Source organism: Pistacia vera, unplaced genomic scaffold, assembly GCF_008641045.1.
Source record: "Pistacia vera cultivar Batoury unplaced genomic scaffold, PisVer_v2 Contig282, whole genome shotgun sequence".
In the NCBI taxonomy this organism is placed as follows: domain Eukaryota; kingdom Viridiplantae; phylum Streptophyta; class Magnoliopsida; order Sapindales; family Anacardiaceae; genus Pistacia; species Pistacia vera.
Genome location: NW_022196093.1, coordinates 222,737 through 294,825, shown reverse-complemented (window position 1 = coordinate 294,825; position 72,089 = coordinate 222,737). Strand labels below are relative to the sequence as shown.

The 72,089-nt window shown below is 35.2% G+C and overlaps 5 protein-coding genes across 5 annotated transcripts; 3 read left to right on the top strand and 2 right to left on the bottom strand.

Moving 5' to 3' along the window:
- The first annotated feature begins 23,164 nt into the window (after window positions 1-23,164).
- Window positions 23,165-26,479, top strand: LOC116134087. Its single transcript, XM_031419755.1, has 2 exons — window positions 23,165-23,368; window positions 24,389-26,479. Exons 1-2 carry the CDS (start codon window positions 23,310-23,312, stop codon window positions 26,256-26,258), a joined length of 1,929 nt encoding a protein of 642 aa, XP_031275615.1. The 5' UTR covers window positions 23,165-23,309; the 3' UTR covers window positions 26,259-26,479.
- Window positions 26,480-27,579: 1,100 nt separating this feature from the next.
- On the top strand, window positions 27,580-29,899 carry LOC116134077. Its single transcript, XM_031419744.1, has one exon. It carries the CDS (start codon window positions 27,677-27,679, stop codon window positions 29,873-29,875), a length of 2,199 nt encoding a protein of 732 aa, XP_031275604.1. The 5' UTR covers window positions 27,580-27,676; the 3' UTR covers window positions 29,876-29,899.
- A 5,046-nt stretch (window positions 29,900-34,945) lies between these two features.
- On the top strand, window positions 34,946-39,411 carry LOC116134078. The gene is made up of 11 exons (XM_031419745.1): window positions 34,946-35,465; window positions 35,602-35,683; window positions 36,046-36,150; window positions 36,234-36,350; window positions 36,566-37,099; window positions 37,184-37,515; window positions 37,596-37,695; window positions 37,890-37,949; window positions 38,372-38,455; window positions 38,582-38,698; window positions 39,014-39,411. Exons 2-11 carry the CDS (start codon window positions 35,624-35,626, stop codon window positions 39,314-39,316), a joined length of 1,812 nt encoding a protein of 603 aa, XP_031275605.1. The 5' UTR covers window positions 34,946-35,465; window positions 35,602-35,623; the 3' UTR covers window positions 39,317-39,411.
- A 2,248-nt stretch (window positions 39,412-41,659) lies between these two features.
- LOC116134079 lies at window positions 41,660-46,686 on the bottom strand. Its single transcript, XM_031419746.1, has 7 exons — window positions 46,529-46,686; window positions 46,201-46,396; window positions 45,968-46,079; window positions 45,737-45,891; window positions 43,780-45,223; window positions 42,846-43,040; window positions 41,660-42,422 (listed from the first exon to the last, which is right to left on the bottom strand). The coding sequence occupies exons 1-7, from the start codon at window positions 46,539-46,541 to the stop codon at window positions 41,952-41,954; spliced, it is 2,586 nt and encodes an 861-aa protein (XP_031275606.1). The 5' UTR covers window positions 46,542-46,686; the 3' UTR covers window positions 41,660-41,951.
- A 6,539-nt stretch (window positions 46,687-53,225) lies between these two features.
- On the bottom strand, window positions 53,226-67,642 carry LOC116134055. Its single transcript, XM_031419702.1, has 24 exons — window positions 67,507-67,642; window positions 67,314-67,423; window positions 67,001-67,166; window positions 66,794-66,894; window positions 65,458-65,530; window positions 65,221-65,356; window positions 63,224-63,384; window positions 62,760-62,884; window positions 62,571-62,670; window positions 61,733-61,829; window positions 61,516-61,567; window positions 60,318-60,419; window positions 60,081-60,227; window positions 59,844-60,006; window positions 59,519-59,731; window positions 59,279-59,433; window positions 57,695-57,823; window positions 57,369-57,486; window positions 57,041-57,236; window positions 56,808-56,919; window positions 56,577-56,731; window positions 54,620-56,063; window positions 53,686-53,880; window positions 53,226-53,297 (listed from the first exon to the last, which is right to left on the bottom strand). Exons 1-24 carry the CDS (start codon window positions 67,640-67,642, stop codon window positions 53,226-53,228), a joined length of 4,458 nt encoding a protein of 1,485 aa, XP_031275562.1.
- Window positions 67,643-72,089: the final 4,447 nt, after the last annotated feature.

The window sequence follows — 72,089 nt, the reverse complement described above, 5'->3', positions numbered from 1 at the left end:
CATGAGATAATCATTAATTAATGTTGTGAGTAATGTATCAAAATAATGCATTGCGCATGAATTACTGTTTGCAATTAACAAAGAGAATGTGTAGTCATTTTGTATGAAAACTTAGACCATATTATGTATTCATATCTATATACTTCTAGTGAAGAATGATTTACCTCAATATATATTATATGATTCTTTCCTAACTCTTTGCTTTTTCTCCTTTGCGGTTCTTCTGTTCCATTTTATAAAGATAATACGTATGTTGGAAAAAAGCAGAAATGTCATATACAAAGTAGATTGATTTTAAAAATATAGGCTATGTCGCTATGATGCACGCCTGTGCTAGTAGTCGATCTCAACTGACAATAAATTAATTATCATTCACACTAAAATATTGGCTTATTATGCCAAGTAGGTCCAGCGTATTTCCTTAAGTGAAAGTTTTTTAACATATCGTACTGTCTCTTTATTATTGTTAAATCTACCATTCGGAACTAATGGATAATGCATAAAAATAATGTAATATAAAAAGTTTAACTTACCAAAATAAGACAAAGCTTTCATAATAGAAAAATCTTCGCCCCAAATTTTCTAATTAAGAATAGGGAACCGTTCCATAGAAAAAATTCGAGGCCCTTAAGAAGTCTTAACAAAAATAAATAAATACAAGTTAGTAGACAGTGAGAAGCATCTTTAAAAAAAACAATATCTTTATAGAATTCAAATAGTAAAAGGTTATCACATTGACGCAGAAGCATAGCGGACTGGAGTGATAAATGGGGTCCAGTATTTCCTGTCCGGGAGAAACTTATTAATATATATACGCTATAATAAGTCAGAAAGAAACCTCCCCAAACCTAGAGGAGGCGCCTTGGTTCTATTTTCGGTCTTGCATAACTGCCAGGGAATCTTGCGCTTTTTCGGAAGCTAATGACCGATGTAGAGCCTAGTATAGCAAATTCTTTTTAGCTCTTTAATTGGGACCTCGGGCTGAAAAGTTAGTCTGCTAAGATTAAGAATAAAAATTAAGAAGCATAAACACCAAGGAAAGTCAAATAAACAGTGGGTGTTGTGTAGCTAGTAATTGCTCAGTGGATGGTTAGTGGGAAGATGCTGTGAATAGTGAGGGATCAGGAGACGACACTCCCTTACATTTTTAAAAACTCCAGTGCAAGTGTGCAACCCTTGGATTCTCTGACAGGAATATAAGACGGATTGTCCAGGTCGAGAATCATTTCATTAATCATCCAATTGCTTTTAACATCAGTCTTTAGTTAGATCTTTTGTCTAAGTACGTCTTCAACAAACTCTGTATGTAAATACATATATACATACATACATACAAAAATATATAAATATAAAATATAAAATTTTAGAGTATGACCAAAATAAACAAACGATACATATTAGATATTTCTCATGCATGTTTGTGCCTTTTGATCAAATATTTTATAGTATAATTCTTTTTGAAATATTTAATTCCTTTACCAAGTGAATTAATCCTAAACAGAAATGGTTGCTAATTTGTTATGTTGATTTTAAGAGTTCTTTGAACATAAACATAAAGCAATAAAAATAAACCAAAGAAAAACAACACCAGATTTTTACATGGTTCAGCAACATGCTTACATCCATGAGACCAAGTCCAGATGAAGTCAATCCACTATGATAAACATTTACAGTTCAATTACAAAGTCAATTAAGCATCAGTTGAAAGAACACTCCCTGTTTGCAACGTTTTAAATTTCACCCTTTGGTCGAACTTCGAACTACCACAATAAGCTTCACGTTCACAAGACCACCTGGTCAACCTTGAGCTCCTCTCAAGGATCAACACCAAAGAGACACTTTAGCTCCAAAAGCTTGAAATCCCATCAAGCATCACCAATGGAAACCGAAACCCACGCTCCAGCCATGAACAAATAAACAAAGTTTATCAAAGGTATTTGTAAGCCTACCTAAGGCATATGAAACCTGATTCAAAACAAAAGAAACCTCAAGGAATTTTCAGAGTAATATCAGAGGAACAATCAAGCTAGAGAAGAATTGCATTGGAGGAGACGAATATATAGAAAATTTGGGCCCCAATGCAAGGGGATAAGTGACAAAGAATAACTTTATTGAATTCACCTTTATATATGTTTATTCCAAAATCAAGATGTCACCTATCAAAGAGAACAAAACTTTCCATCATATTGAATATAAAATTGACATATGTTATGGACCATACAAATATTTCATAAGAGAATAAAACAGTTCATGCATTCTAGAAGCATAACACGTGTTAGCCAAAAAAATCTGTCAGATACATTGTGATCACTTTGACTTAGAGGTACTCACTCAATATGACAGATAAACAACATTATAGAAGGTAGCCACTTTTAACACAAAGTCGTCACACTGGAGATTTAAACCAAAATGATTGTACAATATTCAAAGTGAAGTGTTCATAATATGAGTAATGTTACACCACTAAAATCACTTATTTTTAGAAAGACAATGTGAGGATCACATTGATATTACTTAAATATATACAATTACATGAATTAATGTAGAGGGCTGTATTTATGTATATGCGTAGATTAAACGAATTAACTAGTTGCAGGAGCTGTGGGGTAGGATTTCGAATATTGTTACAACTATCAAGAGCCAATATTTGTAGTTGGCGCATTTCAACTTCTGAATAGAGGTCGGTGTTCAACCTTAATGTAAGCCATCCAATGTCTCTTTAATTTGTATAATTTCTTGGGAGGAATCTTCCCGCTGATGAGGTACCTGCACATGCTCTTGCCCTAATTACTACCTTAAATACCCATCTCAACTCTTGCCCAACAATAGGCTTTAAACCACTTCTTAAACCCCTTCTACTACGCTAGAAGAAGATCCAAGTTCTCGGAGTGCACTTCTTCTAAGTCCTCAGACATCTAGCAGAAGAAGAGCAGGATATATATCTTAATAAAAGCTCTTCCCCTCCTGGCTTTTCTCTCTATTTACTTACTTAATAGTCCTATATAACTCATACTCCCTCTTAAATATGGCAAAGACTAGAATTACAGTTGCTTATTTTTTCTTTCTCGTCTTGATTTTATCCAATGAATTTATTTGCGTTGAAGGAAGGCATCTGAAGTCTAGATTGTGCAAGAAATGTTCCAAGCATGTCAAAAACACATTGAGTGTACAAAAAGGTGGAGTTCAAGCTACGGACTCCAGCCAAGAGCAGACAAGTAAGGCGGAATATGTTGATGATTTTCGACCCACGACACCAGGTCACAGTCCAGGTGTTGGGCACTCCATCAACAATTGAAATTGCTCGTTGTCTTTTATTCGATCAATTCAACTAGCAGAGCCTCTTATCTGGGATTCATTGGATTAGCTTTAATGCAAAGTTTACTTGAAACAGTACCCTTTCTGTCTTGATTATTGTAATTACTCATTTCTTGCACCATGTAAGTCGGAAATAATATGCAATATCAAAAACTGTTTATAATAAGCCTCTCTCTCTCTCTCTCTCTCTCTCTCTCTCTCTCTCTCTCTGCAATTCCTTTTCGTTTCCGTCCCTCGTGGGTAAAAGATAAATTGTAATCATGCAGTATCAATAAGTCAAAATCAAAAAATGTACGACCAAAAGAATTTCTCTTGCTGATTTCATAGTCAAGAGTAGATATAGCCATATAGGAAATACGGCTGAGATGTTTATGGATTCGAGGAGTGATGAGAGAATCTGACCCTATTTAAAATTATATTTTTTTTAGATTCAAACTTGAATGGTTTGCTAATTGTGTTTTCACAGAGAAGTCAGAACAGTCCTTTATTAAATCCCCTGAAAGTTATTAGGTATGGACTTAAATCTACGTAAAATTGTGTTTGTTTATAACAGATTCTTTTCTAGGCTATACAAAGTTGTTGTTGATCCTCTATAAAGATTTACATAATTGCTATTGATCCTTAATTTTAAAAAGGTTTGGACTCTTGGTAAACTTTAAGTATAGCTGTTGATGATGAGCCAGTTTTAATGTTTATATGTGTATGTTTTTTAGTGATAAGATTGGGGTATTGCCGCGTAGATTTTAATCTTTTGATATAGAGCAACGACAGATTCTCACCCAAGGTTTAGCGAAATTCCAAGTTGATACCATTAGTTGTATTTATTTTAGATTCTCATCTTTAAAGTAACATTGTTTCCTTAATTTTAACAGATTCTCAACTTTTTACTATAACACGGCGCACGTTAACACACTAAAGTGCATCAAAGCTTTTTTTGACAAAATACAGGCTCATGTTAGTAAAAAATGGTTCACGTTAGCAACATCCAAGCTGGCGGTCTTTTGCTTTTCTTGGTCGATTTCGAAGTCCAAAATCACTTCCGAGACCATCGTTGGACTCCCCACAATCTCCTCTACAAAACTTATACCTTCACTTGTCGACCTTACTCACCATTTTTTAGCACCTTCAATAATCACTAATAATATTAGTTTAAGGATGTTAATTAGAATAAATACAATTAAAAGTATCAATTTGAGATTTTGCTAAACCTCATAAGAGAATATATTGTTTACTCTTTGAAATATATATATAGTTGCCAATTTGTCGAGAGTAGAGCCGACACAAATAAAGATTACTTCATTCATTTCCACTGATTAAGCACAACACAGCAAACTGCACAGGTACCCTTTCTCAACAACTTTTATCTTATATTGCAAAGCATATTCCAGATGTGAGGTTAGAAAGCTGAAAAAATTTAAGGGGAAAAAAGAAGTCATAAAATAGAGCCCCACTCATACTTTTTGGTCTTGATCTTTGTTGCGGTATTATCATGCTAGCTTAAATGATACCTTGTTTTAACAAAATATCCTCAAAACTAATCTGATTGTGATATTTGTGGGAATCATTTTTAAGAATATATACATACCCGATACTATGTTTATACTTTATACTATCAATTACACGTACCACTTAATACATTTTAACATAAATACCTCGTATTTAATTAATCAATAAAGTATATATTAAATATTTATGAGACGAAAATATCATAAGTTATTAACAAGTTTAAGAGGTAGGTTTCGAAATTTATCTTACTTTAAAGTTAGAGTACGCTACTTCATGTTTCTGAAATACAATGATGGAATACATAGTATACGTATTTTTACATTACCAAAACAAAAAATCTTGTAAAAATGAAAGCGCACATATACTCATCTTTCTCTGATCTAACAAAAATCAAAAAATTCTCTCTGCACATGCCCATCAATTGCAGTTCTATCTAAGCCGTATACATGGAATCTTAGAGCTGTAATATGTGCGGTTAGGAGGCAAGGACAACACTTAAATAATCCAAAAAAATATTAAAATTAAAAATTAAAAAAGAAATGCATGCTTTGAATATATGAAGTCTCTGGTATTTGGAATTGGTTCCCACTTAGACGAAGACAAACACATATAATGGTCGTTAAGTTAGTTTTAAAGTCAAGGCAGGAAGATCATTTGTTCCATTTAATATTTATGAATCCACAAAGATACTAACTAATAAATTAACGTACACTGATGCTAGCATGCTGGAGCTTTTTGGTATCGCAAATTAAATTAAAATATATTGCTTTTTTTTTTTTTTAAATGATTTTTGGTATCGCAAGTAGACAAAGCCTCATGGGTTCAACTGAAAAAACGCAAGTTGATGCTAGCATGCTGGAGCTTTGTGCGGTGTTTGATTCTGTTGAAGTTTTATATATTAATAATAATCATAATAGAATAGTGAGGCCTTTTCCTTTTGAACTGGAACTTTGGGATCGACTGGTGATATTATGAGATTCTGATTTAGGTATATATTTAATATAATAATACACTAGCCCTGGCTTTGACTATCAATTAATTGTACTCCACTAGCTTGCGTGCTCATGGTAGCTGCCTATTTATGAGCTCATTACGCATGGAAGAGTCAGTTCAATGAATTTGGCCCTGGTTATGAAAGAGTTTTGATAAGTAAAAAAATATATCAGTAATTTAATAAAATAGTTTTTAAAAGCATGTAATTACATTTAATATTTGATTAAATATCATAACAAATACAAACTTTGATTTGGGAGCGGGGACAATGTCTATTAAATTATTCATCTATGCGGTATGTAATATAAAACTTTGAAAATACTTTATTCTTTTGGTCAGTTTCCACGTATTTCAATTAATCCTCCGGAGTCCTAAAGTTAACGACTAGATAAGCCTCTAGTAGACATCCCTATTAAGAGATAAAGTAAATCGAATTTAAGACCTCTTAAGTAGTACACCTACGAATCTTAATTAACCGTTTAGCCACCTCGGGTGAACATTTTTCATTTTTATGAGGGAACACCTTTTACTTCAAATAGTAACTTTCAAGTTTGTTGGTGAAAACAAATAAATCAATGAATTAGTGTGTCCACATATAAAGAGAAAGAGTTGCCTGTCTTTATGATATTAATTATTGAACATGGATTTATTAGAAACCAATAGAATTTGGAAGAAAATAAAAAATAAGGCAATTATGTAGCTCCAAGGATTGTAATCTCACTTAACTTTGAATCCATATAAATCTCTAGTTATCCCTAGCTAAAATTTGTAGAATAATATTAACTACCAATTAATTAGACTCAATTAGTTGTTTGTAGAATAATATTTTTGATTAATTTGTAGAATAATAACCTTTCAAATTTTATTATGAGATAATATGTGAATGGTTAAAGAGTATGATTATCTCTTTTAGTTTTTATTAGGGATGGGCGCGGGCCGAGGACCCCATTCCCCGTCCCCGTTACCCACTCTCATGATTGTCTCCATGGGCAGGGATTTTTCTCATGACCATCCCCGGCCCGTGAAGATGGAATCACTCCCATACCCGTCTTGGCCCGACCTAATGAATGAGGCTTCGCGGGGATTTTTGCCCCGTGTAGATCAAAACTTTCCGCATATTCTCACGATAATGATATTAAATTATTTTAATTGTGAGAAACTAGCACGTTAGTAGATAATATATTTGACTGCTTAATTTCAGTAGTTAATTCATTAAAAAGGCTAAATTTAAGGTAAGAAAATATAAAATCAATAATTTCTTTAAAATTTAAATTAAGATTTAAAAAGCAATACATAACTACCACCATAAACTAATTTAATTATTACTAAGTTAGTGACATATTTTCTATATAGTACTAAATAGAGGAATTTAGATTCCACATTCTGATGTTTTATGTTGCTGAGGCATTATAATATTCAACTGAAATAGTTTCATCTACTAAAATTCATAAAATAAATACCTGAAAGAAAATTTTTCTGAGAATTGATATGAATATAGTGAATAACAACAATTTCTTGGCAAAAATTGAAACATGCTCATGGATTTCAAAGCAATAAAATGTAAACATCCTTCAGACTCCAACATAAACCTCATAATATACTCAAATCATCCATTGCAACATAAACCTCATAATATATTGGTTTTATAAATTATAACAATCTAATAAATAAAAAATTTGGGTCATGTATTATTAGTTTGTGAAATTCACAAAGTAATAATACATATATTTAATTATTAGACTCCCTCGTTTAAATTATTTTTCTATAAATTTAATACAAACATTAGAAAGTATTATAAAAGCAAATATCATAAATTTATATTCATTACTTAAAATCATGATTTAAACTCTAATTTTATATACAATCTCGCAGAGCGAACAAAAAAAAAACATAAAATGCTCAAAAAAGCAGGGCGGGGCAAGTGGGACTTCACGTGGACGAGGCGAGTCGGGCCAGACCGAGGATTGCACTATCCCCTCCCCCGGCCCGTCCCCGAGTACGGGGATTCTTCTAAGGACTATCCCTGGCCTTATCCCCGAAATTTCTTGGGATTCCCCGCCCCATTCAGGTTGGGTCGGGTTGGATCCCCGCGAGGCCTGGGCAAACGCCTATCTCTAGTTTTTATGGAAAGAAAGTGGAAAATAAGGCAATTTTTATTTAATTTTGATCTCCAAGGATTGCAATCTCTACCTATCCCTCCCTACTCTATAACACCTAAGTTCTCATAATACTTAACTGCATTATTACACCATACTAATCGCATAGCAATTTATAAGAGTTAGATCTAAAGCAACCAAGTTCATTAATCCCACTCTACCATCCTTGTCAATTACCACAAACTAGTGGACCAAAACAAAATCTGGCCCATATTTATCAATCAGCCTCATCAGACCAATCAAATTGGGTTCACATTTTGTTACTCCATTTCCCAGTCCAATTATAAGTTGGATACGAGATAATCCAACCCAACAACCCAAACTTAAAATTGTATTCTTCATTCAAATAAAATAAAAGATAAGAATTCAATCTCTTCTAGGATTGGATATTAACAAATTCAAGTAATCTCTTAATTATATTTTTTAATGTCTTAAAAAAGAATTTTTGTTTTATTTTGTTATATATTGTAGACAATAAAATCTACGGTTGAATTAAACAAGGTTGATCTTGTGAGAATGAAGTCACTGATAATCTCATAGACTTACAGGGACAAAAAAAGTGAACACGAAGGCGCGAGGGACACCGATGTAGTGTCAGTTGTAGATACTCTGACGCTTAAATCAATACAGTTGAAGGGAATATTTGTAAGACTAAGAGCAGAAAAGTGTTTACCGAGAGTGTTTGGCTAGGGTGCAACTATTGGCGTAAAGTGGTCAAGGCATGACTCTACGACAACTACGAGAAGTAGACTTAGTCAGAACTAAGCTCTACGACGGGGAAAAACGGTGGTTCTTGAGAGCAAGAACTTAGTGAACTAGTAGAAGGGGCTATGATTGAATGAATAATGAGAGGCTATACCTTTGTTTATATAGTGAGTCAAGGAAGCTTGAGTCCTTGTAGAACTAGACGTTCTCATAATAGGAGTTTGAGTAAACAAAAAACTTGTAGTTCTAATTCATGTAGAAGTAGAAGTACTAGTTCATGTAAGATTAGAAATCTTGGTTGAATTAAAAAGTAAATAGAACTCTAGGTTCCATAGCAGAACGAATAAGGGCTAATAGGTTGGGGCCGATTTAGCTTAATTAACTTGTAGAAAAATCCAACTTATGGAGTGGCCCAAAGTATAAGTTGGCCCAGTTCGTAGGGTGACGTTGATAGTAGAGTGATCCAACTCATAAAGTAGGTCAACTCATGGAAGGGATTGACTTGTGATATGGACCAGCTCGTAGAATGGACCGGCCCATAGAATGTATCTTTTTACAAAGTGGGTCATCTTGCTAAATGGTCTTTTTTGCAACGTGGATTTAAGCGTGAATCCAACTAAAATTGGGCCAAGGCATTAGGTCGTATATAGTGTTTATTTCATTATTGGGCCTGACAAGGTCTTGTACGATTTTTGGCCCATACATATATTAATATTGTTTGGGTATTTGTGTTAGATGAAATAAGCAAGGTTTGTTTATTACATTAATAGTTTTAATAATAAATTTATCTGAATTTTTGAATTATTTATGTAAATAGTACAGATATTAATTATTGGCCCCATTTTTTCCATTTTATTACTCGATTTCTAAATTCACCCTAATAAAGATTTTATCAACAACTAAATTTATAAACAAACCCTACTTATTTCCAAAATACTTCTTATATTTGATTTGCACTTCTTACTGTCATATTTAGTACCGTTATTATTAATTAGATATTGTTTTGACATGAAATAATTCTTCCATATATAACTCATATTCCATTATGAAACATAAAATTCAACCACAACTTTTATAATCCAAATATAAAATCAATTAGAACTACTAGTTCTAATATAATTCCATCGTTTGAAAATTTAATTATAATTTTTTGTTTTTAAGGGAAATAGGATTTTTTAAAATAATAACACAGGGGTTTATTTTGGTGGGGCGCTTATATAATTGGCTAAGCTTTTAGCTTACTTAGTAACTTTATAGAGGACAAAATTGTAATTAAGATAATGAACAATACATATGGTCGAATAAGAACATAATGGGGTATTACAATAATTATAATAAAAGTGGGCTGGGCCTGCGACGGGTAAATCCACAATCCAAACATCTTTTATCCTAGCGATGTCATTTAAGCCCCATTCAATCTTTTTCTAGGCTCTCAATAACAATTTTTCAAAAAAAATTATTTTTTAAACTTATATTTACCAAAAAGACATTTAAATCCCTTAAAGAATCCCAAATATTAAAAAAATCTTAATATTTTTATATGTTTGAAATTATGTTTTTAAGATTAAAAGTATTCTGAAGTGAGGAGAGATGATTTCAATAAATGGAAGACAATAATAATGAAAAAGTATGTTTTAATTTTTTTTCAAATATTTTTTTTGTTTAAAAATTTCCAATCTCTATGTGTTTTGTGAAAAATAAAATCATAAAAATGTCTATTATGAATAAAGCTCCCATCACCTTCTTCTAGCAAAGATTTTTTGTTTGATAACTTTGATACGTCATTCTTGCCTTCTATCCTTCTAACAGTAAAGGATGAAATTAATGTAGTAGAGTGGTATTTAGAGTACAAATTCAAAATATTTAATCCTACACTTACAAAATTTTATACAAAGTCTTTCATATAAAGTGATATGTCAAAATATTATTGGATAAATCAATATAAAAATTAACTTAATAAATGCATATTAAATGATAGTGAATGATATGTCAATGCAAGAGTACTGCCGCGCCACTTTGTATAACTGATTTAGTATGAAATGTTTGTAAGCAAGGTTTTGAAACTCGACCTGGGTTGTCACCCGGCAAAGGGGCTAGGTCCCAGGTTGATTGGTCCAACCGGTTAAAACAAGTCACAGGTGATCCAAAAAATTTGAAATCTTACAAACACACCCCTAAAAAATACGAATCCATCCTTGCAGGTTTGAAATCTATCAAACACACTCTTGCGACAGTTAAGATTTTTATTTTTCCGACCAAATTCTGGCTAATTTTGGTGGCCAAAATTCAATTCAACACTACCACTTGAACCACCGGCCTCCACTCTATAAAAGCCCTCTAACCCCGGCACTTGATAGCCCCTCATTTCCCGGCAGTGACTTGCATATTTTCTGGCCAAATTCTGGCATCCAAAATTCAATTTGACACCACCCCTTGGACCATCAGCCTTTACTTTACAAAACTCCTCTAACCTCAGCACTTGGTAGCCCCTCGTTTGCTGAAAATCAAGTTAGAGATTTCGAGAATAGTTGAAAGCAGTAATTGAGCCCGAAGAAGGCCCCCAAGTCCCGATCTAACCGGTTAAACCAGGCGGGTTTCAAAACCATGTTTGTAAGTGTAGTACTTCTCTTTACATATGTAATCAACTTACTAACTTTAATTCCTAAAATGTTAAAAGTTTGATTAGAAGACAGATTTAGCTATAAAATCCCGTGATTTAATCTAATTGCCCTTAATGAAAAATAACAAGGATAAAGATAACTGTAATGCACTAGACTATCAAGTATAACATAGTCTAGCATGTTTTAATTAGATTGTCAAATTATATTGCTTCATGCTAAACTAATGAGTTTAGCATAGTCTAGCATTTTATATTAGTAAATTAGTGTTAGATATTGCCTCTTATTTGTTAAGAGAGTTAGGTAGTTATTAAGCTGGATTCTTGATGTTAGTTAGTTAGTTATTTGTTAACTAACTTGGCTAATGTCACACAGCTGTGATAACCACCTACATCACCTATATATCTCATCTTAGACTCTTATATAGGTGGTCTTTACTTTCTGTTTGGAAGTGTGAGAGTTAGTTTCATTTTTGTAATTCTCTGTTAAGGGTTGTGTGAAGATCATAGTTCTTGCTTATACTTTGATCTTGTTTGATCCTTTGTTCATCTCTCAGATTAGTGTTTGTATTAGTTTTCTACATAGTGGACTATCTAGGGCCTTAAACCCTGCCTTGGAGTAGGATTCATCTGTTGAATTCGAACCAAGTAAATCACTTGTGTTTCTTTTTCTTCTTCCTGTTCTCTTCTATCTTTGTTTTTCCTATTCTTCTTGGTGTTTCTTGATCATGTTGAACTCTCTCTTGGAGGATTTCTGGTTTATTATCCTCAATAGATTGGTATCAGAGCTTCAGGTTGGTTATTTCCTAAAGGTTAAGAGTTTGTTCTGCAAAAGAAATTTCAGAAATGGGTGGTGCGAAGATTGATGTTGAGAGGTTTGATAGGAAGATGGATTTTGTTCTTTGGAGACAAAAGATGAAGGCAATTCTTGTGCAATAGAAATGCCATCGTGCTCTTGGTGGAGAGAAGGATATGGCTCCAAATTTGACTAAAATGGAAAAAGAAGATATGATGGAGCTTGCTTGCAGTACCATCATCTTGAATCTATCTGACAGCGTGATGAGGAAGGTCAAAAATGAAAACACAGCTACTAAGGTTTGGCTTAAACTTGAATCCTTATATATGTCTCAATCTGTTCTTGGAATTGCATATATCAAGGAACAACTTTTCAGTTTTAGAATGAACTCTACAAAATCTTTGGAAGACAATTTTGATGATTTCCAAAAATTGGTGATTGACCTTAATGATAGTGGTGAAGAACTAAGTAATAATACTCAGGCTATTCTTTTGTTAAACTCTTTACCCGATTCCTTTAGAGATGTCAAAAATGCTATCAAGCATGGCAGAGAAAATGTATCTCTAGATGATGTTATAGCTGCTCTTAGAATAAGAGATCTTGAGATCAAGGTTGAAAGAAGAAGGAATGGTGATGGCCTTTATGTCAACACAAGACCTGAAAAGAAGTATAACAAAAAGGGTAAGAATAGTCACAAGAACAAGCAAGAATCGTATTCTAACAAGAAGATGATCTGTTATTTTTGCAATAAAGAAGGTCATATCAGAAGATTTTGCAAATCAAGGCTCAAGAAACTGAAAGAAAATGGAGGCTCAGAGGCTAGTGCTGCTGTTGCAGAAAGTGAGGTTGCTACTGCTCTAATGGTGTCCACCATTGATGACCATAAAGACTGGATATTGGATTCAGCATGTACCTATCACATGACACCTAGGAGAGACTGGTTCTACACGTATCAGTCCATGAATGGAGGTAAAGTTCTTATGGGAAATGACATGACTTGTCAAGTTTCTGGTATTGGTTCAATTCAATTCAGGATGTGGGATGGCAGTTTAAAGACTCTTCAGGAAGTCAAATATGTTCCAGATTTGAAAAGAAATCTGGTTTCTTTAAGTTTGCTCGATGCAAAGGGGTTAACATATAATTCTAGTGGTGGTTCTCTCAAAGTTTTCAAGGATAAAGAGATGGTGATAAAGGGGACTATGAAACATGGTCTGTACATCTTACAAGGAACAGTCCTTACTGGGAAAGCTGCTGTGTCTACTATAGAGCAAGATGAGATGATTACCTGGCATAGGAGATTGGGACATATCAGCTCAAAAGGTCTTCAAGAACTGTGCAAGCAAAGTCTGATAAAAAACAGAGAAAGTCAAAGATCTCGGTTTCTGTGAAAGCTGCAAGTTTGGCAAAGCTCATAGACTCAAATTTCCTAATGCGTTTTATAAATCTTGTGATATGCTTGAATATGTTCACTCTGATTTGTGGGGTTCACCCCAAATTCCTTTGTCTTTATCTGGTTGTCAATATTTCATTAGTTTCATTGATGATTTTACTAGAAAAGTCTGGATATATTTTCTGAAACATAAAAGTGAAGCCCTTAGTAAATTCATTGAATGGAAGAACTTGGTTGAAACTGAAACTGGAAAGAAAATTAAGACACTAAGGACTGATAATGGACTGGAATATTGTAATAAGGAATTTGATGATTTGTGTGTGTCTAATGGGATCATTAGACATAAGACCTGCACCTATACTCCTCAGCAAAATGGTATTGCTGAGAGAATGAACATGACCATTTTAGATAAAGTTAGATGTATGTTAGTAGACTCTGGTTTGCCTAAAAGGTTTTGGGCTGAAGTAGCTAACATTGCTTGTTATCTAATTAATAGGTCTCCTAGTTCAGCTATAGGTTTCACAACTCCTGAAGGAAAATGGTCTAACAAATCCCCAAGTTATCAGCATCTTAAAATATTTGGTTGCATTGATGTTGTTCATTCTAAACAAGGAAAATTAGATCCAAGAGCTAAAAGATGTGTTTTCTTAGGATATAAATTGTGGATAATATCTGAAAATAAAACTATTATAAGTAGAGATGTTATTTTCAATGAACTGGTATCGTATAAGACTAACATACAGGAACCAAAAGAAAATACAACAGCCTCTACTCAATTTGAGGTGGAGCTTAGTGAATTCGAGACACATCCAAAAGAAGATGACCTTGAGGATGAAGAAAGTACATCAGCAGACTTGAATAACAATCAGCAACCAGAAGAAGGTGGAGCTGTAGCAGAAAATAGTGATCTTATGAACTATCAATTGGCTAGAGATCGAGTCAGAAGGGAAGTGATTAGACCTACCAGATATGCTCAATCCATAGCCCCTCCATCTACTTTTGCTCACACCGAACTGATAGCATATGCCTTGAATGTAGTAGATGCCCTTGATATAGAAGAGCCTAGAACCTATTTTGAAGCCTGTAAAAGTAAAAATTGGCTACACTGGAAAGCAGCCATGGATGAGGAAATAAAGTCTCTTGCCAAAAATGAGACTTGGGTTTTAGTTGAAAAGCCAAACAATCAGAAAGTTATTGGTTGCAAATGGATTTTCAAGAGAAAACCAGAAATTCCAGGGGGAGAGAAAGTAAGATTTAAAGCTAGAGTTATGGCAAAAGGTTTCTCTCAGGTTGAAGGAGTTGATTATCATGATTTTTTTTCACCAGTTGTCAAGCATACATCAATTAGAATCATCCTTGTCATCACTGTTATAAAGGACTTGGAACTGGAACAACTTGATGTAAAAACTGCCTTCTTACATGGGAATTTGGAGGAGAAAATTCTTATGGCCCAACCTGAAGGTTTCATCAAGAAAGGGGAAGAAAATAAAGTGTGTTTGCTGCAGAGGTCCCTTTATGGTTTGAAGCAGTCTCCCTGCCAATGGTACAAAAGGTTTGATGAATTTATGCTCAAACAAAGGTTCAAAAGAAGCTATCATGACAGCTGCGTTTATTTTCAAAAGCTAAATGACAACAATTATATCTATCTCTTGCTATATGTAAATGATATGCTCATTGCTTGTCATGAAAAATCTGAAATTCAAGCTTTGAAAGATAAACTCAAATCTGAGTTTGATATGAAGGATCTAGGGAGAGTTAAAAGAATCCTTGGGATTGACATCAATAGAGACAGAACAAAGAAGATTCTAACCCTATCTCAAAAAGGCTACATCAGCAAAGTTATACAAGCCTTTCATATGGCAGAAGCAACACCTGTTACAACTCCCATTGGTGCTCATTTTAAGATTGCTGCTAGTGATGAGTTTGCTACGTCTGAAGATGATTTTTATATGAAAGATATCCCTTATCAAAGTGTTGTGGGGAGCCTCATGTACGCAATGGTATGTACTAGAGCTGATATTGCATATGGAGTTAGCTTGGTGAGTCGGTTCATGAGCAAACTAGAGAAGGATCACTGGGAAGCTACTAAATGATTCTAAGGTATCTAAAGGGTTCTATTGATGTTGGTTTGAAGTACACTGGGTCAGATTGCTCCAAGATTGAAGTAGAAGGATATCGTGATTCAAACTATGCAGGTGACTTAACCAAAAGAAGATCCCTAACAGGTTATGTGTTCACGATTAGAGGAAATTTGGTGAGCTGGAAGTCTTCTTTTCAGCATGTGGTTGCTCTATCTACTATAGAGGCAGCCAAAGAAGCTCTTTGGTTGAAAGGAATAGTCAATGAACTGGGTCTGCAACAAGAATGTATCAATGTTCACTGCGATTCTCAAAGTGTTATTCACCTGACCAAAAACAGCATGTACCACGAAAGGACCAAACACATAGACGTTAAGCTGCATTTCATCAGGGATATAATTGACAAAGGATTTGTGACAATGAAAAAGATTTCTACTTTGATAAATCCTGCTGACATATTGATGAAAGGAGTTCCAATAAGCAAGCTTCATTTAGCCTTGGAATTCCTTGGAGTTCAGAAAACTTAGTAGCTTTGGAGGTATGCATGGTACCTATTTGGTTCACTATGTAAATAAGAGTCAAGGTGGAGATTGTTAGATATTGCCTCTTATTTGTTAAGAGAGTTAGGTAGTTATTAAGTTGGATTCTTGATGTTAGTTAGTTAGTTATTTGTTAACTAACATGGCTAATGTCACACAGCTGTGATAACCACATACATCACCTATATATCTCATCTTAGACTCTTATATATAGGTGGTCTTTACTTTCTGTTTGGAAGTGTGAGAGTTAGTTTCATTTTTGTAATTCTCTGTTAAGGGTTGTGTGACGATCATAGTTCTTGCTTATACTTTGATCTTGTTTGATCCCTTGTTCATCTCTCAGATTAGTGTTTGTATCAGTTTTCTACATAGTGGACTATCTAGGGCCTTAAACCCTGCCTTGGAGTAGGATTCATCTGTTGAATCCGAACCAAGTAAATCACTTGTGTTTCTTTTTCTTCTTCCTGTTCTCTTCTATCTTTGTTTTTCCTATTCTTCTTGGTGTTTCTTGATCGTGTTGAACTCTCTCTTGGAGGATTTCTGGTTTATTATCCTCAACAATTAGCATTTATTATTTTATTAAAGGTATAATTGGTAAGTGATTGAATTTGATTGTTAGATTTTTCACTTGCTAAAACCTGTACAGTTTGGAAAAATTGTCATTATTGAGTTGATTATATATGTGCAAACCCCTAAAAATATAGTGCATAGGTTTTTAAGTAGAAATATGTGACTGTTGAATTAATGCATCAAGAGTTAACTGAGATAAAAAAAAAAAAATGGCAACTGAAATTTAACCTGAGAGAGAAAATAGATTGTGGGGTGAACAAAAAAAGTTAGAAAAGGGCAATCACATATAAAATAAAATATATTTGTAATTAATATTTTAAAAAGAGTAAACGAGATGTTCCCACCCAAAAATTAGCCAATAATTTTTGAAAAATGATATCCTTACAAAGACTCATACAAAAAGGGCTACAAAGTGACATCATCCAGAAAAAAAAAACGAAAAAGAGAGAGAGAACGAGAAAAATCATGAAAATTAAATGTGAAAATTATCTTTGTATGCTCTCTTTATATGTGTCTTTGTAAAACTGGCATTGCTCATAGTTTTTACCCCTGATTTTATTTATTCCATAATGTCATTTCACGGTTAAACAATAGATAATAACTATTTATATTAGAGGTGTTATTTAGGGTCGTGCTTTTCAGATTCGTCCTGCTTAAGTTGTAATTCTTTATTTATTTATTTTTATATAATTATCAGTTAAAAAAAAAAAAAGTTAAAGGAGGAATTTGTGGAATTAATTTGGTTGATGTTGGAAGCAGCGGGTCACACCTACCCAGGACTTATATTTGGTAGTTTATCGGAACATGGAAAAAGTTTTGTCGCATTGTAGACATTATCACATGCAGTAGATACCCTCTATCACTAAAATTCCTTTTAACTTTGTTCTTTTAAATCATACCACTCCCCTAATACAAAACAACAAACTCTTATAACATCACCTTACATTAAAATTTTAAAGGGTGATATTACCTTAACTTCATTGGAGGATTAGCTGTCTTAAATCATAATTCAACACTTAATCATGATTAAATACCGGCCATTCTAAACCTCCAAATGGGTAAGGCAGAAATCCCTATTATGGGTCTCCACCATTTTGTTAAAGAAACCCTATTTGTAGGATAAAATGTAACTCATGTTCAACAATTAATAAATGGAGATTATTATTAAATATATTCAATTCTACTAGACAATGTTGTCCTATCCTATGCTCGTTGCATTTGCTGTAAGATGTATAACTCTTGACAAATGCACAACAATACGACATGAGCGAAGTTGTACAGTTTTTCCAAGAGACCTATTATGACAATGAACAACAAGGTTCATGACTATTGTGGTTCGTGCGATTCCTTCTTCTATCTTTAACCTAAAAATTGTACAAAACACCCACAACTTGGAAACTAAGACATTACAATTTCAAATTTTAAAGATTTCAATATTTTAATAGGTACCAATCTAAATACATGATCTCTAATGAACAACTACAATATATTTTATGCAAAATACAATATTTGACATCATGGCCCATACCTAGTGGGAAATATTGTTTTGCTTTGATGTTTGAGTGTGTGTAAAGTTTTATTACACTATATGTGCAAGGGCAATGTGATCCTGGAGAAAATTTAAGGGCTATATATGTAAAGAGATTAAGTTTCAAAACTTCAGTGGATTTAGGGTTATATAAATATAACTTGCGTATAAATTAATATTTAGTCAACTCTTAAGATAATAATATAGATTAATCAACTAACAGTAAGTAATTACACTTTGAGATTAAGATAATGTCTAATGGCTATAAACTGTATTAGTATAGGAATAATATTATCGTCAAAGCAAATTATGCGTGGATCTTATAACCTTTAATTATACATGATTATATTATATTAACTTAATCATTCATTTCCATAATCTCCTTTCTTGAATTGAAACCATTTGCCAGATCTGGTAATCCATCTTTAATCAAGTAAAAGGAATATTTATTCAATAATAGTCCATTTTGAATATATATATTCTTATATTCCCAGAGTCACTCAAAAATATAGGATTTCGATCCATGTATCCCTCTTACAATTTCATTATTAAAATAAATCATATTCACTGTTATTAGCAACTTTCCTAATTTCAACTATCTCTGATGGTCGAGTGGTTCGATAGAAATTCTTAATTATATTATTCAAGAGGTCTTGACTTCAAGTCCCTTTATCGATTATTAATAGGAGTAGTCATTATAGTTCTTACCCGATCGATAGTTCCAAGGTCCTGAGGATTTAGTTGGGGTGCACGTAAGTTGGCCTAGATACCCCCGGTTATAAAAAAAAGAAAAAATAATAATAATTCATGATTTCTCCATCTAATGAATGAGAATGTCATATATGTGAGGATACATATAAAATTGATTAATTTGGATTTGAAGCTTGTGGCTGCATTTGTTTTGTTATTTGTTCCCTATCCTACCCAAAATACATATTTGTTTCCCTACTTTCAAAATCCAATCTTATTCTATTCAACTATTTTTAAACCCCTTATGTTTGTTAATTTAACTAAACAGCCCCAACAAAGAATTTTATAAATTGACAAAAATACCCCCACCCACTCACATTTTCCAGATTCCGACCACCATCGTCAGAAGGTGACCGAAATCTACCACAAAGGCGCACTATCGGCTAGATCTGGATAGAAGTGTGCCGATCTAGCCTTTTTCAGCTAGATTCACAGTAGATCTGGCCAAATCTACGGCTAAAGATCTGACCATTGACGACCAGATCTTTGGCCACATCTAGTCGTAGATCTGGTCTATTCTGGTCATATCCTTGATGGATTTGGTAGGAAAGATGCTAGATTGACGCACTACTGGTCGGATCCAGCCGGTAGTGTGCTATTATGATAGATTTTGGCCACCTTCCCGCGATGGTGGTTGGAATTTGACAAATATGGTTGGGTGGGGGTGTTCTGTCAATTTATAAACTTTTTTGTTGGGGTTATTTAGTTAAATTAACAAACCTAAGAGGTTTTTTGTTAATTTTTAAATCATATCTCATAATAACAACCCAACTCAACTTTTTCAAAAGAACTACTCAAAATAATAAAACAAACATAGCTGTGTGTTTGTTTTATTATTTTGAGTAGTATTTTTGAAAAAGTTGAGTTGTGTTATTATTATGAGGATAAGATTTGAATTTAAAAATATGTTTGATAAGATTATTTTTTAATCCCCTATATTTGTTAATTTAGTTAAACATCTCTATAATAAAAGTTTTAAAATTAACAAAAACAACCCACCCGTAATATTTAAATTTAAATTTAAAAAAGAATCAGCTAAATTAATATGTAATTAATAAGCAGTTTTTTATTTTCATTTATTGATTAATTGTTTTGGAAGAATCTCTTCAATTATTTGAATCACAATCATTCAAATAAGTCAAATTAAATAAAAAATTGGATTTCAAATGTGATTTATTTATTTAGGAATCTTTGATGATTAATTAAAGCATGATGGGTAGCTTAAGACTTATTTGTTGATTAAAGAAGTAATCCATGATCTTAGGAACTAATTAACGAATGATGGTAAATTAAATTTGATAGTTGATTGCCATTTTCTCAACATATTAAAGGAAGGTTGCGTGCTATGAACTTACTTTTCAAGCATCCCATCCCATCCCATCCCCTCCCATCCCATCCCCTCCCATCCCATCCGGTCCACATCATACGTTATTAGATAAGTCAGTCTCAGTCCATGTTATTATTCCTTGATTCCTTCCTTCTCTGTCTCTTAATTTAATTTTAGTACATTAGTTGATGAAATAAATCTAAATTTTTAACTAAAATACATAGTCTCAATTGTATAAAACAATATAGAGCTTTATTTATGAAATTTTCAATTTGAACTCCTTAAATTTTGACGTGGTTATAAATGAAAGATAAAAATTTCTTAATATTGAATATTTAAAATCAATTTATTGTCTCTCATGAGATTTACTAAAACCTCCATTAAAGAGAGAATGCCATTGGCGACCTGCTTATAGCTAGGGTTTGCTTTACTTTTTAAACTTTAAGACTTTAGTATAAATGATAATTTTTTAAACAAATTTACATCTAAGTTTATAAAAAATTTATAATCTAAAGATGTATTTTGTAAATTTTAAGTATACTTTTAGTCAAAAGAGGATCTCACGAAAAAAATCGAATATGGTTAAAGAAAAAATAATTTATCAAGTATTCGTTTAAAAAAAATTCTATACATTTTTAAGAAATACGTAAAGTATTATTTAAAATACATTTCAAATGATTTATATAATATATCAATATCAAAATATGTTTTGTTAAAGCATTTTCAAATTTATGGAACCAAAACAAAACCACAAGGTGGTGAGTGGTGACATCGTTCAGAAAGGCTGCGTCTAAAGGGTCCCATTGGCCATAGGTCGTACAAATAATGGGGTCCACTTTCATTCTCAATCGTCGGATCAAATAAGTGCCCTTGTAATGTCATACACCTATGGTTCAATACAAACTGACAAAGTTGTACTGTCCTACATTTACAAAGCAATCATTTATTGCAAACGCTTTAAATCCAACGGTGATCATGGCCATTTTCTCGATCAACGGTGCTGACTCGGCGACCTATGAATAGAAATCTGAGGGGATTGTGACAGCGCCGCCAAGTTGTCCTCTGTTACTCGACGTTTGACGTTGTCTAGCCGCCCATACAGTGATACTCCGTGACTTTGCCGTCAGGGTTAATTTAGTACTTTTACGAAATAACCATTGAAAGACGTGTTTTAATAAAACCAATCAACTAGGTCACACGTGTAATACAGTCAAGCCAAGTTACAGTAATAGTCAATATGTTAGGAGAGGGTTAATTACGCACATTCATTAGCGCGTGAGTGATTGTGTTTAGGAGCTATAAAAGGAACGTACCTAATGGCCCTACCCCTCTGACCTTCAATGAGTCATGATAAATTTTTTCTAGCTACAGTAATAAACGGCCTCGGCCACGTCAGCAGGGCCCATTGTGTTTAGGTAAATTATAGTCAAGCGAAATAACGTTGAATAAAGATTTCCAAATAAACACCTTCGTCAAAAATGTGATTTAGGTTAGTACTTAGATGGCTTTTATCTACTTGAATGACGGTGTAAACAAATACAGTCCAGAAAAAAAAAAATTTGTTTTAAAAAAAAAATTGTCCACTAATTAATTCAACACTATCTTATTCATGATATACTAAATCCATTATTTCAAATAAATTTATATACAGTTTGATAAGAAGCAGTAGCATTGAATACTTAAATAGAAATGGATAAATAAAAAATTAGGCAAATCTTTTGTAACAAAAAATGTTCTCTTTTAATATGGAAATAATTTCCATACATATATAAATTTTAAATGCTACGGGTGGATGATGATGGAGCCCTTGCGGCATTGCCCTTTGTATCTAGGGTTCCTTGATTAACGTGCACTATTATTCTTGTGTGGGTCTGTCATTTAGAATCAATACGCTTATTCTAACTTCCAAACTACCCTCATCAGTTCGGTCACGGACCAAGACAAGCTTGACACGTTTTGAAAGGCTGAGTGGGCTATTGGTGCGGTGCGGTCAGGCTCGAACCACAAAGCGCCAATGTGTTTCCAAATTGGCGCCGTACCATAATCTCTCTCTAGCTGTCAACATATGTTTCCGCCACGAATACCGTACTGGCTTTTAGGGACAAAACAGACTTTTAACTGCTCCAATTAAAATTATGAATCATGCACCAATTACTAAATGCACACAAGGGATTTGTCCCCTTCACATTATAAACCTTTAATTTAAAATACTAATTTAAAGTCTTCCAACTCTTCTATACAACGCCCAAGTGTCCACTGTGCTATCCCTCTTCAAATTACCATCTTGTCCGCACGTCTTCTTATTTGATTTGATTCTCTTAAGACATCCCCCCCTCTTTCAAAAACAATATTTCGTATATTTATTATGTGTATAAATTGGTATATATAAATCGATGCTTGATGCAATGATAAAAAGAAATGTCTACATATAATTATTTTAAATATATTTTTCTAATAATGGGATATTTACTTTATATTAAAAATAATTTATTTAGATTGAGCACATACATATATAGAATGCAATGATGGAAAAAAAACCACCTTCTTCAAGCAAAAATTATACTAAATGGAATTTATTAATGACAAACTGGTGGTTAGATTCGATCAATTTAAGGACTAATTTTTTTCTAAAAATAACAAAAGAAAAAATATACACTCTCTTTCACCTCTAGTGTTACACTCAATACTAGTTTTAGTGAATAAAATTATATCATATACACAAATTTTTATATCCAATGTAATATTGACCATAATAAAAGTGTATGGTTAATTTTTGTTTTCCAAAGTGATCACCGTATTATTTACGGTATTCTTCTATATTATTCACAATTTGTGAGTACGGAAGGATAATTTGGTCAAAATTTAGCTGTGCTGCCATTTCTCCTTTTTCTTCTTTCACTAGGCTGGTTGGTTCTTGAAGGCCATTCGTTCGCTATTATCAGGTGTGCTTGAGTTCCAAGCATTTCTCTCTTCTGTCCGGAAATCAAAACCCTAAAAAATAGTCAATCAGATGGTCTGATCATTTTCATTTCCTCAGACATGGAGTTACAAACCCTAACGATCACTGCTCCACTGTTACTCTCCATGTTCTACAACCGGTAACTCTTATCTTCTCTACATTCTCTCGCCTTCTTCGCTTCATATTTCGCTTTCGATGCTTTCAAAAACTTGTTTTAAAATTATTTCCTTTTTCCTTATTTTGCCTTCTGTCATTTCAGGTATTCAGCTACTTGTTTTGCCCTTTTTAGAGCTTTGATTACCGTTTTTTCGCCTATTTTTCTGAGTTTTATGCTTTTTTCCCCCCTCTTTATATTACTTGTATTACTCAAGAAAATTATTTTTCTGGCACTTTCACAATTTTTTTTTTTCAAGGTTTGTTGGACTTTGGTTAATGTTATTTAAGTAGCTAATAACACGTCTGTATAAAAGAATCAATTTTGTTTCTGGGTAAAGCACTGTTTTGGAATGTTGAAGTTCAGTCTGAGTATTGATATGAAGGTTAAACTAATAATGATGATAATATCGTAAGAATAATTTCCAATTTTTTTTGGAAAGTTTAAAGTTAGCTGCTTCTTTGCTTAATACTTGTGTTAATGTTTTCTGGGTTTATTTTTAATATGGTAATGTAGAAGATTTAAGTGGTAAATAAGGTTGGTCATCTTACTATATCGGACTACAAACGACGGAAAATTATTTAGTCATCATATGATATTGCCGCTCTCTGGACCAACGCTTTTTATATTTCTTTCCTTTTGGCGTTATCTCCCTCCCATTCTTTTTGGGTCCTATAATGGTTTTATCATTTTGGTTATGTTTGGTTGCTGAGAAAATGGTAGACAAGAGGAAACTGAGGCCCTTATGTAGTTTTATGTTTTTTTCTTTCTTAGAAAATAAACGGTCAATTTAGTTTAATGTAAAGGCTCTCTGGTTATGGTTATGGTTTTTTTTTTTTTTTTTTTTTTTTTTTTTTTTTTTTTTTGTTGTTGTTAAATTTTCATCGTCTTTAATTTAAAAAAAATATTTCAAAGTTGTTTCCTTTTTACGTTGCCAATGGTCTATTTACCTGCCATCCATTAGTATCTTGTATGTGTAATCGTTGGCAGATGTTGTTTATGCAGGGGATTGATTCGGCTAGCTACTTCATTCCATTTTATTCTGGTTCTGTCATGTATCTTTTTTTGGCTTGCTACATGTGGACCCTGTTCTAGCGATGGGATGAAGAAATCAGCAGAGTATGATGCATGCAGATCTTACGGAGATCATCAGGGGGTGAATTTTCACGATATTATTGTTGGTGATACTAATTCGGGTTATCTTAAAGGAACTTCGGTGACCCAGCTAAATATTGAGACTGTCTGTACCAGTTCCAATTTGTTCTGCTTTCCTTCAACGTTGCCTGGTCTTTTTTCAGAAGACCATAAACCCAGGGAAGATACTTTAGAAGTTTCTAGGATTCAGTCTGATGGTCCATTACCTGTAGGATCAACTGAGACTCAGAGGATAGCAAGTAACAAAACCTGGTCATCAGACTATGGGATGTTTGGATTATTAAATGGCAAGACTGTTTCATGTTCCTTGAACTTCAAAGAGAGTATCCATGAACTATCCATTCAAACTGATGGTGGTGATCAAAATGATTTTTCTTCATGTAGAGGAACTTCTCTAAATCAGCATAGTACTAATGTTAGGTTAAGCAGGAACTCTGAGATGAGCAAGCCAGGTTCATTTGGTACATCTTCTTCACCTAAGGTAGAGATAAGCCCTCCTATACTGGATTGGGGACAAGAGTATTTATTTTTCCCTTCAGTAGCTTTCCTAACAGTAGCAAATTCCTGTAATGACAGCATCTTACATGTATATGAACCTTTTAGTACGAACACACAGTTCTATCCATGCAATTTTAGTGAAATTTTACTTGGACCTGGTGAAGAGGCTTCAATTTGTTTTGTGTTTTTACCTAGATGGTTGGGGTTGTCAGAATCTCGCTTGATCTTGCAGACAAGCTCTGGTGGTTTTCTGGTTTCTGCTAAAGGATTTGGTGTTGAGTCTCCTTACAAGATTCAGCCTTTAATGGACTTGGATGTTCCCTCTCGTGGACGGTTGAGTAAGAATTTCTCCTTATTTAATCCTTTTGATGAAACCCTCCACGTGAAGGAAGTAACTGCATGGGTATCAGTTTCTCTAGGGAATACTACCTATCAAACTGAAGCAAATTGTGGCGCAGGACATTTTCCGAACTCTGAAGAGATAAAGTTGCTGAGTGTTAAGGATTGGTTGGTTGTGGAGAGTGGTCAAGTTGGTTCTTCACTGATGGCTATGAGACCCCATAGAAACTGGGGGATTGGTTCTCGCAGTAGTGAGTCGATCATAGAGATAGATTTCTCATTAGGATTGGAAGGAAAAATTCTGGGTGCATTTTGTTTGCAGTTGATAAGGTCTTCACAGAACACATCTGATACAGTTATAGTTCCTCTTGAAGTTGATCTAGATAGGAAAGCAGCCTATGGAGATCTTACTGGTCCTATTTTAGTTTCGCTTCAATCCCTTGTGGCACAGGATACTGGTGGGACTGTTGTTACCATTTCTCTCAGAAATAGAGCTTCTTACATGTTGAATCTTGTCAGCATTAGTGAAGTTGCAGACACAAAGCTTTTACAGATCAAGTATATGGAAGGCTTGCTACTTTTTCCAGGAACTGTCACAAAAGTTGCTGTTGTTTATTGCACCCAACTGCCTGTTGAATTACATGATTCTTTTCCTGAAGTATCTAATAAGAACAGAAATTGTAAACTATTTGTACTGACAAATGACTCAAGCAGTCCTCAGATTGAAATTCCTTGCCAGGATGTAATCAATGTTTGTTCAAGACATCAAAAGGATTCATCCATTGGATACGAATATGAGGCTGGAAGTGTCAAATCTGGCAATGCTAGGACAGGGTCCTTGGTTGATGGTGTGAAATTGCCATCAAAGGTTGAGGTATGCTGATTTCAGTTTCAGTGTCCAATTTGTGTGTGTTGGTTGGTGTTTGATTCATGTGTTGGTTTTTCATTTTATCAAATTATTCTAACGATAGTCTTGTATTCTTAATGCTCCTTAGAAGTTGACCATGAACCTGTTACCTATTAGGAAGCTAATTGTTTAACATTTACCTGTTCTCTTGTGTAAGGTGAATTTTAATCCATTTAGCATGCTGGGTCCATTGTAGTTGTGATGATGTACCTTTTCAATCTGACATTTGTAGTAGTTTTACGTAGAGATACATCATTGAGAGATTAACAGTTTTTAAGTGCTTGGGCATGTAAAAATGACAATCAAACAAGCTGGCTGTTTCAAGCCTGAAGAGAAACAAACAAACAAATGAAATAAAAATTGTCCGTCTAGTTGATGCATATTTGCATATTGCCATGAAAATTTTGTTCGGTAACATGCATGGCTGAAGATCTTGCTGAGGTTTTCATACCTGCCAAGAATAGTTTCAGTTGGATAAGATATGCCTATTTAGTACTGCTGTTGCTTATGCAGTATAGGCTCTTAAGTTGTAAACATGTATGGCTAAAATCCTTGCCAAGAATATCTATGTAAAGTCCTTGGTGTATGCTCTGTGTAATAGATTGTCTCCTGGTCTGTGTAATATTCATTAATTTTATTCCTTGTCTGTTAAGATGAGTGAAATGCCAAGAGTAAAGCTGAGTTCTAAAATTTGCGTTTTCACTATGGGATTTTGTACTTTTATGGTTTCCAGTTTAAATGTTGAGATATTTTCTCTGATTTTGTGGGAAGTAATAGTGAGCAGTGGATTGCTGTCAACAACTGGAAGGAAGGAGAGAGAGAGAGAGAGAGAGAGAGAGAGAGAGAGAGAGAGAGAGAGAGAGAGAGAGAGGATTGGTCAGAACTAGGAATTTATTTTCATAGCTTTTTAGAGGGGAGTTTGATGTTGGTTCTGTGTTTTTTTTATTTTTATATCTTATCATATATCATAGATATCTGAATAGTTGAAGTCTCAAGGCTTCCATTACCTAATTGCTCCTTTTAGCAAATAAATGATAAGTTAAAGAAGTCTATATTCTTGCTCATGATTTACCGTTAATGACATCACACTCCCCACCCCCCGGCGCCTGGGGCCTGTCTTCCTTTTTCTCCCTTTCCGTAAAGGAAAAAGAAACAAAACTAATTATATTCATATGATGATATATTGTGTTTTGAAGGTGTAGGGGATTTTCTTTATTTATTTTTTTATCTTTTGTGCTGCTTCTTGAATGTTCTCGATAACTAGATGCTTCTATGTCTTGATCTGTGTTTAAAATACTTAAGCTTTTGTGAACTTATATTTGAAGGCACTGGCGACTGCAGAGGCTGATGAATTTGTGCTCACAAACTGGAAATCTCAAGGTTTAACAAGTGGTATGTCTGTGCTTGATGATCATGAAGTACTGTTCCCCATGGTTCAGGTTGGCAATCACCGCTCCAAATGGATCACTGTTAAGAATCCTAGCCAGCACCCAGTTGTGATGCAGCTTATTCTCAACTCTGGTGAAATCATTGATGAGTGCAGGGGCACAGATGGCTTGATACAGCCTCCATCATCGGGGAGTTTGGAATTTACTAGACCAACGAGGTATGGCTTCTCAATTGCAGAGAATGCAGTGACAGAGGCTTTTGTTCACCCTCATGGTAGAGCATCTTTTGGGCCAATATTATTTAACCCCTCAGATCGATGTACTTGGAGAAGTTCAGCCCTGATAAGGAACAACCTTTCTGGTGTAGAGTGGTTATCTTTGAGAGGATTGGGAGGTTCACTTTCACTAGTGTTGTTTGAGGGGTCTGAGTCCATTGAAAGTGTAGAATTCAGTGTCGATTTGCCAGTTACTCAAAATCTCACTCCGGACATGCTATTTCAAGTGGAAGATACTACATCTGCTTGTTCAAAGCCATTATCAAAAGAACTCTATGTCAAGAACACAGGAGATTTGCCTCTGGAGGTGAGAAGTATTGGAGTTTCTGGGACAGAATGTGGCTTGGATGGGTTTATGGTCCACACCTGTACAGGTTTTCTTCTTGAACCTGGGGAGTCAACCAAGCTCCTGATATCATACCAGACCGACTTTTCTGCAGCTATGGTACATAGGGATCTTGAATTGACCTTGGCCACTGGTATTCTTGTGATACCCATGAAGGCAAACCTTCCTGTTTTAATGCTTAATGTCTGTAAGAAATCAGTCTTCTGGCGATTGAGGAAATTCTCCATAGCAATTATTTTTGCTGCATGTATAATCACTTCCGTTTTGTATTTCCTTTATCTCCTAATGACGGCCCCAGGCTCCGAAGATTGCATCTATAAAGATGAGAAAAATTCTATTAATACTACAAGGAGTGCTGGGAAGTCTTCTCGTGTACATCGTAACCAGAGAAACATCAAAAGTTCTGTGCCTGATGAAATGGATTGTTTGTTGAGTTCAATTGGGAAAGGCAAAATGTCTAAGCAAGCATCCGTAGATGGGTATCGTGATAGTCAAAATGAGCCCCAAGAGCAGGACATGAATGCTCAGCCTTCAGAACCAACTTTGGAAAATCATAGACACACTAACGGTTTCTCTGATACTCTAAGTGAAAGAGGATTGCCATCTGTGCCTTCAAAACCTGCAGTAGTTGAGGATTCTGATACAGTGGAAGCATCTCAAACTGATAACCTAACAGTTAGGACTGGAAAAGAAAAGGGACGAAGGCGAAGGAAGAGGAAGGGTGCTTGCACAGTATTAACAGGACTACTTGAAGTTTCAAGTAGTCAAAGTGGAAATTCTACACCTTCATCTCCATTGTCTCCGATCACATCTTTCACCTCTACCCGCACCTGGGTACCATCTCCTGATTTGGACCAATCCACTGAGTCTAGAAATTCATTTACTCAAATGGCTGACCAACACTGTGAGAAGGTTCAAGTTCCTGAACTGGTGTCTCAGGCAAAAATTTTGAAGCCCCAGCTTTCTCAGGCGAAAGTATTGGAGCCCCAGCTTTCTCAGGCAAAAGTATTGGAGCCGCAGCCTTCACAGGCAAAAGAATTGGGGCTCCAGCTTTCTCAGGCTAAGGTATTGGAGCCCCAGTTTTCTCAGGCTAAAGTATTGGAGCCCCAGCTTTCTCAGGCTAAAGTATTGGAGCCTCAGCTTCCTGGGAGGTACCGTGGTAACAACTGTTATATTTCTAATTCAGAGCAGAGCCCAGGACAGAGAAGAATTGCTAGTAAACCTGTTTTATTGCCCTCTGCCACTTTTCCTTGTGCTGGTAAGGCTGTCCGAAGTGCATTGTGCTCTACATCTCCATTGGCTTCAACTTCCACAATTGCACCTCATGCACGAGCTCCTGGATCGAAAATTTGCAACCAGAAAACTTTTAAAGGAGAACCAGCTGGGTTTAGAGATGAATATACATATGATATATGGGGTGATCATTTTTCCAGACTTGGTTTGGTAGGCAGGTCAAAAGATGTAACTGCTGTGAACTCTAGTGCAATGGTAAACTACTCTGATAGCTTCTTTGTAAGTGGACCACAGGCCCTTAGGACAAATTCACAATCAAGATCTGTAAGTTGTTCTAATCAAGATGGTTAATGATATAACTAAATAATTATTGAACTTCCTCGTACGAACTCTTTTTTTTGGCTTGCACATTTCCAACTTATAAGACTTATTCTAAGCAATCCTTAACTGCTGGAAAGGTATTTGGTAGTGATATTATTTACATATAGCTGCAATGCACATACTCAACCTGGCACAAACAAATGAAAAGATCCATAATGAAAACATAGAGTTCATAAAGTAATATGAGAGTAGAAGCAGATGCAGACATTCGTATAACATGTGTGAATGACTCCTGATTTTGAAGTGTTCCACTTTTAATAAAATTTATGCAATTTCAGGCTAATTTTTAATCAGTATTTTCTTTTAAAAAAGAAAAAAAAAAAAAAAAGAAAAAGAAAAAAGGTTACCATATATTTAAATTAATATTCATTTATTAAATTCTTTACTCCTGAAACTTCTAGGCAGAGTGGGTGCTCCTCTTGTTTGGCTCCTATTCAGTACTGGTTCATTCATCCCCTTTGTTGATTACTTCAAAATATATGTACTAAGNAGTTCATAAAGTAATATGAGAGTAGAAGCAGATGCAGACATTCGTATAACATGTGTGAATGACTCCTGATTTTGAAGTGTTCCACTTTTAATAAAATTTATGCAATTTCAGGCTAATTTTTAATCAGTATTTTCTTTTAAAAAAGAAAAAAAAAAAAAAAAGAAAAAGAAAAAAGGTTACCATATATTTAAATTAATATTCATTTATTAAATTCTTTACTCCTGAAACTTCTAGGCAGAGTGGGTGCTCCTCTTGTTTGGCTTCTATTCAGTACTGGTTCATTCATCCCCTTTGTTGATTACTTCAAAATATATGTACTAAGAGACATTGATACATACCGAAAGGAACTGAAAAAACATGAAAAGTCAGTGTCATATCAGGTGCTATTGAGCATGGCCTCGAGCCCCAATGAGCTTCAAATCTTCTAATTCATGAGCTATAAATGAGCAAAATAGTTTATCTAACTTCTGATTTCTAGAATGATTACTATTGGAGCTAAATTCTTGTTACCTATTATGGCATTACAGACTTAACATTTGAATTAATGGTGAGAAAATTAAAATTTATTTTGAAAAAAAATAATGATTTTTTATTTTAGTTTAGGAACGATTCTTACAATGTTTCTCATATAGTATTGGGGATTCAAATAAGTGGTCTTTAAGTTTCAGGAATCTGAGATTTGTCTGGCTATACTTGAAAACCTTTTATAATCTTTACAGTTAATTTTTGCATTTTGCTTATCATTGTGGTTTGTAGCCTTAGCAAGTTAGTGCTTAATTGATGCAACTATTATTTTACATGAAGTTGGAGCATCAAAAGTCTTTAGTGTTAGTCCCAAATGGTAAGATTTTACTCTGTAGGTTCTTTTGGCAAGATGAAAGAAGCTTAGGTTTGCTGCATTAGTTTCTTTACATAGATCAGAATATGATGGTCAAAAGAAAGAATTTTTTTAATAAACTTGCTCATTAAATCCTATCTAATTGTATCATTACTTGCATCTTATGATTTGTCCTAAGTTCTTGGTGTGTTAAGGCAGCAGAATTGGTGAGGTTGATCATATGTTTTGTGCAAAGTGAGGCAGCATTTCAAAATCGTCATGTAAAACACATGTTTGTGCTATTACTGAGCTTGTCTTCGAAACTTGATGCTTAAATAAAAGGGTAAGCAATTGTCTTAATCTGTTTCCATGTGTTTTGGTCTATCAGTTCTGTGATGGTAGCCTTGGACTGACAGGCTACCATGACCATTATATTGAAATGCAGTTTGCCTGTGATTTGTTGTTCAATTCAGAGCATGTACAAGTACAACTATGAAGCCGTAAGGGTTGGCAATTCAATGGTAGATATATCTGGTAAAGTTGTAATAAAAATTGTTAGAATCTGGTTACTTTTACTTCAATGGAAGTGGACTTTCAATGACACTGGTAGTAAATTAAACCGAGAGGGCTGATAAAGACAAGACAAATTTAGTATTGATGGGAGAGTGATGTTATCGAGATAACTGGGTTTCTATGCATGTGTTGTTGTAGTCCTTGTAATTGAGTTACACTAGAAATAAGGATTGAAAAGACGAATGGTAATAAATTTATGGGTATTTCCGGGGACCCTTTCTGTATTGATTTACTCAGTGTGCGGTCAATTTGTGTTTGCAAAAAGAAATGACTTACCATACCTAACAACAATCAATCCTCAATTACATTTTGTGTTTATAACCTTCTTTTACATTATAGTCTTAATCTACAAAACAATTGCAGAAGGTGCTGTCTTGTACTGTTTCTGTACTATATGTTGAAGCCAAAATCTATTTCTCAAGTATAAACGCCTGTTTCAGTTGAGTCTTTTAGCTGATTGTGGAACGAATTTGGGAGGGATTAAGGTGGTCCAGTCACCAGTATATTGGACCACACCCTACAGCAAATACAGACATCGACTCATCAGTCCAATTGTTTATGGAGGTCCATAGCTTCTCTCCATATCAAATTGTACACTGAAACTAAAGATATCATAGTAAGAATAAATAATTAGTGTTATCGTTCTAGACTGACGATAACTCGAGAATTAAGATCAACCATTTTACGTAAACAATGTGTGTTTTTCCTGAGATTCTAATCAGACTTTCTGATTCCAATCCTCAACCTCTGCTCATGCTAATAGGCTTGGTGCATGTCATTTGGTCCTTGTAGACAAACCTAGCAAACACGATAGCAAGATTTTTGTTTTCTTAAAAAATGCATTTTGCAAAAATCTGGTAATAAAAAATTTCAAATTTGTAGGCATGTTAGGTTAAGTTTCCAATGTTGTGGTTATATTATTAATCTTGTCATGTGAGCTGCTGCCCCCTAAAAATCAGTTGGCCAGAGAAGAGAGGGAAAGTTGCTATTGGGCATAGCATGTATTTGGTGATTTGTTAATTGAAAAGCAATGGTATACATCTCATAAATGTGAGATATTTTAAGATTCTTACTAAATCTAGCCTCACAAGCCCATTGAATTTAAACACAGTGTTAACTAATGAGTGGATAGGAAGGCAAGAGAGGTTTTCTTTTGCATGTGGATCTGCTTTTGCCCTTTTCACAATTGCCTCAAATTCCAGTACTTTTGGCCTCACCCTCCCACATTGCCTTGTGCCCAAAATTCCACAGTGGGTCACCGTCTCATCAATCTTCATGCTTGGGACCAGTTAAAAAAAAAAAAAAGTGTTAACTTGGGGGACCATTTTATGAATTATTAACTGGAATTTCCTGTCTTCTTTATTTATGGATTGTAAAGCTATTGTTGTTGGTGAATAATGGAACATTACATTCTGTCCATATCTATATTTAGTGTTATTGTAACATGCCATTGTGCTTAATACTAGACATCTAGACATTCCTTCATACATCAGTCATTCAATTGTAGTAATGTTGGGATCTAGGACAGACGTATTTATTCAACCCACACTCCTTGATGCCTTGTCCCATTGAATGCTCCATAGCAGCACCACCACCAATGGAATTTTGATTATGAAGTTTGAAATTAGGAGTTAACCCAGTAATATAATTGAGCCATGTAAGCCAGTACATTGGTTGATAAAAGAAAAAGTATAATATCATTTTTGTTAATGCTATCAACTGTAAAATAGCATATGCTAAACTACATATATGATATATATATATATAGTTAGAGGTAGAATGATTAGAGTGGCATGACGCATGACTTACACTTCATCATCATGCCAGACCCAGAGCCACACCAACTTCCAAAATGAAAAATATATAGGAAGAAAATATCCAGCTGCTAGCTGTTCCCCACTAACACATGTATAGTGAACAGTGTTGTGTACAACTCTCAACTTAATTCAGGATTAAAATCACAATGATGAAACATCAGGTTTCAAATTAAATTAAGTTTAATGTTTTGATTAAGAAAATGATTTTGTAAATGGTGTCCGACAAAAAGGTCATAAATACAATGATTTTGTAGGACTCTGAGCATATGATTTAGCAAATGCTTCTGCTTCAACCACATGTCACTTATAACCCTTTCAACCTCACGTGCTTATGCAAACTGCCATCCACCTAATCTTGTTTTTTCGATTCATCTTTATAAATATTATCTCATTTCTTTTTATTAATTAATTCATCGGGAATGCTCCTCAAAGTTTACTTTTTCTCTCACTCTGATAATTGCTACTCACAGTCTCCTATCTTCAATTTAATTAGTGCCAAAACAGTAGGATTTTCTGATTCCAATAATATTAATCAAAGTATGATAGATGGATGTTTAGTAATTGGCCATTTGATTTTGTGGTCACTTTAAATGACCAAGTGAAGGATTTTTAATTGATTGTCACAATTCATCATCTTATAAATATAATCCAAATTACAGCATTTGACTTGCCGGTGGATCACGTAGTTAATATTTAAAGGTTGATTTTGCCAATTCATTAATTAATTGATTGTTGAATTATGAAGTAGCTTGATGTCTCCATGTCCAGGATGCGTCCAACAATCATTTACACCAATTTAATCACTATATTAAACTATCCTTTTTATTCTACTCCATTATTAATTGAATTGGCACGTTAACTTTGCTTATGCAGAAAGGCATTTAGCTTTTGGGGGACTGATTTATGAAGCAGAGACACAGAATACAAGGAATTGGGTTGGCTCTATTAATGATCTTCTTATCATTATCATCAATTCTTAATCTAACATACTGAGAGAGTACATACATACCGGTTGCTATCACATGTGCTGACAATTTCTCATCTTTGGCCTGTTTAATAATGTCCTCCTGAAAATGATTTTGATTTTGCCTTTCCTCTCTTTTACATGTGCAAATGCAAATTCATATCTAGTCCATATAAATACTTTGGCGTTTTTGGAGCAGAGTGAGTGGAAAGAAACAGAGGATGTAGAAACAAAAGTCTGGGCATATGTTAATTGATGATGAGAGGCGGTTGTGACGCTATCACCAAGCTAAAGTGCACTCAAAGACAATCACAGACCGCTTGCTTTGCCAGTTCACATATCAACTCTCAACTCTCAACACACTTGCATTGCATGCTTATTTAGATATGTATCAACAATTTCTATACTAGTACTACTCAACTTTATACAACTACTTCTGCTCTACCCATTTTTTTATATTTTTTAGTGAACTTTGTGTTGGTTTCTTTACTTGTCTCCACTGTTCTTCTCGTCCGCCTTTATTTTATTACTCAAACCTGTTAAAAAAAAATTAATTTTTTAACGTTTAACTTTTTTCTTTTACGATAATATAATGTAGTTTGTTCTTGTCCATCTGTTACTCTATTCTTGGATGACGCTTTTAAGCTCGAATTCTCGTCGTTTTCTGCTTTCTTCATCTCCTGTACAAGCTTTTGTTGCTTTTTTTTTCTTTTCACTCTGTTCGAGATACTCGTATTACTAATGTTTGTTTGATCAGATCAATTATATATCAAAACGCATGCATTTCCCTGCCATTTCTTTTCCCGCTCTTGAGCTTAAACAAAGAAGAAAAAGTTTTTCTTTCAACAAAACTCTTAGACAATAAATATACAAATCTCACTCGAGGACCAAAAACTTGGGTTAGTTCTCAATCTTAGTCTTGCTACTTGCCTTTTTGTTAGGTTAAGTTCTTCAATGTTTGTTTATTCTTGTGATTATTCAGCGTGGTTTCTGCCTTGTTTATCTTTTGAGGTGTAACGTTTTCTCGTTTTCCAGTGAAAAAAGCAAAGCAATAAAGATGAATACAAGAGTTCGCACTGCTGTTCAGTCTATGAAGCCTCCTTTAAAGCATGATAAAGTAACTTCTCTATCTCTCTAATTTTTCTTTTCTTTTGATTGCTTTTTTTTTTTTTTTTCCTATTTTATCTGCAAGAATATCTAAACGGGGTTTTTTTTTTCCTGAAAACTTACGAAAAATTCTATATTTTGATTTGAACCTATAGTTTGTTAATACATGATTTTTGAAAAGTTTGGAAATTGCTGTTCTTGTGAAATTTGCTTGGGTACTAAAGAAAGAAATATGCACTTTTGACACATATCTGAGTTGGGTTCTTTCACTTGTCTCAAGAAAGGAATGATTTCTCCTTTAAGTTCCTTTTCTTTGTTCATAGACTGCTTTCCATTTATTAACTTATGATTTTTGTTTTTGAATGTACAAAGAAGGAAGAAATGGAGACTCAGGGACGCAAAGGACTTGGTGCTGGCAAAGCTGTGTCCAATCGGCGTCGATCCAACAGGGAAAGGAAAATGGCCCTATTACAAGATGTATGCAAAATTCTCTATACAAATTTATCCAATTTGCTTCGTTTTATTACTTTGATTGTTATGGTTTCGCATTATATTTTCAGGTTGATAAGCTAAAGAGGAAGCTTAGACATGAAGAGAATGTTCATAGAGCTTTAGAGAGGGCATTTACTAGGCCTTTGGGGTCTCTTCCCCGTCTTCCTCCTTATCTCCCTCCATATGTTAGTATAATTCACTCTTCTCTTAATTAGATCTCTCTCTTATTGTCATCAAACATTAGCTTGCAATTCTGTGTGGAAAAACATTGTCAATTTCTTGGATGGATTTGTTTGAGGAAAGAAACTGCACAACGAACTCTTAGTTTTTGAGAATTTTATTTACGTTGTTTAAGATTTGACATAAAGAATAATGCTGATGATTGTATTAATTGTTGCAGACATTGGAGCTACTTGCTGAAGTAGCTGTTTTGGAAGAGGAGGTTGTTAGGCTTGAAGAGCAAGTTGTGAATTTTAGGCAAGGTCTGTATCAGGAAGCAGTTTACATTTCCTCTAAGAGGAATGCAGAGAATTCGAATGATTCTGATCAATTGTCTCTTCGAAGTTATAAACACCAGCGGTCTAAGTCTTTCTCCTGTAATGAGATCAATTTGGCATCAACACCGGCCAGGCCTCAACCTTCTCTTGGCAGAAGTACTTCAAGCAGAAAGCTACTGTCCACAGATACAATAAATGATCGAACATCACATAGTTTTATTAGGACAATGAATGGAAAACAATCTTCAGTTAAACCCAATCCATTTTCATCTCATTTGGAAGATGGGCGAGGAAAAGAGAACCGTTCATGTACTAACTCTGTGAAGGATAAGCAATCTCCGGAAAAGAAAATTGCCAAAGTTGTTACCCCAGTTAAGAGACTTCCAATCAAGAATGAAGCACATGATCCCAAGGGTGTGGATCATTTAAAGTTGCAGGTACATTTTAATTAGTGATTTTCAATGAGATCTAGATTCAAGTCTAGAGCTATTGTAATTTTAATAATGGTTTCAATTGTCCAGCTAGAATGTAGATTAGAGGACCAGGAAAAAGCACAAGAGAGCTGTTCTGGTTCATCCGGTGATAGATTATCAGAAGTTGAAAGCTCACCAAACAAATTGTCCGAGGATATTCTTAGATGCTTGTGTAGCATTTTTGTGAGGATTAGCACACTGAAGGACAAAGCAGTGGATTCTCGTGAAAGCAGTGAAGGAAGTAATTGGGATCCCTATGGTACCCACTCTGAAGTCAGCCACGGTGATATTGGTCCATATACGAATCTCTGTGCAATTGAAGCAAGCTCACTTGATCTCAATCGAACCTCAAATGCATTGTTTCTGATCCATAGGCTGAAGTATGTTCATTGATCATTTTCTCTGACTTTTACGTTCCACTCTTAAAAATTCTGTTCACCTGTCTTGATGATTTTTTCAGGTTCCTGTTTGGGAAGCTCGCCATTGTCAATTTAGAAGGTCTTACTCATCAACAAAAGCTTGCATTCTGGATTAACACTTATAATTCCTGTGTTCTGAATGTAAGATTTCTATGTGATATTTAAAATTGAAATTATAGTGGAAAAATCGATCTTGCTGGAGTTTACAATTTCGATTTGTTCATATTATATATATAGGGACATTATATGGCATAGTAAAAGTTTTTTTGGCTCTTAAGTCATTCTATCATGCAAAAGCAAGAGCAACTTATGCAGTTAAAATATCAATCTTTCAGGCATTTCTAGAACATGGGATCCCAGACACTCCTGAAGTGGTTGTAGCACTTACGCAGAAGGTGAGATATGTTAGCTATTGTTGTTATGTACTGCAATATTAATTTATGATTCCTGCAATATTCTTTCCCACCCAACAAACTACATTCACCCAAAGGGATGATTTGGTCGCAATTGGTAGTATTCCTCTAAAATTCGATGTACTTTCTTTCATGTTTAAAACAGTTCAATTTGCAATTCAAGTACATTGTCATGGACAGAATAAAACGTCAAACCGCTAAGAACATAAATATGGCTGTGTCTTTAAAGTTTGCTCCTCCCAGAAATTGTGTGAATTTGCTGAAGCTCATAAATTATCATTACCTTTGAAAATTTTAATCTTAAGCTTGTGGAGGACAATGGTCCAATTATACAAGGTGCTGTTAACATCAGCTGTAGCACTGTAATTATTCATCTGATTGAAATTCTGATGTGCTTGCTCCAGGCAACAATAGTTGTGGGGGGACACTTGCTCAATGCAATAACAATTGAGCACTTCATCTTGAGACTGCCGTATCACTTAAAGTTTGTAAGTGCATTCATCTCTACCACTTTATAATGCTTTTACACTGAATTAGATAAAATATTCTTGGAAGTTCTTTAATATCTTGAAAAAAGAAAAGTACTAAATCCTCTTCTTTTCTCTCTCCGAAAGACATGTCCTAAAGCGGCTAAAAATGATGAGATGAAAGCGTGCAGTATATTTGGATTGGAGTGGTCTGAACCCTTGGTTACATTTGCACTCTGCTGTGGGAGCTGGTCCTCCCCTGCTGTAAGTTTGTTTTAAACTTGGTTATGATTGTTAAGCTATTTAGGCAAAGTCACTGTCCTTCACAATTTGCCGGCAGATGACTTGATTGCTTTCTATTTCATGCCATAATAATGCTATTTTCATGTCTATCAGTATCTTAAGTCCCATGTTGTTTGAAGCTTCACTGATACTCATGGCAAAACATCATATTTAGATTTAAAATTTTCTGGAATGGTTGTTTGATTTTTATAATGTTTTAGCAGAGGAGGCTGCTAATTATTTACAACTATGACAGACATTTGACAATTATATGTACATTAATGTTGTGAATTGAAGGTGAGGGTGTACACTGCATCTCAAGTTGAAGAAGAGTTGGAAAGTGCAAAGAGGGACTATCTACATGCAGCTGTTGGCATTTCAAGGACAAACAAGCTGATAATCCCCAAGCTGTTGGATTGGTATCTTCTGGACTTTGCAAAGGACTTGGGCTCATTACTCGACTGGATTTGCCTGCAGCTACCAGATGAACTCAGGAGTGCTGCAGTTAAATGCCTCGAGAGAAGGAAAATAGAGCCTATTTCTCACTTAGTGCAAGTAATGCCATATGACTTCAGTTTCCGGTTGCTTTTACACCGGTGATACTTTTCGTCTCTATAATTCTATGCTCTACTTTGTTTATATACTGGTATAGTGGACATGGTGCAAATACATATATAGTTAGCATTTGTAATCAATTGCGGGGAAGAAATCATTTTTTTTTTTCACATCGGTTCTTTGGTGTGGTTCTGGAAGAGTATATGAAGAACAAGATTTCTTTAAGGTTGTTTTATCATATACTATTTCACCTTAAACTCTGATGTCATATTGTCTCATAAACTGCTCAACAGTTCATCTGGAAAACAAAGGCTTTTTATCTACTTTATAATTACTTCTAAAGACAGATGAATAAACGTATAATATGATTAAGGAACAATTTATTTTTACTTAGGGCAAGATCAAACTGCACAAAAGATCGGATACTCAGGTGAAAAACATGTATCATGTAGATTGCCCAAACAATTGCTCGATTTCAACCTTGGCCTATTTGTAGGAAGCTTAGCATCTGATTTCATGCTTTTGGTCCTGTGGGTTAATGGAGAATTTGGAATGAGAGTCCAAGTTTGATGCATTGATGTAACTAAAATTTTTATGGCACCAATGTTGACAGCTTCTCTAATGAACCTACAAAATTAATAATAAGACAATGAAGTTAGTCAAAATTAAAGATGGTATACAAATGAATATTGAGACGGGCATGCAAAGTCAATTGTGAAGAATACTAAAATTCACAAGCATATCTTGTACCAACCAAAGGGCCAGAAAATCAAACCATATTTGGTACGGTATCTACAATGCATTTGCGTGAGATTGCCTGTTCCTTGAAGCGGAAGCGCTAAAAACGACAAAAACAGAGTTGACAATGCTCTCTATTCTATAGGCTACATATGGCGTGGTGGGTTCATCAGCTTCAACTTTGCCTTATCAGATGGACTCACCAGTGCACTTTCTTGCTGACTCCCTAGTCTGTAAAAAATGCATTCTGCAAAGGTGAACCATTCTTGTTGGAATTTGAGTTTGACCCACCCAGAGATAGGCTGGACTTTTAGAATCCGTACAAGGGGTATTTTTATTTGTATTGTAAGAAACAAGATATGAATGATAACCAAGTTGGGTCTGGTTTGCTCTAAAGTCGTAGTCCTGTCATGTGCACATGGGCTTCGTATCCATATTTATACGCAAACTTAAACTTCATATTCACATTCACAGGCTTCTCCTGAATTTCCTGCCCTCTGCTGCACGCTGCTACTTCTGGCTGTTGATACGGGATTATTCAATACCCACTACTAACAACTTTAAGAGATTCTATTTAAAGTATATTTCTCTGAACTTACTAGTTACACCATTGACTAGTCATTCCAACATAAAATTCACTTAATTAATTAAAAAATGGAACTGCAATTCTAAATTCCAACTCTTTCCTCCACATTTTTAACCAAGCAAATACTATTTACACCTTCAAAATTCTTTACTTCAACTAACTTAATCAAAACTTAGAGCATTGCAATCCTAACACCATAAAACGCTTGTAATTCAAAATTGTTGAAGTTGAATATTATAAAGTTTAGTTTCTAAATACTACATGAAATTTAAAGGAGGAAGAAAAATTTCGAGCATGTTGATGCCATATCTGCCGTTAGTGTTCCAGCAACCATCCACATCTACCACCGCGGGGCATGGTGGTGCGACCACTCCATAGGCGCTGGCGCCCACTAACCTGCCATTCAGCAGCTGTTCTGACCTTAACAGCCCAGATTAAAATTTAATTTTTATTGAATTATTTATTATTCTTTTTGTGCTACATGAATTTGTATACAGAATTATGCATATATTTTTTTTTAATGTAAAGGTATCTGTAAAAGGAACACGAATTTCAGGCAACATATGCAACCATGCATATGAACTTTCCAATTTATGGATAAATAATTTTTAAAGGTTAAATATGTTTTCTTCCCCGGTACCTGGTTGAAAAAGACTCCTAATGCCACAAATTATTCATTTATATATATACATTCTTATAAAGTGTTAAATTAAGATATTATAGATTATTGAAATAATTTGGTGTTAATGACTTTAATCCCATGAAGTAGGATAAAATAATAAAAATCCTCATACTTTTAAGTAATATAATAAACAGTAAGAGAACAAAGTTTAACGGTTCATTAACAAGAGAGTAATTTTTGTTAATTTAGAAACCTTATGACGATTTTTAATACTATATGATAACTTAGGAGGTCTACGTCTTTAACCCTATAATCTAACATGTATAGTGCCTTTGATAATAGTCCCTAGGTTACACACCACGCTAAAACAGCAAAAATTAGTTCATTTTTGGCTTGCAATGGCCAACACCCAGAAATTAATGAATCAGAGAAATGTTCTATATAGCTTACAAAACTGTGAATGCATTTTTTATTAATGTCTTCCATTAGAATTTAGAAACCGAGCAAGCACATATTACAACAAACAAGTGAAGACGGTGGTAAAATATGTAAAAAGAGAAACAATCATTTACAAACAAATTTAAAATTACACTATATACCAATTGGCGATGCTATGTAGCTTCCTCTATAATAAATGGCTCATTCTTTCTGAATCAGTGGTATGATGAGGGAGGGTGACAGTAAGAAGCCCTAATGGGACAAAATAAAGCAAAAAATTTTGCAAATCTTCAATCTCAGCCAAATGGTGAAGGAACAGGCCCTGCAACTGCATCTGATCTTTGAATACTTCCCATACCGCAGATAATGCATCCAGGTGTTGAAAGCGCTGAAAATTTGGCCCCACAAAGATCACAGACATCGTATCCAATGGTAGACAGACGGCTAAGTGTGGCAGCACAGAATTGAGAGGGATCTTCTAATGGATCAATAGACTTGTTGGTCAAACCCCTCTGAACACACATGTCAATCAGACTCCTCAACTCATCCTGCTTACTCGGAGGAGCTTTGGACAGAAGCAGCTCAAGCATCTGTTTGGCATATCCAAAATTCTGAACATCCATGTTCCGTTTAATGGCAGTTCGAATGCAATTTATTCGGTGCTTTGTCTGAAGAGGTAGAGAACCCAAATGACGTGACAGTCTAGCCATTTCATCTTTTGCACTGATTGCACTAGGGCCTTGAACTTTCTGCAGTCGTAAAATTTCCTGCAATGTAACCCAAGTGATGGTCATGCCACTATATCATGTTTCCAACACATGAGAAAATCTATGTCGTACAAAACAATAAAAGGCACTATACGTAAATCATACAAGTAATAATTTTGCTCAAACATCTATTGTACAGGACTGTTAAGTCCATTTTAATTCTTTAAAAATTTATAGAATTTATTTAATTAGTTTCGTGAACTGAGGCCATTTATAAAATCAAAAAATGGACAAGCTAATTAAAACTTAAAAACCAATAACCAGGTCCAAAAATATCCTTCTCTGCAGATAGTTGGCTGTTCTTTTCTAAAGAGTTTAAAATTATGGGTCCAACAAAAGAAGTAAACACCAGCAAGGTGCTATTCTGCAGATACAAGGGCTTCAGAGATATAATGCATTTGAAAATACAATAAAAATGAGTACCTGCAGAAGAGTGACTGCTATCTTGTACTGTGCACAGATGGTTGCTTGAGCTTTAATATCAGCGCCTCGAGACTGATCCTTAGCTAGTGCAAGGAAAGCTTCATCAAAACAAGATAGTGCATCTGGAAGTTGATTCTGCTCAAGGTGAGCAAGACCAGTCTTGAAACATACTGGAGCAGCTGCCCCACGAGGAACCTGTATGAGGATAAGCCATGATGGACGGCACTAGGAAAATAGATATTAAATATGTTTACCAGACATAAGATATGGAAAGCAGCCAAAAGACTAAACAGACAGATTGGACAATGTCAACTGGGGGTAAAAGGCAAACCTCTCAAACCTTTCTCCCTTTAGTTACATACACAAAGAAAGAAATAAATACATTTAAAAAATGAAATAGAACTTGAAGATCAGGCTATTGTACCACCACTGCCCACTTATTTCTTTTGTCTTCTTCTAACCAATTTTCATCTCAAAATAACAGGTGATGAAGAGAATTTGAAGTTTACAATCACTATTCCATATGAAGCATACAGAGTATTAAAAAGGTAACTTCATAGTGAAAATTTTAGATATCCTTCCAACTTAAACCTACCTTCCTCGTCCTTTCTGAGCTACACAGCATAAACCAAGCTAAAGACCTTTACTACCAAATTTTATAACTGAGTGGTCTTCACCCACACATGTTAACTCTTCCATCAAACACCGGATTACAGCAATGAAAAAAATAAGCATATGATGAAGCTCAAAGTTGAAATAAGATATACATACATAAAATGGTGCTAGTTCACAAAAAAATATACTAGTAAAAAGAAAGCGATCTTTTTAAAACTAGACGCAGCATTAATATTACAACAATCAGCACAAGAACACCCAAAAAGAGGGATGAAGGAAAAGTAAAGCATGAAATTAGACAGACAACACATATACTCACCTGTCCAGGGCGGACTGATGCTGGCGGAGAAACGGGATGAGTAGTGGCTTTCCCAGAATCTGGAACTCCAAGGGCACTGAGATCAAGAGGTTGTGTGGAAGGTGGGACCTGAGCAGCTTGAACCTGAGGTTGAGACAGGAAAGGAGCCTGACCAGAAGATTGTGGTGGAACACCACCATCAGGAAGTCCAATGGACTCAACTGGAATTGCAGGTTGCTGAGGAGCTTGTGGGGGAATACCACCACCAGGGAGACCAATATCAGCGGCAGATACACTTGCCTGGTTAGGTATTACATTGCTACTTTCAATGCCTCTAGCAGCTTGTTCATATTTTGCAAGATAAGAAGTTCCAGGAGGAGGCAGGGTGGCAGCAACTTGGAGCGACGGAATTGTATTGTGGAAAAAGTCTTCTGGAATAGGTCGAGCTGTAGCTCCCATACCTGCAGCCGTAGGAGCTGGCTGTGATACTGATGGAGGTTGTGCCCAAGATTCAGTACCAAATGGGTCAACAGGAGCAGAACCTGTAAGGGCGGCTGCACTTCCACTGGTAGCAGGAGAAGGTTGGGATAAAATCTGACCAAGGTCCTGGGATCCAATAGTTGACTTAGACCTCATAGGTGGGCCCAACCCGTCACCAAGTTTAAACTGCTTCGTGGCTTCTTTAATCTTATTGACATCCACTGTAGCAGATGCAATAGGCTTATCTCGTATTCTAATTTGTAATTTTTTGGCTTTTGATGCTCCCTCCTCATCACTGCTGCTACCATCAGCAGTTGCACCATACATTGTTTTCTTAAATTCTTCTTCAGCTTTAGCCTGTTCATCAGCAGCAGTGGAACCAGCATATTGACTTGTAAGAGTTTCCAGACCCATCAGTGAACTGACCTTGGAATCACCATCAGGCGCTCCCTTTGATTTGTTAGACATAGATTTAGCTAAAGTAGTATGAAGACCATTAGGTTTATTGTCAGCTCCTGCAGGCATGAAAGGTTTAACCAAACTTTTTTCTGTTACTTCGACAATATTGCCTCTTCCCTTGATTGAGCCCAGGTAAACGCCAATATGATCAGAAATAATAGATGGTATGGGACCATCATCAGTCCTCATATAAGGCACCACTTCTGCAGCCAGTTCCCACTGAGGTATACTCTTCAAGTTAGTAGGAGTCTTGATTTCCCAGTTCCCACCACCCCATTCAGGTCCTTTCGGAACCATACTCTCAGCAGCAAAGTTGGCAAAAATGCCTTGTGTCCATCCAGTAGAACGGACTCTTAAAATCCTTTCACAATATCGCCTCAATTCCGAATTAGCCTCTTCTTCTTCCAATCTTTGAGCAAGACGACGCATTGCACTAGGATTAAGGTGGCAGATAAACATATCAAGCATGCTTTCATAGTCTGCTATGACTTCAAAAGTTTCTTTGGCACTGTCAAACTGTCCATACCTACAGTTTCAAAATTCAAGGTCATCAAGGAAAAAACAGGATGAAGACTATATTGCTATGAGTATGCTGGTCAACAAGATGCCTATCAAACACAGAGCAAAAAAAAATTATATGCCGCTAAAATATCAGAATATACTTTAGTACATATGTTGTGAAATCTGCACAGAGAATATACCGGTTCAGATTTAGGCACTTACAATAAAAATTTTCCAAAGCTATATGTCCAAATATGTATAAATGATAAATTATACATATAACTGAACATTCAACTGCGTCATTGAACTTAGTAACAAAAATATGTTTTTAAGCAGGACAGCAGGAACGAAAGAGAATGACAAAAGCCAATTATTTTCTCATAAAAATAAAAATTTGGGTCTAGAATGAGTTAAAAAATGAAAGATCAAAGGTTCTTAAATATTAACAAATATAATATTTAGTTCTTAAGCCTGAGCATGAATACCCGAGTTTCTCAGTGTGGTAAAACATCTGAAGCATCAACAACAATATGCTTACTTTATACAGGCATATCCCAATTGCCGGAAGCGATGGAATAAATGCGAGGTTGGAGGACATTTTGGATAATCTCTAGAGCGCAAAAATTCATCCTTCAGAACAGATAGAGCAGTAGAAAACCGGAGAGCTTTAATTGCATATATGCCCCGCAACACCTAAATTATTTCTCCATGTGTGAGCAACTACACTGGATTTGTAAAACATAAAACATAAGGCATCATCATTTCTCACCTGAGTGAAATGTGGTCCAGCTTGGGATAGCGATACAGCAAGGTCCCCACAGACAGGAGGACCTTTGGCAAGAATATCAAGAGACCGGGGAGTTATACGCAAGCTGTCAAATCTTTATCAGAAAAAACGCCAGTGATGTCAGATATTACTAGCTTTTGTCCACAGATCTATTTGACACAAGAAGATGCGTTTTATAAAAACATAGCATGTCCAAGAGAAAGAGACAAGAAAACCTTGATGTTATTTGGTACAATATTTCAGACAGGTCAAGCTTCTGCTCAAAATATTGCTGCATCGTGGCAAACCCGATAAGAAGAGGTTCAAGAAGCCCAACAAGACAACTCTTAACCTCAAACCCTTTCTTTTGTTTTGGACTGATATCCGTTGGGTTAGCGAGCAATAAGCGATCATTCAAAGCGCCAACCAAAACTGCAAGGAGGAATTTCAACTCAGCATCTCAGCATAATAATACGATGGAAAGTTGCAAGTGATGTTGTTTACACATGACACTATAGACGATACCAGGCTGTTCACGCATACAACACAAGACAAGCTATTTACCTGAATTTGGCATACTAATTGAGACAATGGTCCTAACTTTTCCATCCCAGCCTAGCACACTAATTCCAGTAGCGGTAGAAAACAGAAGTGCTGGCCCAACCCACAAAAGGGATCTATAGTGCACAAAAGTTAAGTGTTCAAACAAAACATATTGATCTTGTCATACAAGTATATATTAAAACAGCGAAGAAAAAGCAGGGGTGAAGAAGCGAAGGAAAGGAAGTTTCATGCTAAGTTATTCTGAATAAGGTATATATATATATCTATATACACACACACAATAGGGTCTAGCAAAAAAGTTATTCTGAATAAGGATATTGAAGGAAGTCCTTTATCAAATTTTGTGGAACTGCTTGCCAAAATGTCAAGATCAGCCGAAACTATAAGTACTCTTTGAGTAGTTAAAATTCCTGCAACATAGCCTCTCTGAGTCTCTTGCCAATGTACCTGTTGAAGTTGAAAAATTCCAAGGTTTCATAAGACAAATATAGATCATCTGCACAATTTATTCAAGAACACAAGTTGCACATAAAACAGATCCAGAAATGATGAAGAACGCATACATATATAATAACTATATAAAGAAGATAATGAATTTACTAAAATATCATAAAATGCCAATCATCCAGCTCTCTCATTTGAACTCAACAGGTTACTGAGTAAAAACATATCCAATTCATAGGCCAAGACAATTTTACATGGGTTTCCAGGGTTTTGTTAAGAACCATGACTTAAGATTTTGCTTCAGAAATTTAGGTGAAACAATCCACTAGATGCTCATGTTTCTGCATAGATTGAAGAGGGTTAAAAGGTCCTCAGAGAAAGGCTCAAATCTCTATTCCCCTGGTCGCTTTTCTTTTTCCATTCAAAAGTCAGTTTAATATAATCATGATAAATCATAGGTTTGCAGATTCTATTATAAATCGAAAGTTCAGCTGTCACTATTATGGCGTAGCAAGGTTCATTCTAGATAAACCGATTGTGATGAAGTATATGACTAACAAGGGCAAATGCTAAATTTTATTATGTTGGCTACATGTTTGTTACATAAATGTTGCTCAAAATAGGCCTGAATCTCCTGGTGCTAACTTTTACTTGAAGCCTTTATCCTTCATCCTAGTTCAATGTGAACAGAAGTAGCATAAGATATACAATTCTTAGTTATTCATATTCACCATGTTTCTATGAATGCACATGCCGTCATGAATAACAGCGAACAATTGCATACTGGCATGGTATTACATAATGATATCACTCAAATATTAACTCTATTTTTTCCAACTAGGTCCGGCCCCACTCAGTAGACAAGCTAGAGCATTATAGCCTCAGTTATCAGCACAGCCACTCCTAGATTCACTGGGTTATTTTAATGAATGGGACTGGGGACTAAACGTATCCTTCAAGAAGAAACTGAAGAAAATTAATTAGTTAGCATAATTTACTTCATGTTACATTAACATTTTATCAACAAATATGTGTACCATAAGTAAAAAAGATGGACTGGACAGGTCACTGTGTCAAATACCTCACACATGTAGCACAACAAAATTTCATAGGCAAACTAATAGTTTTCTACCTCTGCAATAAAGCAGGCTAGTTTAGTTGAAAAAGTCACTTGTTAACACACAAATGACATTAGGTTGAATTGTTCTGATACCAAGGGAGGGGGATTAAGAATTATAAGAGCATGCCAAGGAAACAAAGAGGGTTGCATCTCATTGTGCAGCTCATGAACCCAATGGATCTCCAGTGAACTGAAAAGAAGACCCAACTATATTTAAAATTGCTCCAGACATTCAAAAAATCATGCACTAAGAAAAGAAAATAGGAGATTTTATGCCTTCACTATTTTCCTTCAATTTGTGAACTGAGTCCTAAGTATTGAAGAGTTTAACTAATTACCTGAAGCACAATTTCATTAACTTTCAACTTGATATACTTTTTCCCTTCAGTTTTAGTTGGTATATAATGACCATCTGAAGTTGAAAGGCGGTATCCTTGAATCAACTTTGCCATCCCAATTTGATTACCGTTACATGCAAACATCAAAGTTGACTCTACAACAATAGGAAAAACTGATCAGCAAAATGTATTACAATAGCTATTGCTACTTAATAAAAAGGATATTATTTCCACAAGCACCTATTGGAGTGGAAAAGATGCGATCAACTTCAGTTTCAAACATAAACTGCACTGGACCGCGAACTGAACCAACATTTGAATCTGCTGGCTGGTTCTTTTCATCAGCTTCTTGTGAGTCCACCCCCAAAAGAATGTATAAAGCCAATCCAGTTTTGTCTTCATCAAGAATTGCAAATTGATTTTCATTGGGCCCGATAAATGCTGCATCTCGACCTGCAAAACTCCATACTTGTTATCAGCTTCATGCCCACGTAGTTCTTCAGCTCTGATATACACATGCACAGGCTAACAACAATAGAAGAAAATGTTTAAGAAACAGAAGTACCTTTGACAGTGCTACTTTTACTGTTAGCTAACTGGGAATCGACATTTTCCCGATAGAGGACAACCTCATTTGTAGTGCCACTGAATTCATAAACAACAAGAAACAGCTGCTGTTTTTTACTGTAAACCATGTACTTTGGATAATATTCCACATTGCTCGGAATCTGAAACCGGAATTTATCATAAGGGACACTGCACCATACAATTTCAAATAAAAAAGAATCCAGTTCAACATTACCGAAGTGTAAAGTTTCTTGTAGATACTATCAACTCCAGAACAGAGATTATATGCCATAATATTTACACCATCTACATAAAAGGCTCTGACAGGATAATGAAGAACCCGGTTCTCTCTATTGAAGAAATTGAGCTCCAAATGAAATGGCTGCCAATGAACCAAAGCCATCATGATGTACAAAATACGCAATGTAACCACTTATATGATAATCAGTTTAAATCTTCAAAACTGAGCTACCTGACAAACAGGAATGTCTTTCTGTCGATGTTTAGTGTCTAGCATTGTGATGAGAGGCAGCCGAGATATTGGAGCACTTTTGGCATGACCTTCCATGAAATGCTATAACAAACACAAGTCATCACCACATCAAACAGGAAAGACAAATACAAGAGTTAAGATCCCAAAAGGTAGAGGTTTGAAGTTAATTCTCGATTGAGTTACAACTACATTGTAATGCTACAAGTCCCATGTTTGTATTATAACTTTTATATCCCAAGTGATGTCATACTATTTAATGATTGTTATATCATTCTTCATCTTATTGCATCCTTCACGTGGCAATCCTAAATTAATTTCATATCACTTAGGATCTAAAATTGGGATACAAATCAAGGATGTATATTATATTATTATAATATAAGCCACAAGTTTGAAATGTCAAGTTAAGCAAATAAATGTAAACTTGGCCTAAAGAAAAATATGGAGAATAATCGACTCTTACTCATGATAAAATTCCACTTATATGCTTTGTTTGGGTGTGTGTATGTTTCTTTCTGGGTTTGCAAATAAGTGTAATTATTGATGAGCCTAGCTGTCAAATTAAATGCAATAATGTTTCTTTCAAATGCAAATAAATTTAAATGTCCCATTAAGAAAACTCCACTAAATTAAAAGCCCAGCTAGACAAAACTCATAAATTTTGAAAATTTACCAAAATCATACCACCAAATTTACACAGTATATTTAAGATAGATCTAAATATTGCACGATTTATGAATTAGACCAATTACCAAGACTCTGTTTTTTATAAGAAAATGCCAAGAATATATTTCAAACTGATGGACCACCAATAGTCAAGTGGTATAACCGTAAGGGGCAAAGAAGGAAGAGTAATACAGGACAGCTGGAGCAGCAGCATAACAAGTAAGGCAGCAGCACAACAAGCGTGAATGAATCTGTTTGACAGGTGGAACAACAACACAGCTAGCATGACAAATAAAGGATTGGCAAAAATGCCTTGTGTCCATCCAGTAGAACGGACTCTTAATCCTTTCACAATATCCGCTCAATTCCGAATTAGCCCCTTCTTCCAATCTTTGAGCAAGACGACGCATTGCACTAGGATTAAGGGCATATAAACATATCAAGCAGCTTCATAGTCTGCTATGACTTCAAAAGTTTCTTGGCACTGTAAACTGTCCATACCTACAGTTTCAAAATTCAAGGTCATCAAGGAAAAAAAGGATGAAGACTATATGCTTGAGTATGTGGTCAACAAGATGCCTATCAAACACAGAGCAAAAAAAAATTATATGCCGCTAAATATCAGAATTACTTTAGTACATATGTTGTGAAATCTGCACAGAGAATATACGGTTCAGATTTAGGCCTTACAATAAAAATTTCCAAAGCTATAGTCCAAATATGTATAAATGAGAAATATACATATAACTGAACATTAACTGCGTCATTGAACTAGTAACAAAATATGTTTTAAGCAGCACAGCAGGAACAAAAGAGAATGACAAAAGCCAATTATTTTCTCATAAAAATAAAAATTTGGGTCTAGATGAGTTAAAAAATGAAAGATCAAAGGTTCTATAATTAACACAAATATAATATTTAGTTCTTAAGCCGAGCATGAATACCGAGTTTCTCAGTAGTTAAAACATCTGAAGCAAACAACAATATGCTTATTTACACAGGCATATCCCAATTGCCGGAAGCGATGGAATAAATGCGAGGTTGGAGGACATTTTGGATAATCTCTAGAGCGCAAAAATTCATCCTTCAGAACAGATAGAGCAGTAGAAAACCGGGAGGCTTTAATTGCATATAGCCCCGCAACACCTAAATTATCTCCATGTGTGAGACACTACACTGGATTTGTAAAACATAAACATAAGGCATCATCATTTCTCACCTGAGTGAACTGTGGTCCAGCTTGGGATAGCGATACAGCAAGGTCCCCACAGACAGGAGGACCTTTGGCAAGAATATCAAGAGACGGGGAGTTATACGCAAGCTGTCAAATCTTTATCAGAAAAAACGCCAGTGATGTCAGATATTACTAGCTTTTGTCCACAGATCTATTTGACACAAGAAGAGGCGTTTTATAAAACATAGCATGTCAAGAGAAAGAGACAAGAAAACCTTGATGTTATTTGGTACAATATTTCAGACAGGTCAAGCTTCTGCTCAAAATATTGCTGCATCGTGGCAAACCCGATAAGAAGAGGTTCAAGGAGCCCAACAAGACAACTCTTAACCTCAAACCTTTTTTGTTTGGGACTGAATCGTTGGGTTAGTGAGCAATAAGCGATCATTCAAAGCGCCAACCAAAACTGCAAGTAGGAATTTCAACTCAGCATCTCAGCATATAATACGATGGAAATTGCAAGTGATGTTCTTTACACAAGACACTATAGATGACACCAGGCTGTTCACGATACAACACAAGAAAGCTATTTACCTGAATTGGCATACTAATTGAGACAATGGTCCTAACTTTTCCATCCCAGCCTAGCACACTAATTCAGTAGCGGTAGAAAACAGAAGTGCTGGCCCAACCCACAAAAGGGATCTATAGTGCACAAAAGTTAAGTGTTCAAACAAAACATATTGATCTTGTCATACAAGTATATATTAAACAGCGAAGAAAAAGCGGGGTGAAGAAGCGAAGGAAAGGAAGTTTCATGTAAGTTATTCTGAATAAGGTATATATTATATATCTTAATACACACACACACACAATAGGGTCTAGCAAAAAAGTTATTCTGAATAAGGATATTGAAGGAAGTCCTTTATCAAATTTGTGGAACGCTTGCCAAAATGTCAAGATCAGCCGAAACTATAAGTACTCTTTGAGTAGTTAAAATTCCTGCAACATAGCCTCTCTGAGGTCTTGCCAATGTACCTATTGAAGTAAAATTCCAGGTTTCATAAGACAAATATAGATCATCTGCACAATTTATTCAAGACCACAAGTTGCACAAAAACAGATCCAGAAATGATGAAGAACGCATACATATATAATAACTATATAAAGAAGATAATGAATTTACTAAAATATCATAAAATGCCAATCATCCAGCTCTCTCATTTGAACTCAAACAGGTTACTGAGTAAAAATATCCAATTCATAGGCCAAGACAATTTTAATGGGTTTCCAGGGTTTTGTTAAGAACCATGACTTAAGATTTTGCTTCAGAAATTTAGGGGAAACAATCCCCTAGATGCTCATGTTTCTGCATAGATTGAAGAGGGTTAAAAGGTCCTCAGAGAAAGGCTCAAATCTCTATTCCCCTGGTCGCTTTCTTTTTCCATTCAAAAGTCAGTTTAATATAATCATGATAAATCATAGGTTGCAGATTCTATTATAAATCGAAAGTTCAGCTGTCACTATTATGGCGTAGCAAGGTTCATTCTAGATAAACCGATTGTGATGAAGTATATGACTAACAAGGGCAATGCTAAATTTTATATGTTGGCTACATGTTTGTTACATAAATGTTGCTCAAAATAGGCCTGAATCTCCTGGTGCTAACTTTACTTTAAGCCTTTATCATCCTAGTTCAATGTGAACAGAAGTAGCATAGATATACAATTCTTAGTTATTCATATTCACCATGTTTCTATGAATGCACATGCCGTCATGAATAACAGAGAACAATTGCATACTGGCATGGTATTCATAATGATATCACTCAATATTAACTCTATTTTTTCCAAATAGGTCGGCCCACTCAGTAGACAAGCTAGAGCATTATAGCCTCAGTTATCAGCACAGCCACTCCTAGATTCACTGGGTATTTTTAATGAATGGGACTGGGGACTAAACGTATCCTTCAAGAAGAAACTGAAGAAAATTAATTAGTTAGCATAATTTACTTCATGTTCTATACGTAAATCATACAAGTAATAATTTTGCTCAAACATCTATTGTACAGGACTGTTAAGTCCATTTTAATTCTTTAAAAATTTATAGAATTTATTTAATTAGTTTCGTGAACTGAGGCCATTTATAAAATCAAAAAATGGACAAGCTAATTAAAACTTCAAAACCAATAACCAGGTCCAAAAATATCCTTCTCTGCAGATAGTTGGCTGTTCTTTTCTAAAGAGTTTAAAATTATGGGTCTAACAAAAGAAGTAAACACCAGCAAGGTGCTATTCTGCAGATACAAGGGCTTGAGAGATATAATTCATTTGAAAATACAATAAAAATGAGTACCTGCAGAAGAGTGACTGCTATCTTGTACTGTGCACAGATGGTTGCTTGAGCTTTAATGTCAGCGCCTCGAGACTGATCCTTAGCTAGTGCAAGGAAAGCTTCATCAAAACAAGATAGTGCATCTGGAAGTTGATTCTGCTCAAGGTGAGCAAGACCAGTCTTGAAACATACTGGAGCAGCTGCCCCACGAGGAACCTGTATGAGGATAAGCCATGATGGACGGCACTAGGAAAATAGATATTAAATATGTTTACCAGACATAAGATATGGAAAGCAGCCAAAAGACTAAACAGACAGATTGGACAATGTCAACTGGGGGTAAAAGGCAAACCTCTCAAACCTTTCTCCCTTTAGTTACATACACAAAGAAAGAAATAAATACATTTAAAAAATGAAATAGAACTTGAAGATCAGGCTATTGTACCACCATTGCCCACTTATTTCTTTTGTCTTCTTCTAACCAATTTTCATCTCAAAATAACAGGTGATGAAGCGAATTTGAAGTTTACAATCACTATTCCATATGAAGCATGAAGAGTATTAAAAAGGTAACTTCATAGTGAAAATTTTAGATATCCTTCCAACTTAAACCTACCTTCGTCCTCCTTTCTGAGCTACACAGCATAAACCAATCTAAAGACCTTTACTACCAAATTTTATAACTGAGTGGTCTTCACCCACACATGTTAACTCTTCCATCAAACACCGGATTACAGCAATGGAAAAAATAAGCATATGATGAAGCTCAAAGTTGAAATAAGATATACATACATAAAATGGTGCTAGTTCACAAAAAAATATACTAGTAAAAAGAAAGCGATCTTTTTAAAACTAGACGCAGCATTAATATTACAACAATCAGCACAAGAACACCCAAAAAGAGGGATGAAGGAAAAGTAAAGCATGAAATTAGACAGACAACACATATACTCACCTGTCCAGGGCGGACTGATGCTGGCGGAGAAACGGGATGAGTAGTGGGTTTCCCAGAATCTGGAACTCCAAGGGCACTGAGATCAAGAGGTTGTGTGGAAGGTGGGACCCGAGCAGCTTGAACCTGAGGTTGAGACAGGAAAGGAGCCTGACCAGAAGATTGTGGTGGAACACCACCATCAGGAAGTCCAATGGACTCAACAGGAATTGCAGGTTGCTGAGGAGCTTGTGGGGGAATACCACCACCAGGGAGACCAATATCAGCGGCAGATACACTTGCCTGGTTAGGTGTTACATTGCTACTTTCAATGCCTCTAGCAGCTTGTTCATATTTTGCAAGATAAGAAGTTCCAGGAGGAGGCAGGGTGGCAGCAACTTGGAGCGACGGAATTGTATTGTGGAAAAAGTCTTCTGGAATAGGTCGAGCTGTAGCTCCCATACCTGCAGCCGTAGGAGCTGGCTGTGATACTGATGGAGGCTGTGCCCAAGATTCAGTACCAAATGGGTCAACAGGAGCAGAACCTGTAGGGGCGGCTGCACTTCCACTGGTAGCAGGAGAAGGTTGGGATAAAATCTGACCAAGGTCCTGGGATCCAATAGTTGACTTAGACCTCATAGGTGGGCCCAACCCGTCACCAAGTTTAAACTGCTTCGTGGCTTCTTTAATCTTATTGACATCCACTGTAGCAGATGCAATAGGCTTATCTCGTATTCTAATTTGTAATTTTTTGGCTTTTGATGCTCCCTCCTCATCACTGCTGCTACCATCAGCAGTTGCACCATACATTGTTTTCTTAAATTCTTCTTCAGCTTTAGCCTGTTCATCAGCAGCAGTGGAACCAGCATATTGACTTGTAAGAGTTTCCAGACCCATCAGTGAACTGACCTTGGAATCACCATCAGGCGCTCCCTTTGATTTGTTAGACATAGATTTAGCTAAAGTAGTATGAAGTCCATTAGGTTTATTGTCAGCTCCTGCAGGCATGAAAGGTTTAACCAAACTTTTTTCTGTTACTTGGACAATATTGCCTCTTCCCTTGATTGAGCCCAGGTAAACGCCAATATGATCAGAAATAATAGATGGTATGGGACCATCATCAGTCCTCATATAAGGCACCACTTCTGCAGCCAGTTCCCACTGAGGTATACTCTTCAAGTTAGTAGGAGTCTTGATTTCCCAGTTCCCACCACCCCATTCAGGTCCTTTCGGAACCATACTCTCAGCAGCAAAGTTGGCAAAAATGCCTTGTGTCCATCCAGTAGAACGGACTCTTAAAATCCTTTCACAATATCGCCTCAATTCCGAATTAGCCCCTTCTTCTTCCAATCTTTGAGCAAGACGACGCATTGCACTAGGATTAAGGTGGCATATAAACATATCAAGCATGCTTTCATAGTCTGCTATGACTTCAAAAGTTTCTTTGGCACTGTCAAACTGTCCATACCTACAGTTTCAAAATTCAAGGTCATCAAGGAAAAAACAGGATGAAGACTATATTGCTATGAGTATGCTGGTCAACAAGATGCCTATCAAACACAGAGCAAAAAAAAATTATATGCCGCTAAAATATCAGAATATACTTTAGTACATATGTTGTGAAATCTGCACAGAGAATATACCGGTTCAGATTTAGGCACTTACAATAAAAATTTTCCAAAGCTATATGTCCAAATATGTATAAATGATAAATTATACATATAACTGAACATTCAACTGCGTCATTGAACTTAGTAACAAAAATATGTTTTTAAGCAGCACAGCAGGAACAAAAGAGAATGACAAAAGCCAATTATTTTCTCATAAAAATAAAAATTTGGGTCTAGAATGAGTTAAAAAATGAAAGATCAAAGGTTCTATAAAATTAACACATATAATATTTAGTTCTTAAGCCTGAGCATGAATACCCGAGTTTCTCAGTATGGTAAAACATCTGAAGCATCAACAACAATATGCTTACTTTACACAGGCATATCCCAATTGCCGGAAGCGATGGAATAAATGCGAGGTTGGAGGACATTTTGGATAATCTCTAGAGCGCAAAAATTCATCCTTCAGAACAGATAGAGCAGTAGAAAACCGGAGAGCTTTAATTGCATATATGCCCCGCAACACCTAAATTATTTCTCCATGTGTGAGACACTACACTGGATTTGTAAAACATAAAACATAAGGCATCATCATTTCTCACCTGAGTGAACTGTGGTCCAGCTTGGGATAGCGATACAGCAAGGTCCCCACAGACAGGAGGACCTTTGGCAAGAATATCAAGAGACCGGGGAGTTATACGCAAGCTGTCAAATCTTTATCAGAAAAAACGCCAGTGATGTCAGATATTACTAGCTTTTGTCCACAGATCTATTTGACACAAGAAGAGGCGTTTTATAAAAACATAGCATGTCCAAGAGAAAGAGACAAGAAAACCTTGATGTTATTTGGTACAATATTTCAGACAGGTCAAGCTTCTGCTCAAAATATTGCTGCATCGTGGCAAACCCGATAAGAAGAGGTTCAAGAAGCCCAACAAGACAACTCTTAACCTCAAACCCTTTCTTTTGTTTGGGACTGATATCCGTTGGGTTAGTGAGCAATAAGCGATCATTCAAAGCGCCAACCAAAACTGCAAGTAGGAATTTCAACTCAGCATCTCAGCATAATAATACGATGGAAAGTTGCAAGTGATGTTCTTTACACATGACACTATAGATGACACCAGGCTGTTCACGCATACAACACAAGACAAGCTATTTACCTGAATTTGGCATACTAATTGAGACAATGGTCCTAACTTTTCCATCCCAGCCTAGCACACTAATTCCAGTAGCGGTAGAAAACAGAAGTGCTGGCCCAACCCACAAAAGGGATCTATAGTGCACAAAAGTTAAGTGTTCAAACAAAACATATTGATCTTGTCATACAAGTATATATTAAAACAGCGAAGAAAAAGCAGGGGTGAAGAAGCGAAGGAAAGGAAGTTTCATGCTAAGTTATTCTGAATAAGGTATATATATATATATATATATCTATATACACACACACAATAGGGTCTAGCAAAAAAGTTATTCTGAATAAGGATATTGATGGAAGTCCTTTATCAAATTTTGTGGAACTGCTTGCCAAAATGTCAAGATCAGCCGAAACTATAAGTACTCTTTGAGTAGTTAAAATTCCTGCAACATAGCCTCTCTGAGTCTCTTGCCAATGTACCTGTTGAAGTTGAAAAATTCCAAGGTTTCATAAGACAAATATAGATCATCTGCACAATTTATTCAAGACCACAAGTTGCACATAAAACAGATCCAGAAATGATGAAGAACGCATACATATATAATAACTATATAAAGAAGATAATGAATTTACTAAAATATCATAAAATGCCAATCATCCAGCTCTCTCATTTGAACTCAACAGGTTACTGAGTAAAAACATATCCAATTCATAGGCCAAGACAATTTTACATGGGTTTCCAGGGTTTTGTTAAGAACCATGACTTAAGATTTTGCTTCAGAAATTTAGGTGAAACAATCCACTAGATGCTCATGTTTCTGCATAGATTGAAGAGGGTTAAAAGGTCCTCAGAGAAAGGCTCAAATCTCTATTCCCCTGGTCGCTTTTCTTTTTCCATTCAAAAGTCAGTTTAATATAATCATGATAAATCATAGGTTTGCAGATTCTATTATAAATCGAAAGTTCAGCTGTCACTATTATGGCGTAGCAAGGTTCATTCTAGATAAACCGATTGTGATGAAGTATATGACTAACAAGGGCAAATGCTAAATTTTATTATGTTGGCTACATGTTTGTTACATAAATGTTGCTCAAAATAGGCCTGAATCTCCTGGTGCTAACTTTTACTTTAAGCCTTTATCCTTCATCCTAGTTCAATGTGAACAGAAGTAGCATAAGATATACAATTCTTAGTTATTCATATTCACCATGTTTCTATGAATGCACATGCCGTCATGAATAACAGCGAACAATTGCATACTGGCATGGTATTGCATAATGATATCACTCAAATATTAACTCTATTTTTTCCAACTAGGTCCGGCCCCACTCAGTAGACAAGCTAGAGCATTATAGCCTCAGTTATCAGCACAGCCACTCCTAGATTCACTGGGTTATTTTAATGAATGGGACTGGGGACTAAACGTATCCTTCAAGAAGAAACTGAAGAAAATTAATTAGTTAGCATAATTTACTTCATGTTACATTAACATTTTATCAACAAATATGTGTACCATAAGTAAAAAAGATGGACTGGACAGGTCACTGTGTCAAATACCTCACACATGTAGCACAACAAAATTTCATAGGCAAACTAATAGTTTTCTACCTCTGCAATAAAGCAGGCTAGTTTAGTTGAAAAAGTCACTTGTTAACACACAAATGACATTAGGTTGAATTGTTCTGATACCAAGGGAGGGGGATTAAGAATTATAAGAGCATGCCAAGGAAACAAAGAGGGTTGCATCTCATTGTGCAGCTCATGAACCCAATGGATCTCCAGTGAACTGAAAAGAAGACCCAACTATATTTAAAATTGCTCCAGACATTCAAAAAATCATGCACTAAGAAAAGAAAATAGGAGATTTTATGCCTTCACTATTTTCCTTCAATTTGTGAACTGAGTCCTAAGTATTGAAGAGTTTAACTAATTACCTGAAGCACAATTTCATTAACTTTCAACTTGATATACTTTTTCCCTTCAGTTTTAGTTGGTATATAATGACCATCTGAAGTTGAAAGGCGGTATCCTTGAATCAACTTTGCCATCCCAATTTGATTACCGTTACATGCAAACATCAAAGTTGACTCTACAACAATAGGAAAAACTGATCAGCAAAATGTATTACAATAGCTATTGCTACTTAATAAAAAGGATATTATTTCCACAAGCACCTATTGGAGTGGAAAAGATGCGATCAACTTCAGTTTCAAACATAAACTGCACTGGACCGCGAACTGAACCAACATTTGAATCTGCTGGCTGGTTCTTTTCATCAGCTTCTTGTGAGTCCACCCCCAAAAGAATGTATAAAGCCAATCCAGTTTTGTCTTCATCAAGAATTGCAAATTGATTTTCATTGGGCCCGATAAATGCTGCATCTCGACCTGCAAAACTCCATACTTGTTATCAGCTTCATGCCCACGTAGTTCTTCAGCTCTGATATACACATGCACAGGCTAACAACAATAGAAGAAAATGTTTAAGAAACAGAAGTACCTTTGACAGTGCTACTTTTACTGTTAGCTAACTGGGAATCGAAATTTTCCCGATAGAGGACAACCTCATTTGTAGTGCCACTGAATTCATAAACAACAAGAAACAGCTGCTGTTTTTTACTGTAAACCATGTACTTTGGATAATATTCCACATTGCTCGGAATCTGAAACCGGAATTTATCATAAGGGACACTGCACCATGCAATATCAAATAAAAAAGAATCCAGTTCAACGTTACCGAAGTGTAAAGTTTCTTGTAGATACTATCAACTCCAGAACAGAGATTATATGCCATAATATTTACACCATCTACATAAAAGGCTCTGACAGGATAATGAAGAACCCGGTTCTCTCTATTGAAGAAATTGAGCTCCAAATGAAATGGCTGCCAATGAACCAAAGCCATCATGATGTACAAAATACGCAATGTAACCACTTATATGATAATCAGTTTAAATCTTCAAAACTGAGCTACCTGACAAACAGGAATGTCTTTCTGTCGATGTTTAGTGTCTAGCATTGTGATGAGAGGCAGCCGAGATATTGGAGCACTTTTGGCATGACCTTCCATGAAATGCTATAACAAACACAAGTCATCACCACATCAAACAGGAAAGACAAATACAAGAGTTAAGATCCCAAAAGGTAGAGGTTTGAAGTTAATTCTCGATTGAGTTACAACTACATTGTAATGCTACAAGTCCCATGTTTGTATTATAACTTTTATATCCCAAGTGATGTCATACTATTTAATGATTGTTATATCATTCTTCATCTTATTGCATCCTTCACGTGGCAATCCTAAATTAATTTCATATCACTTAGGATCTAAAATTGGGATACAAATCAAGGATGTATATTATATTATTATAATATAAGCCACAAGTTTGAAATGTCAAGTTAAGCAAATAAATGTAAACTTGGCCTAAAGAAAAATATGGAGAATAATCGACTCTTACTCATGATAAAATTCCACTTATATGCTTTGTTTGGGTTTGTGTATGTTTCTTTCTGGGTTTGCAAATAAGTGTAATTATTGATGAGCCTAGCTGTCAAATTAAATGCAATAATGTTTCTTTCAAATGCAAATAAATTTAAATGTCCCATTAAGAAAACTCCACTAAATTAAAAGCCCAGCTAGACAAAACTCATAAATTTTGAAAATTTACCAAAATCATACCACCAAATTTACACAGTATATTTAAGATAGATCTAAATATTGCACGATTTATGAATTAGACCAATTACCAAGACTCTGTTTTTTATAAGAAAATGCCAAGAATATATTTCAAACCTACCAAACATCCCAATATTTTAATGGCAGTCAAAAGGTTTGAAGGTAAAAAAATTCAAGCCAAGTTGTAACCCTATTAATTACAGCTTTGCCACATCCAACTTTTCTTCTCTCATATTTGCATTTAAATACATACACCTGAGTATCAATGTCACTACATTTTTTTACTATTGAATTAATACATCTCCAATGGCTAAAATTACATCTGACAGGCATTATTAATGTGCTCTGAGAACAATACATCAGAATTGATCACCACCATTTAGAGTTCTTTAATTGAATAGTAGACAACTTGTGTCAAAATTTTGTGCAGAAGTTAAAACCATTGATCCTAGCGCTATAAACATGTATGACAATGATGAATAAGAAAGCAACATACGCTGTAAAGAAATGCCTTCCTTGCAATATCTGCAATCGTCAAGTGATTGTGCCTGTCAGATCAGACAATAGTCAAACTATCACATTAGTCAATGATAGCAAGTTTATCATTAATACCAAAGGAATAGTAACAGTTCCAATCTTCAAAATGATTTAAGTTCCAATATTCAAATATGTTATTCAAACAACAGTCATCAAAACAATACTTTTGAACTCACCCCTTCAGATGATGCTCTTGCAATTGTGCTTGAAGTTGATGATCAGCTAAAATTCCAGATGAGCCCATGGATGAGAGTTTTTCCTTTAGAACAGATGCTGCAAATCAATTCTATCAGCATATCTGGTCATCTAACAGAGCACGATGGCACAGCTAAAAAGTGTCTATGATAATCAAAGCAAAACAGACTAGAAAAAATGGAGGCAAAACATCACAAAAGGCTAAAGGGATTCTCTTCTTCCATTCAGAGCATCCAACAAATAGCAGATCATGCTATTAATGAAAGAAATGGCAAAAGATATTTCAAAAAAAAAAAAAAAAAAAAATTCAATAATTTTGAGGCAGAGGCAGTCCAGTATCTGGCTCACTATGCAATCATTTTGGTGTTGCTCACATTTCATAGTGCTAACAGTGTTAGTTGCTGCATTCATTGGCTATCATTTTTAAAAACTAGATCCTGAAGTTTGAACTATCAGGAAAAAGAAGAGAGAGACAAAGCAGTAGTATAGGAACAAATTTTATATTGCAGTTGAAAGACTCAAATAGCAGTAACCTTGATGAATTGCATTGTCCACATTATAAACTCTTACGAAAGTTGACCAATTTAATGGTTCAACACATAATATAGAGTACTGGAAATTGCTAATCTTTAGTGGTTCAAAAATGCAATAATCTAGTCAAGTTGATAATCTGAACAGGTCATCAATCAAATACAGAGCCGATAAGAATAATGACATCAAGATATGTTAAGAAGACGAATATAATCACAAATTAATGAAAATGACTGTTTACATAAAATACTTCGAAACATAAAAATCCAGATTCAAATAAAAATTCACCTGAAGATCCCCTTGCACTTTGCAAGACGGCAAAGAGCTGTTTCCTTCCTTCCCTAGTGTATGCAGCCCTATTCTTAATATTGTCACCACCTGTCAAATTCTGAATTATAAAAAGAAAAAAACAATCTCTCAGTTCAGACATTTAACTGGTAACTTATAAGTAAATGGCATAGAGGAAGCGCTCGTAACTGCAAACAATAGAGCTGCTAAATTCAATTTTGGGTGAACTTCTAAGGCTTTAACTCGTGGTAAGGGATAAACTGCTTCTCCACCTTGCTGAGATAGAATTCGAGGGATGTCTATTGATTCAGTTGCTGCAAAACAAATTAGGAAATATGTCAGCCAGTGCAGCAACCATTACCTTTAATATTACAAGAACATGTGAAAGATGGATGGAGCCTAAGGAACCATATGACACAAATACATTTTATCATTCATGTATAAATTAATGGGTTTACACATTCACTTATATGTCATTCAAAACATATACTGCATGGTAATTTTTACATAGTACAAAAAGACTTCTTAAGAGGCAAATTTAAAAAATAAAAAATAAAAATAAAGAGGAACGCCAAGGCATGCTCAAACACAGAGCCACCATTCTCAGGAAGGTGACAGAAATTCTTTTAGGTTAAAATTAGAAATTAGCTTACAGGCAGGCTCAAAGAAATTTGCTTGCATAGGAGGTCTATTAGGATTAAGCATCACTCTTGTTTTCCAAACTTGAAAAGTACCATCCTTGGAAAGAGTGACAACTAAACGCAACAAGGGAAGCCAAGCAACTGAGATTATTGGTTGGGAACCCACTTGTGTACTGCAATTACCCAAACCACTTGAAGTTAAGTCCATGACAACAGCAGCAATAACAATAAGAGAGATTGCAAGAGAAAAGAAGATATAGTAACTAATTTACACAGGTTGATGTCATATATCAAAACAAAATTATCACAACTTTGACAAGTTTCAATATATATATAAACTTGCCACAATCTTTTCAAGCATGTCTACTATAAGTGCCTGGATCTACCCATCACTGTAGTAATTAACACATCCAGGCCACAGATCCAAATAAAATGACCCAAGCACTTAGAAAAATGTTTGTTGCAAACCTGGTGGCATTATTGAAAATGGAAAACAGCATAGCATGCATGTAATATAGCCAGTTTAATCACAATAGGTAAGCCAAAACTACATGATAGCTACAGATATAGGAAACTAAACTCACTGCTACATCTATGACATTAACCTGATCAAAAAACTTGCTAAACTAGAATATACTACAATAGCTTCACACTTTTTTCCTCTACAGTAGTGACATCTAGTAGTGATTTAAGCTAACACATTTAAAACTCATAATGCAGCAGTTAAAGGGCCTCACAACCGCAAAAAAAAAAAAAAAAAATATATACATATATATATATATATTAACCAAGGAGGATTTAATTGATGGAAGATTCATAACCCTTGCATTGGGCTACATGCACTGTCACAGCTGACTAACTAATCAATAACCAATCTTATTATAAAAAATATTGAATAATCAAGACATACTAATGCAGAACAAAGAAGCAAAGACTTTTTGTTTAAGACCCTATTTTGATATCAAAAATGTTTTATTTTATAGATTTGAGAATTACTTTTATTTAAGATACTTGAGATATTACTTCTGAATGTCAAACTTTCCTCTTTTAACTTGTTATGATCAGATCACTTTCAACTTAATATTGGTAGATTTCAGTTTCCTTCTTGTTTATGACTTGGCCAATATATATAGACCATATGTTTTGTCCTTCAAAGAGCATAGATTAATTATATAATAATAAAATTCTTGAATGATTCTCCTCCAAAGCCTTTCTCTAAATCATTTTTTCTACCTTTCAAATATAATTCTTTTCTATGCTTTTTCTTACCTTCCTCTTTTCTCTCCCCCACTGTACATCAAGCATGTTATTGTCTCTACACTAATAAGGTAAGTTGAATTTCCTGATACAACTTTGCCAGGGCTAATTCCAGAATGCTCTCAGACCCTCGGTAGCAAAACATAAGACATGAAGATAGCTTCAAAATTTATTTTTTAGAGAGCCAAAAAAAAAAGTCAATTTCCAAGTTAATCAATATGGAAATTAGAAAGATAAGAAGCCGAATTGATTACTAGGTAAACTCCAACAAGAATCTAGGCCTTTTTTTTAATTATTATCATAGTTAAAAGTAGCAAGTTCTAACAAATAGATATACTAATTATCCTGTTTTTCTTTCTTGCATTGATATATAATTCATTAAAAGAATGCGAAGAAAGTCTAAACCAAGTATATAAAGAAATATAGAATAGACCACTGTTGACCAAAAAAGAAGAAAGAAAGGAAGTGAGATGAAACTGTAAAATTGAATAAAATTCTAAAAGGAAATAGAGGAGCTCAAAGTCTCCACCCAGTGAAAAGAGTCCACAGCAAACCCTGTTATTCTCAATAGCTTTTTCTCCAATGTATTTTTCCTTTATTAATACTTGCATTAATTCATTCTAGCCTCCAATATTTTTCTATCAAGATGCAAAACAAGCAACATGAAAAGAAAAGGAAAGAGAAGGGTGGAAGAAATCAAGTTCACTGAACTAGCAGGTTAACCAAAAAACAACGAACCACTAATTACTTACATTCCAATCATAATAGGTCTCTCTGTTGATACATCCCATGCTAAAAGTGTACCTCGCCTATCACCAACAAATATCCATTCCAATGTCGGGTGAAAAGCAAATGCACCAGCACCAATAAGTTTAATTGTATTATCAACTGTGATGAAACAAAACAAAAAAAAAAAGGTCATCTGCTGTTCAGCAAGAGGCTAATATATATCAAAAAACCTATACAAAGAACCAAGCATCTCATCTCACGTTGTAGTGTGTAATGAACGGCGTATGTATGAATGTTGTAAGCTCGGATCAAACCATCTGCATAAGCTACATACTGGAAACAGATAAAGAAGTCAAACAAACAATTGGAAGAAAGTCCTCTAACTATGAATGGCAAGAAGATCGAATCTATTATTAAGTTGTCATACATGGCCACTGACTAGGACCGCAAAATGCATTGCATTTTGAATTGGTTCAAACCCAATTATCTGATAACTGAAATTAAGATTCAATCAATTGTTCTGTTTAAAATCCCATCTAACTATTTCAATAATTACAAATCAAGGTAATCTGATAATAATCCCGTCGTTGTCAGTCTGAAGAATAATATAAAAATTATATTACACAATGCATACAGAATTCTTAACATATGTGGTTGACTCTCCGACGATAAATGTTTAACTTTTTAACAATCTTTCACAGTTAGTAAGGTTTTACAAAACAATTCATATCGTGGCAGATTTCATAACTCCATAATTTCCTTTCTATGTAAAAGTTTTGGTAACAAGAAAAGAAATTAGATAGGAATATTATTTTTATATAATTTAATATTCATCACAATAACGAGACATTAGGAGATCTTTTTCAACTTAAGGTACTCTTTATACAACTTTGCAAATGCAAGAACCCTTAAAATAAGCAAACAGTTCTTTCTTTGTCCCTAAAAGAAGCTATATCATCAACAGATGTTACATAAATGGAATTTTCACACTCATAATAATGCTCAAAAAACTCAAAACCTAACAACATTTGGCCCCACTCCCAATTCTCAAACAACCATGCAAATAAACGACTTCAAATTTCTCAAAAATTAAGAGAGAGGAGCATCAATAGACTAGCAAAAGTTGCAGATTATCCATGGACATCTTAACTTCCAGTAATTCAAATAGACATTCGATCAAGAATTCTCCTAATAATTATGTTTGATGATGAAAGGCAATAAAATTGCAAGATCTTGATTCGATGATGAAAGGCAATAAAATTGCAAGATCTTGATTCTTCTCATTCGATAAATGCAAATAAGTTACACACTAAATATCTTAAACAAGAATTTAGTACTCATGTCTGCCATTTGGAGCTTGGAAAAACTAGAGCTTTTTTTCAACTGATTTCTAAACTTAAAATTTGAGAATAATAAAGGGAAAACGTTCAATTTATGACAGAATGAAATAATTAAATTACTATATTGAAAATTCAATAAGTTGAACTCTTTATTGATCCACCAAATAAACATACATCTAATTGAATGGATCAGGATCATCTCAATGCATTTACTGCCCCACTAGTGACCAAAATCACAGCCAAACAAAAATATTACCAGCACAGGTAGACGGGGATGGCAAGCTAGATTAACAATTGGCTTCTTCAAGTCTGTCTTTATTTTTGTAGGAGCCCTTCCTCCTTCAACAGTTCCAACAACTTCACACAAGAATTCAAAAATTAGAAACAGCTACAGGATTGATAAAAGTCATAATTGTAAGACTAGAGACAAATCTAAAAGTGTAACACCTAAAAGAATACTGACCAGTTACACTCATCCTCCTGTGGAACCCAAAAAATACAACCGGTTGGAGACCTGTCAATGCAAGATGAACTTCTGTATCAATGGAAATTTGTTCCGACTTCTTTTCAGGCGAATGCAGCACAAAAGTTTGCTCAGTGTCAAAATCGCAGGACCTAATTGTACAGTCCTACAGTAACAAATTTTTACAACAAAACTATTAATATTTGTTTTAAAATAAACACCTTAGAACTTTCACAAATCGTAATGCAGCACAAGAGCATCAATTTACACAGACATCAACAAAGAACTCAAATTTGCATAGTTAGGTCGAAACCTCAAGAATAGCGACAACAGCATGGCTGCTGGTAGGACTATAAGCCATGCGAACAGCAGGTGAACCAATGTCAATAGAAGCAATCTTGCTTCCAGTTAAAGTATCAAATTCTGCACACACAAAATATTCAAGCATTAAATCCGAAATTAATATGAATTGAAACGCTAGGAATCGATTAATTAAATGAAATTACCAATTACGTAGGTTCCCATAGCGACGGCGATGAGCGCCTGATTATGGTGAAACGCAGCGGCATGTGGCTGCAAGGGTTTGTTATCGCCGCGACCAACATGGCGCAGATCTAGGTGCTGAACTGTGGACCACTCCATTTTAGAGTTCTCTTCTGTTTCACCTTACAACATTACTACACAAAATCATATAACTAACTTAAAAAGATTGCTAATTCAGAACACAGAGAAATCCAGAAATGAATCTGATGCTGATCTAACTTGAACTAATGAAATTCAAGTTGTTTATGTTACCTGATGAGTACCCTACGTGAAAATGGAGCTCATTGAATTTTAAAGAGAAGAAAGAATGATGTAAAGAACAATGAGATCACGAACACCAGTCAGGCAGGCAGACAGCAGATGCAGGAGGAGCGAGACAGCTTTTACAAAAGAAAAGACTGGAATTTGAGTAAATTAAAGACCCGAATTTTTTTGAATGTCAAATTGGGGCAAGCCCAGCTCAGTCAAACCGAATGTGGACTCTAATGGGCCGGTATTGAATGTTTCGGGCCAGGTTCTGTCAACCCAAGCTGAATATGGTTATTTTAGGCTGGGAATCGACCCACAAAAGCCCGTAGTACAAGTTGATTATCTACAACCCAAAACGTCATATCCATTTGATGTTGAAGCTGAAGTTGAATGGTGAGTTTGAAAGGCGGAGTGGGAGAGATCACGGGCATTCGAAATCTACCTCAGTCATCTAGTCAGCCATTATTAATGCATTTGTCGTCATAATTAAAAAATTAGAATAGCTTCAAAGTGGTCCTTGGAGACTGGAATGCCAAAAAATAAGTATAAAATTACGAAACAGAATTCAATAAATGAGAATTGATCCTATAGAGGACCCATCCCAAATTCTTCAATCCATACTCCTGCTTTCATTCTTAATCTACCAAACACACATACAAATTTAGCATCCCTTGATGAAATGGTGATTATATTAAAATTTCATTTCAATTTCTATCTAATTTATTGAAAATGAATATAAGAATTTATGAAATGGTCCATTGGTAATGGTTGGAGAGAAAGTTGAAGTGGTAGCTAGGCTCCAATCATATGCACACTAATGAGGCCTAATTGATGGACAGCAACAGATTGGAATAGCGAATGATGGAGTAAAAAGATTGCAGCCCTTCATAGTCGGTCCAGCCCAATTCAGCCACAGAGATAAGTTAGTTGGGGGCCATTCAACTTTAAGTAATAGCTAGAAAAAACTTTGCATGTCTGCATCACTGATAATTGCAATGATGCCAAGGAATGTGACATTTTTGAAGAAGAATATCGGCAGCAGTAGCACGAAGTGAAAATGACCATACGCCTTTATAAAATTCTTTCTATTCCTATTTGTCTTTTTCTGTATTTTAAATTTTCACAATTCTACCTGCTTTCTTATGTTTAATTTCTGTATATATATATATATATATATATATATATATACTTAAATAGCTTAACGTTCACCACAATAACTGTCATAGGTTATTATATGTTTACTTCCATTCAAAAAGTTAGAAGACTCTTATTAATAAAAGCTTATTCCAAAATAACTGCCCAAGTGTTAAAGTGCAAACATAATGTATGTGTGGAGAATATTGCAAAACTACCAAGAACTGTAGTTTTTTTTTTTCTTATGGAGAGTGTCTAGGTTAGCTTACGTAAGGGAGAACAATTGGATAACCTTCCAATGGTTATCAACTAATCCCCTGAGATTGGTTAGGTAATCCTCCAAAGATAATCCCTATTAACAAATTGAGAGAAATCAAACTTAAGACCTCATAAATAATAAAATAAAGAGTCTTTATTAAACTTCTTTTAATTAACGATAAAGATGAATATGTACTTTAGGAAAAGAAGAATACCTTCTTGCTTCGTGTCAAAATGTAGGTTGATAGTGGGTTTAGATTGAATTACGTAAAAAGGAAAGAATGTTTTGAGGTAGACCCACGACTACCAAAAAAGGAATCCATGAATGGGTATGGGGCCACGCGTATTTCAAAGAACTTCTTACAAGCTCAAAAAGATTGAGATACATACAACTTTCATTTATGGTCCATACTTAGTGATTGAATTCAATCCTTATCTCCGATACAAAATAAAATGTTAATATGTGCTTTAAGATGCATAAAATTAAGATAAGATATTTCTTGTTTATAATGTATTGTGTTACATTGGTTTTGATTTTTTTTTTAAGTATAAATTGTATTATTTTAATGGTTTTTAAGGTATAAGAGAAGCATAAAAGATTGAAGTATAGACAAAGAAATCCTATTTTAAAATTGGAAAATAATACAGCCACCGACGGTAGTGCACCGAATTTGTGCACCGAATGATATGGCAGAATCCTGACCGTTGATTAATTTTAACTTAATATTAATTAACGGTCAAGATTTTGCTATGTCATTCGGTGCACTACCGTCGGTGGCTGTAGCATTACTCTTTAAAATTAACCGTGGCTCGTATAGAATGCGGAAGATGGTTGTTTAATTTAGAGACTCGCTATATGGTTGAAAATTTTATAGTAACAAGATTATTGAATCTAATTTGTTGATACAGAAATCTGCACCAACTAGAGTAATCTGATCGACCTTGATGGGATCAGAACTAGTGTGTGCGTGATTACAGATAACCAGCAGTGAATGAACAATAAAATGCAATAAAGTAAATGACAAGGAGATTTTTAAAGTGGTTCGGCGAGATGAACTCTTGAGCCTATGTCCACTGTTTTTGTATTTGCCGTGAGAGCTTACAATGATAATCCTAAAATCATTTTCTAACCTCTTTCTCATCGTTGGAGGGAGTTTATATATAGAGTTTGTACAGAGAAAAGAGCGAAAATAAAGGGATTACAATTAAGTTTGAAATGCAACTCCGATATTCTTGCAATTAGCCATTGTGATTGCACAAAGATTGTTGTCGATCTGATCCTTCTCGAGATATTCAGGATCTGAGGTTATCTGCGAATTGGTTGAACAACTGAAAAGATTGGTCGCGACTAGTTACGTTAGGTCGAGCTACAACTTGACGAGCTTATGTTAGGTTGGACAATCGATAGAGTCGAGCTGGTTCTGGATCGGGCTATTACCCTGCAATTCTCCTAGCTTGATGGAAAAATCACACATAACATAATCAATTGATTTATTTTGTTCTAGAAGAATGCAAAAATAAGAACAATTATGATACTAAGAATATGCTAATAAGTTTTCTTAACCATTGGAGTTCTTATCCGGTCGATAGTTTCAAAACCTCAAGGCATTAGTTGAGATGTGTGTAAGCAATGTTCTGAAAACGGGTTGGGTTTTGACCCGTTAAAGGGTCCGGTTTCCGATTGGATCGGTCGGTTGGACCATATTCTATAAAATTACATTATAGTCCCTAAATGCTTGAAATTCATCAAAAACAACACTAAATAATTACGCATGACTCCCTTAAGGTTTGAAATCTATCCAAAACACCCCTGTCGCACGACGAGACTGGTGAGTGGTGGCAGCAGCAATGATCGACGGCCAATCGAAGTTTGGAATCATGGGGCTTTTGATGTATAGGTGCCGACGAATCTTATGGTGGTGTCAGGGAGTTCTATCGACGCTCGAATTTTTTGGAATCAAGAAGGAAGGTCGACGATTGCATGAACAATGGTGGACGGCGATTGACGGCCAATCGAAGTTTGGAATGATAGGGCTTTTGATGTAGAGGTGTCGGCGAATCTTATGGTGGTGTCAAGTAGTTATAATGGCGTCGAAATTTGCCGGAATCAAGAAATAAGATTGACAGTTGTGTGAACGATTTGTGGATGGCCAACGACGAAAGGCTAGATGGCGACCACTGAAAATGGATGGGTTTTGTCGTGGAGATGTTATCAAGTCTTATGGTGGTGTTATCTCCCTCGAACGATGCTAGAATCCAGCGGGATTGGACCACAATTCGACACTATTCTGACGATCCAACCGTGACTCAATCCAGTTTGATTAAGAATATCAGTTTTCAGAGGACACTAGACTGAAGATGACACCAATTCCCAATTGAACCGGTCCAATCGGCCGATTCGGTCCAATTTTCATAACCTTACTCGAACACCCCAGTCATTAAAAAAAAAAAATTTCTTAACCATTTGACGACAAATGATAATAATGAAGAAGATTTTGAATTTAGTTGTGAATTAAGCCCAAGAATGTATGCCAAGACATTGGGAAAATTGGATGTAAAATAAGGGAAAATGCAAGTTAATAGAAATAAGGGGTGCAAGTGGGAAAAATGAATAAGAGTTGGGTATGTTTACGCGTAGGCAAAGTTTGGAAAGTAGAAAGAAAAAAAAAAAGCTATGGTGGAGCAAAAATGACTGAAATAAATGAAGGCTAGGCGAGTGCGAAATTGAATGGCAGTTGTAAATAAAAAGTAAATGGAGATGGAGGTAGAGCATAGTTTGGAAGCTGGGAAGTAGTACTTAGCCTAAATCAATAAGACAAAAACTATGGTGGATAATACTTCAAAACCCATTCTCATTATCATTTCTATCCCTCTCTCCTATTTAATACATTCTGCAACTTGCCCT

Bases quoted from the DNA above. Each gene is read 5' to 3' on its own strand.
- LOC116134087 (XM_031419755.1), top strand. From the start codon at position 23,310: ATGGAGTTACAAACCCTAACGATCACTGCTCCACTGTTACTCTCCATG. The intron at 23,369-24,388 runs GTAACTCTTATC...TTGTTTATGCAG, and splicing joins CTCTCCATGTTCTACAACCG to GGGATTGATTCGGCTAGCTA.
- LOC116134077 (XM_031419744.1), top strand. From the start codon at position 27,677: ATGTCTGTGCTTGATGATCATGAAGTACTGTTCCCCATGGTTCAGGTT.
- LOC116134078 (XM_031419745.1), top strand. From the start codon at position 35,624: ATGAATACAAGAGTTCGCACTGCTGTTCAGTCTATGAAGCCTCCTTTA. The intron at 36,151-36,233 runs GTATGCAAAATT...TTATATTTTCAG, and splicing joins AAATGGCCCTATTACAAGAT to GTTGATAAGCTAAAGAGGAA. The intron at 37,100-37,183 runs GTACATTTTAAT...TCAATTGTCCAG, and splicing joins TGGATCATTTAAAGTTGCAG to CTAGAATGTAGATTAGAGGA.
- LOC116134079 (XM_031419746.1), bottom strand. The intron at 46,080-46,200 runs GTTTTCTTGTCT...TTTCTGATAAAG, and splicing joins TTGTACCAAATAACATCAAG to ATTTGACAGCTTGCGTATAA. The intron at 45,892-45,967 runs GTGAGAAATGAT...GAAATAATTTAG, and splicing joins CTGGACCACATTTCACTCAG to GTGTTGCGGGGCATATATGC.
- LOC116134055 (XM_031419702.1), bottom strand. From the start codon at position 67,642: ATGGAGTGGTCCACAGTTCAGCACCTAGATCTGCGCCATGTTGGTCGC. The intron at 67,424-67,506 runs GTAATTTCATTT...TTGTGTGTGCAG, and splicing joins TATGGGAACCTACGTAATTG to AATTTGATACTTTAACTGGA. The intron at 66,895-67,000 runs GTCAGTATTCTT...TCTTGTGTGAAG, and splicing joins CAGGAGGATGAGTGTAACTG to TTGTTGGAACTGTTGAAGGA.